Consider the following 72,089-nt stretch of genomic DNA (forward strand, 5'->3'; position numbering starts at 1 on the left):
TATTCAGGATTTTACCTGTGTCCATTATATCAAGGTTGTTAATCAAATTGTCTAAATATATTTATTGATTGTTTTTTGCTGCTCAACTGACTAATAATTGAGAGAGAGATGTCGTTTGATTTGTCAATTTCTCCCTATACTACTAATTTATAGTAGTACATACAAATTTTTTATTTATATGGTGTGAAACTTTATTGGATGTGTATCCATTTAGAATTCTTAGGTCTTCCTGGTAAGTTGAAAATTTTTCCATGATTTAGTAACAGTTTTTGTCTTAAAGTTCATTTTTTTGTGTGTGATTTTGATGAAGGTATGCCAATTCTCCTTTGGTTACTATTTTTCTGGTGTATCTTTTTTCTTCCTTTTAATGTCAGCTTTTCCACGTCCTTTAGTTTTAGCTGTCTCTTAGGCAGAACTTCTCCCAGTATGTCTGCCTTTTAACTTATGGGTTTAATCCATTTATATCCGGGAGGATTATGACTACTGTGAATATAAACTTCTACCATCTAAATGAGGGTGCAGAGGAGAATGAGAATCTTGAGGTCCTCACCATCTTCACCAGTCATTGAAGTGAGTGATCTGACAACTCAGACCTGTTGATTGCCTTCCACTTTTCCTCAATAGGGCTTCTATTAAGTTTCGAATCTTGAGAAAATGTTACTTTCTGATTAGGCATAGGATTGGAGTCAAATCTTTGGGAAATTAATGAATCCACATAATTTCTCAAAAGATTTCTCAGGAAACTCTGAAAGGCTGAGTAGCAGACCGTTGAGTGCTGGACAGAACTGACTGCTAGTCTTTGCTCGGTCCCTTTCTAGCTGTGTGATTTGGGGTACATTCCTGAATTGCTCTGAGTCTCTTTCTTCAGCTGGAAATCAAAAATCACCACACCAGTTTCCCCAGGATTCTCTGCCTGTGGATGGGATCACCTGTCATAGAGCTCTATGTTTATGTTTTCATGCTCTATGTTCCTCCTTCCTCTTTCCAAGGGCATGGCCTTAATGATGTCAAGAACATTTTGTAAATATTACAATAAGATGTGTCACTGTGATTTTTACTTATTAAAATCACTTTGCTTTCTGACTTAGGTGATTCATTTCAACTAAAAGAAAGATTTGAGCAAAACAATAACTGCCTCATTTCAGCAGCCTGTTCTGTGTTGATCACGATGTCAGTCTACACTGGCATAGATTTCAGGTAATTACTGAGCTTTCTGAAGCTGTTTGTTTGCATATTTGTCTGAAGGCAGTTGAAGTGTGACTTAGGTAATGTGATTGTATTCTCAGGTATTCACAGAGATCAAAACACAGATTTGAAAGGTGCCAGAAGGAATAAGAAGTTCCCAGTGTGTAAGAGTAGAAAAGTACAAGAAAGTGAAACCCTCAAAGTTGGCGTTTTGTAAAAATAAGGAACTTAGACATCTCTCTTTTCTAGGCTCCTTTGACCCATCAGATGCTGATAAAACAGGGTATTAATTATCTGTCACAAACCTTGTCTTGTTTCTTTTCCCACATTTTTATCATCATCAAATTTTTGAGTGTCCGTAAGTGTTACATGGTTTTGATGTGATTGCCATTTGGCTGGAAGGTATTTGAGTGTCACTCAGTGCTCAGGTTTTCTTTTTTTGTTTCGTTTTTGTTCATGCTCTCCAGCAGTTTGGAATCTAGCATGAAATCTCATAAGGAAGATGACACAGAGGAAGTGTGAAAATGCACACAAAAACTATGCTTATACATTTGCGTTTTTCATGCATGTCATGGTTTGGCTAAGGAGGAAACACGAGATAATCAGAGAAGGCTTACTTGAGAGGCTATATAGAATCTCCTCCCAATGCTGATTGCCACTTTGTGGCTGTGTGATCTTGGGCAAGCTGCTTTACATCTCTGTGACTCAGGTTCTTCAACCTTGAATACAGACCCATCATGCCTTCTTTATAGGGCAGTTGTAAGGATTAAATGAGTCAGTACCTATAATGCACTTGCTGTGGTGTACAGCTTCCCAACGTATTTTCAGATTATATAGACTTCACATGAGTGACAGAACTATTGGTCCCAGGTACCTGGCTATAGACTTCAGTTTCTTGGGCTCCAAAATCACTGCAGATGGTGACTGTAGCCATGAAATTAAAAGATGCTTGCTTCTTGGAAGAAAAGCTATGGCAAACCTACACAGTGTATTAAAAACACAGACATCACTTTGCTGACAAAGGTGCATGTAGTCAAAGCTATGGTTTTTCCAGTAGTCATGCATGGATGTGAGAGTTGGACCACAAAAAAAGCTGGGCACCAAAGAAGTGATGCTTTTGAACTGTGGTGTTGGAGAAGACTCTTTGAGAGTCCGTTGGACTGCATGGAGATCAAACCAGTCAATCTTAGAAAATCAACCCTGGATATTCATTGCAAGGACTGATGCTGAAGCTGAAGCTCCAATACTTTGGCCACCTGATGCAAAGAGACTCATTGGAAAAGACCCTGATGATGGGCAAGACTGAAGGCAGGAGGAGAAGGGGATGACAGAGGATGAGCTGGTTGGATGTCATCACACATGGACATGAGTTTGAGCAAGCTCTGGGAGTTGGTGAAGTACAGGAAAGCCTGGTGTGCTGCCGTCCATGGGGTTGCAAAGAGTTAAACTGAGTGACTGAATTGAACTGAACTGATTCTTTGGAAAGACTGATGCTGAAGCTGAAGCTCCAATACTTTGGCCATGTGATGTGAAGAGCTGACTCACTGGAAAAGACCCTGATGCTGGGAAAGATTAAGGGCATGAGGAGAAAGGGGCTGGAGAGGATGAGATGGTTGGATGGCATCATTTATTCAATGGACATGAATTTGAGCAAACTCTGAGAGATAGTGAAGGACAGGGAAGCCTGACGTCCTGGGGTTGCAAAGAGTCAGACACGACTGAGTGACTGAACGACACCTGGCTATGAGCATCCCCACCTGTTCCCCAGTGTGCTTGAAACATTGCATTTTCTATGATGGTCATGAGATGACAAAGCCTGAGGTCTCTGTTAGGTTTGTTCTCTGTCCCTGAGGATGTGGGTGCCTTGGTGACAAATGCACTGGTGAAGCAATACAAGGCCACCATTACGAGTTTGTACTTGGGGACTTCCTTGGTGGCCCAGTGGATAAAACTTCGCCTTTTAATGCAGGGGGAGCAGGTTCAATCCATGGTCGAGGAGCTAACATCCCACATGCTGTGGGGTGCAGCCAAAATTTTTTTAAAAAGAAGAGTCTGTACTTAATCTATTGACATCAGAGGTTTTTGAACTTTTATTTGATCTGTTGGGAGCAAAAGTATTTGACACTTGGGAGCACAGCCAAGACCAAAAACAACTGAAATGACTTATGCCTCTTTAATTATCAAGAGGCAGAATATATTTTAAATTTAAAAATGTGAAAAATGATTCTTGAGAGTAAACATTTGCTGTAAGGGCTAGATTCCTACCTCTTCAGATAAAGAGTAAAAGCTGTTGCTCCTTAAGAAATCTGATTTTGCAGAAGGACTGGCTCTGTGCTGTCCTGACTATCACATGACCAGAGGTGCTGGGCATGTAGGGCATCAGATTGAATGTGCTCAGTTAAACATAAGATGGCATGTTGCTCCTTGTGGAAGGTGGGTCTGGACACAGATGCTTCCTTACATGAATCTCCCTGCTTTCATGTAGGTCTGACAATTTCCATAATTAAAAGTTTTAAACATTCACTCAGATAAGTAAAAGATCTTTATTTAAGATAAAGAATGCTATGGAATCATGATTAACTCTTTTATTAATATTTATATAGATTTTTAAAGCTCTTATTTATTTATTGGCCACACTGGATCTCTGTTGCTGTGCTGGCTTTCTCTAGTAGTGGTGAGGGAGGGCTCCTCTCTAGAGGAGGAGGCTCCTCTCTGGTACCGCAATCATTGTGGTACTCAAGCTGCTCACTGCTGTGGCCTCTCTTGTTGCCGGGCATGGGAACTAGGCACGAGGGCTTCAGGAGCTGCAGCGCATGGGCTCAGTAGTTGTGGCACACCAGCTTAGTTGTTCCAGGGCGTGTGGGATTTTCCCAGACCCAGGATTGAACTTGTGTCCTCCGCATTGGCAGGCAGATTCTTAACCACTGGACCACCAAGGGCATCCCAATATTTACATTTTTAAGAAACTTTCTAAACCATCCAGAAAGTCTGATTTCTCTCCTTTCTGCCATTTTGAGATAGAGTTCATCAAACATAATCAATCATGAGTTAGCTTTCATGGGTACTAATTAACAATTGATAATAATAATAATAATGGCTTCCCTGGTGACTCAGATAGTAAAGAATCTGCCTGCAATGTGGGAGACCTAGGTTCAGCCCCTGGATCAGGAAGATCCCCTGGAGAAGAAAACGGCTACCCACTCCAGCATTCTTGCCTGAAGAATCCCATGGACAGGGGAGCCTGGCAGGCTACAGTCAATGAGATCGCAAAGAGTCAGACACGACTGAGTGACACTTATTTAATAATAGTAATAACAGTGAACACATATACTTCTATTTATGATAAGAAGGGCACATTTTTGACCACTTGGCACATATCACAGAGTTCTCACTGAAACCCAACGAGGTGGGTATTTCATTATCCCCATTTTATGGATAAGGAGACTGAGGCACAGATAGTAACTTGTTCAAGGCCACCAAGCCAGTAGGTGGCAGAAAAAAAAGTGAAAGTGTTAGTCACTCAATCGTGTCCAACTCTCTTGTGACCCCATGGACTGTAGGCCACCCGGCTCCTCTGTGCATGGGATTTCCCAGGCAAGAATACTGGAGTGGGTGGCCATGCCCTCCTCCAGGGGATCTTCCCAACCCAGGATCCAACCGTCTCCTACATTGCAGGGGGATTCTATACTGACTGAGCCACTAGAGAAGATAAATTGAAAGCAGAACATCAAAGTTTCACAAAGAGAAAAGTCTTCAAACTCATGTATCAATGATAAATAATCATCTCTCCAGACACAGTACAGAATATAAAAAGTGTGAATAAGTGGAGAAGGTGTTAGGGAAAAGTCAGGAAAGTTAACCTATTTTACCCTTCCATCATTATATGGAAATGCACACCTATTTAATATTTTAACTGTGCCTATAGGAGTGACATAGTCGGTAGCACTGAGAAACGTTTTCTATACTAGAATGTTAAACCTTTAAAATATAATTATCCAATTTTAAAAGTTCTAATTTTCAAGTATTTAAAATAAAATTTTAGTTTGTTATATCTTAGAAGTTTATTTTGTGAGGATTATTTATCTTAGGTCAAATAATTGGCTTCTGTCAATGAACATTCACTATTGGACCAAACTCTGTATTCACTGAACCTCTAGTAGCTACAATTCTGTAAAACAGGAATGAAATCAAACTTTATCTTAAAAATGATAAAGTCTAGCAGAGACTTACCAGATAGTAGTTACAGAAGAAGCAGTAATCATTCAAATATGGGATAGGGAAGAACTTAACTAGATCCAAGGAAGAAAGATAAAGAGCTTGGGATCAGTGATGAATTAAGGTTGAGTGACAGTTGGCATTAAAAACAACAACCGGAAGTCCATTCTCTATGAACATTGTAAATCAACTAGACTTCAGTCAAACAACAATGACAATCACCACCACACTGGTATGCTTTGGAGGGTAAATGGGTGTCTGTGTTTTGCATCTATCAAACAGTTATGAAATGTTATACCAAGTAAGAGCTGACATGACATATCAGACCCTAGAAAGAGTGTAGAACTGATCATAAAAAAGGTTCTTTAGTAACTAAATAAATAAACTGGAATTGTTTCATCAACAAAACAGTTGATCAAAAGGCATCTTGATTCCTGTTTCAGGGATGTGAAAGTCTTTTAACAGAAGGTTGCAAATATATGTTCTTCGTGTTTACAGCAATCTGAAAAAAAGGAAATACCACACTTGTTAAATAAGATTTGAAAGATATGAAGACTCCTTAAATCAATCCGTCCAAAGATACTTAGTGAGGTCAGATTATTTGTCAGGCACTGTCTTTGACATTATTGTCACCTCCAGGCCTGGGGCTTGGGGCCTCTGAGCTGATCTCAAGCATCTTGAAACACTGTGTTCAGTCGTTCAGTTGTATCCGACTCTTTGCAACCCCATGGACTGTAGCCTGCCAGGCTCCTCTGTCCATGGAATTTTCCAGGCAATACTGGAGTGGGTTGCCATTTCCTTTTATATCTTGAAATATTGGGGTCCTGAAAAATTGTATTGACTACTAAATAAAGGAGAAAAAATCCTGAAATAATGTTTGGATATCTCTGAAATGTGACACAACATCAGCCTTGTTGGTTTATGATTTGTAAGCGTCTTATCTCATTATAAAACTACCTGGGGGGACTTCCCTGGTGGTCCAGTGGCTAAGACTACATACTCCCAAACCAGCGGGCCCAGGTTCCATCCCTGGTCAGGGAACAAGATCCCACATGCCGCAAATAAGATCTGGCACAGCCAAATAAACAAATATTTTTTAAAATGTTATCTGTAGATTACATGTCTTCCCTCTTTCACAAATGTCCCAGTTTGCATGATAACTGCTGAGAATGTCACAGCTAATCATAAATTAGTTATCTGGAGCCTAATAATTTCAGAAGCAAGATGATCAAAGTTGTTTCAGATATTTTCACGGATAGAAGCATGTGGGGCTCAGGTGATTTTTATTGTGTCTGGTACAATGTTGGATGGGGTCCCCACCTGTAAGAGTCCCCAGGTCTAAGTCCTGGAACAGAAAGGAGACTTGTTTTCTTTCTCTGACTATTGAAATACACACACTTTGCAGACTTCAAAAGATCCTGGAAGGAACACAGATGGAAATTTCAGATAATCCCTCACTCAGAGACACCCCCTATTAACATTTTGATTCAAAATACCTTCCAAAGTTTGCTCTATGCCTCAATCCACATAAATGGATTTTTAAACAGCTTGATTGAGATAAAATTCACATTTTGTTTTTTGGCTGCATGGGATCTTAATTGTGGCACGCGTGATCTTTTTCAGCTGCAGCTTGTAGGATCTAGTTCCCAGACCAAGGATCAACCCAGGCCCCCTGCATTGGCCACTGGACCGCTAGGGAACTCCCTCACATGCCATTTAATTTACCCACTAAAAGTATATTCTTCAATGGTTTCTAGGATATTCACTGAGTTGTACCACCATCACTGCAATCAATTTCAGAACATTTTTATCATCCCCATCAAAAAAACCTCTACCCATTAGCAGTCATGCCACTTTTCACTCCAAATCACTCCCAAACCAGCCCTCAATTCAGTTCAGTCGCTCAGTCATGTCTGACTCTGAGACTCCATGGACAGCAGCACACCAGGTTTCCCTGTCCATCACCAACTCCCAGAGCTTACTCAGACTCATGTCCATTGAGTCAGTGATGCCATCCAACCCTCTCATCCTCTGTCATTCCCTTCTCTTCCTGCTTTCAATCTTTCCCAGCATAAGGGTCTTTTCCAATGAGTCAATTCTTCACATCAGGTGGCCAAAGTATTGAAGTTTCAGCTTCAACATCAGTCCTTCTAATGAATATTCAGGACTGATTTCCTTTAGGATGGACTGGTTGTATCTCCTTGCAGTCCAAGGGACTCTCAAGAGTCTCCTCCAACACCACAGTTCAAAAGCATCAATTGTTCGGGGCTCAGCTTTCTTTATAGTTCAACCAGCCCTAAGCAACCACTAATCTACCTTTTGTTTCTATGGATTTGCCTATCCCAGAGATTTCATATAAGCCGAATTAGACAACATGTGGTTTTTTGTATGTGGCTTCTTTCATGAAGCATAATGCTTTAAAGTTTCATCCACATTGTAGCATGTAACAGTACTTCATTTCTTTTTATGGTAAATAATATTCCATTATTTATAGACAGACCACAATTATCCATTCATCACGTGATGGACTTTTGGGTTATTTTCATTTCTTAGATCTTACAAGTAGTGTTGTGAAATTTGTATATAAGCTTTTGTGTGGACACATTTTTATTTCTCTTTGGTATATATTTAGGTTTTTGCAGTAGTCATATGCAGATGTGAGAGTCGGACCATAAAGAAAGCTAAGTGTCAAAGAATTGATGCTTTTGAACTGTGGTGCTGGAGAAGACTCTTGAGAGTCTGTTGGACTGCAAGGAGATCAAACCACTCAATCTTAGGAAATCAACCGTGAATATTCACTGGAAGGACTGATGCTGAAGCTGAAGCTCCAATACTTTGGCCACCTGATGTGAAGAGCCGACTCATTAGAAAAGACCCTGATGCTGGGAAAGATTGAGGGCAGAAGGAGAAGGGGGCAACAGAGGCTGAGATGGTTGGATGGCATCACCGCCTCAATGGACATGAGTTTGAGCAAACTCTGGGAGATAGTGAAAGACAGGGAAGCCTGGTATGCTGCAGTCCATGGGGTCACAAAGAGTTGGACATGACTTAGAGACTGAACAATTGCCAATTGCAATATACCTACTAGTGGAATCACATCAGATAGTGACTCTATGTTTAATCTTTTGAGGAACTGTCAACCCATTTTCCAGAGCAACTGCACCATTTTCATTCCCACCAGCAAGGTCTGAGGATTCTAATTTCTGAACGTCCACATCGACACATTATTTTTGATTATAGCCGCCTTAGTGGTGAGAAGTGGTACATAATTAGGTTTTTAAGAAGGAAGAAGAGGAGAAGAAAAGAGATGAGATCATTTAATATGCATTTTTATTACTTTTTCAAGTAACATTTAATGTAGATACCACTCCAAGTCAACAAATATAATTTTAAATGCCTGTATGCGATACCATTGAAAGGTAGTCCAGTAACTTAATCCTTCTTGTTGGACACTGTCCTTGCTTTAATTTTTTGCTATTATACACAGAAAATCTGGAAAATTCAGCAGTGGCCACAGGACTGGAAAAGGTCAGCTTTCATTCCAATCCCAAAGAAAGGCAATGCCAAAGAATGCTCAAACTACCGCACAATTGCACTCATCTCACACACTAGTAAAGTAATGCTCAAAATTCTCCAAGCCAGGCTTCAGCAATACGTGAACCGTGAACTTCCTGATGTTCAAGCTGGTTTTAGAAAAGGCAGAGGAACCAGAGATCAAATTGCCAACATCCGCTGGATCATCAAAAAAGCAAGAGAGTTCCAGAAAAATATTTATTTCTGCTTTATTGACTATGCCAAAGCCTTTGACTGTGCGGATCACAATAAACTGTGGAAAATTCTGAAAGAGATGGGAATACCAGACCACCTGATCTGCCTCTTGAGAAACCTATATGCAGGTCAGGAAGCAACAGTTAGAACTGGACATGGAACAACTGACTGGTTCCGAATAGGAAAAAGAGTACGTCAAGTCTGTATTTTGTCACCCTGCTTATTTAACTTATATGCAGAGTACATCATGAGAAACCCTGGGCTGGAAGAAGCACAAGCTGGAATCGAGATTGCCGGGAGAAATATCAATAACCTCAGCTATGCAGATGACACCACCCTTATGGCAGAAAGTGAAGAACTAAAGAGCCTCTTGATGAAAGTGAAAGAGGAGAGTGAAAAAGTTGGCTTAAAGCTCAACATTCAGAAAACTAAGATCATGGCATCTGGTCCCATCACTTCATGAGAAATAGATGGGGAAACAGTGGAAACAGTGGCTGACTTTATTTTGGGGGACTCCAAAATCACTGTAGGTGGTGATTGCAGCCATAAAATTAAAAGATGCTTACTCCTTGGAAGGAAAATTATGACCAACCTAGACAGCATATTAAAAAGCAGAGACATTCCTTTGCCAACAAAGGTCCATCTAGTCAAGGCTATGGTTTTTCCAGTAGTCATGTATGGATGTGAGAGCTGGACTGTAAAGAAAGCTGAGTGCCAAAGAATTGATGCTTTTGAACTGTGGTGTTGGAGGAGACTCTTGAGAGTCCGTTGGACTGCAAGGAGATACAACCAGTCCATCCTGAAGGAAATCAGTCCTGGGTGTTCATTGGAAGGACTGATACTGAAGCTGAAACTCCAATACTTTGGCCACCTGATGCAAAGAGCTGACTCATTTGAAAAGACCCTGATGCTGGGAAAGATTGAGGGCAGGAGGAGAAGGGGTCGACAGAGGATGAGATGGTTGGACGGCATCAGCGACTCAATGGACATGAGTTTGGGTAGGCTCTGGGAGTTGGTGATGGACAGGGAGGCCTGACATGCTGCATTTCATGGGGTCCCAAAGAGTCGGACACAATTGAACTGAACTGAACAGCTCTGCGTTGGCTAACCTTATACTTCTGTGTCTTTGTACATTTGTCCTTTTATGGCTCCTTACATTAAAACACTGACGTTTCTTAAGATCTTTGATGGATATTGGTAAGTATCTTCCCAGAAAGATTCTACCAGTGTATTCCCCACTCCTATCCTTATCCATAGTGGTTCTTACATTAATTTTTTTAATGTAATAAGCTAAAAAGTCTCATTTTAGTTCAGATATCTTTTGCAGCTCATCAATCATTTTTTTCAGATTGCCTAATCATAGTCTGTTTTTCTGTTGGAAAACTTTTTTTTGTTGTTGATTCGTAAGACCTCTTTGTATGACTTAGCCAGTGATTTTTATTTTTAATGTTTGCAGAAGATATATTTTCATCAGTCTTTTAACTTTGATTATGGTATTTTTGCATTCAGATGTGTGCTCAGTTGCTTAGCTGTAGCTCACTTTTTGAGACCCTGTGAGCGGTAGCCTGCCAGGCTCGTCTGTCCATGGGATTCTCCAGGGAAGAATACTGGAGTGGGTAGCCATTCCCTTCTCCAGGGATCTTACCAATCGAGGGATCGAACCCATATCTCCTGCTTGGTAGGTGGATTCTTTAGCACTGGACCTCCTGGGAAGCCCACTTCACACATACACAGAAACACACACACAAAAGTTTAGTCGAAGTAAGGGAGACTCCACTCCCAGGGCCCCGCCCTCAAATTTTTCTAAGTCCCCAGCTATTGTTGGGTTGGGGGCCCTTCCTGTGAGAACCCTTTTCCCTTCCTAATCATGCCTACCTTCCTCACTTACGGGTGCCAGATTTAACAAATATAAATACAGTACACCCAATTAAGCAGGAATTTAGATAAACTATGCATTTTTTGTTGTTGTTGTTAGCATAAGCGCGTCCCTTGCAACTTCTTACCTGATGGCCCTCCCCCTCTGGGTCTGGGCTCACAGACCAGGTGTCATGGCCCAGTCCTAGAACATAATCCAGCTTCCATTGGTCTCAATTAATCAGAACCACTAGCAAAGTTTGAAAGCCACTAGTGGGGGTCATGTTTATTTAAACCCAGTTGAAAGCAGAAGAAGAGGGTAAGTGGGGGAAGGAGCATGGGGAGTATTTTATTTTATTCTTCAGTTCAATCACTCAGTTGTATCTGACTCTTTGCAATCCCATGGACTGCAGCACACCAGGCTTCCCTGTCCATCATCAACCCCCAGAGCTCATGTCCATCAAGTCGATGATGCCATCTAACCATCTCATCCTCTGTCATCCCCTTCTCCTCCTGCCTTCAAACTTTCCCAGCATCAGGGTCTTTTTCAATGAGTCAGTTCTTTGCATCAGGTGGCCAAAGTATCGAAGCTACAGCTTCAGCATCAGTCCTTCCAATGAGTATTCAGGACTGATTTCCTTTAGGTTTAACTGGTTTGATCTCCTTGCAGTCCAAGGGACTCTTAAGAGTCTTCTCCAACTCCACAGTTCAAAAGCATCAATTCTTTGGTGCTCAGCTTTGCCATGCGGTATTTTTACCCATGGCCCCCACAGTGGAAGCACAGTGTCTTAATCACTGGACTGCCAAGGAGTCCTTATGTTCACGTGTGCGTGTTCAGTCATGTCTGACTCTTTGCAACCCTCTGTCCATGGGATTTTTCAGGCCAGAATACTGGAGTGGGCTGTTATTTCCTCCTCCGAGGGATCTTCCTGACCCAGGAATTGAACGTGCATCTCCTGTGTCTGCTGCACTGCAGGCAGATTGTTTTCCTGCTGAGCCATCAGGGAAGCCTGAAGTCCCTATAGGAGTAGTTTAAATTTATTTTAATGCTGCCTGCAAACTTGTCTTTGGTGGTCCAGGGACACGATGGGATGGAAGAGGGTGTGAGGATGGAAGCAACCTCTCCAGGAAGACTGAAGCCACCTGGGACCTTGCCCAGCTTCCCATGGCCACAGTGATGTCCCTTCTGCTTAGCCCCTACCTGGTGGCCTTTTTCGCACAGCTTTGATCCCAGAGGCCTCTGTGGCTAAAGTTCTGAGTGGTCTAGAATTGTCCCAGTTATATTTGTTGGGTGAGGGTTAGAGTTCAGCAGAAAATCCAGGAGGACGAGGGCGTCAAACGCATGGATAACTCTGGACATGGCTCTTTCCTGTGTCCTTTAAAGACTGTAATTGTGGATGATTTCAGCTTCCATAGAAGCCCACACAGGAGAAGCCTGGACCAGAGAATTCCTGAGAGTTCTTCCTCTTCGGTGATGGTTGAGTCTGTGAAGGGCTTACTAAGCCAGGGGTTCTGAGCCTGAGGTCTGATGAGCTTCAGTTCAACCATCTGTGGCCAAGATAGTTTTCTTTCCTCTGAACCCGTGAATAGCCAGCATACATCTTCAATTCGAAAGGGAACAGAGAGGAACTTGGGAACGAAGGAGAAAAATGCATCACACCTGGACAAACAACTCAAAGCAGATGGTCCATGGAACAAAGATCAGCCATGCTATGTTCCTATAGAAATGCTCACATATTGTTCAGACAATCATGATGAACTGCTTACCGTCTCCCCCAGGAACTGAAGGAGAGGAAATTGGTTCAAATAGCAACAGGAAGTTTACATTACAGTAAAAAAAAATTTTTTTTTAAATCCACCCACAGTAAGCAGTCCTTGATAATGTTATTGTGTCTCTGGGAGGATGTATGTGTTCTGGTACATGCTCGCTCAGTGATACAGAGATTCTTGCCCGTACATCTTGTGTGGGCTCAAATCCCAGTGCTTTGAAATTCAGATAGATCAAAACCTCACTGAAACCTGTGTAGGAATCAGCGTCTCAGATGAAAACTTAAATGGTGACAGATGTCTGAATGTTTGCCTGAGCAAATAAGACTTCGGCACTCTGCCCATGTTTGGTGTCACTTCTCGAAAAGGCTACTTTGGCATTTATTAGGCATGACATCATTTTCTCTTTTATGAGCTGAAAGGATGAAATATCAAGAGAAGGAATTAAATATATGGGACTGGGGGCTGGGAGACATTTAACTACAAGGACCTTCCTTATGACTGTGACATAAGGAGGCTGATCCACCCAGCCTTTGCCTTGTTTGGACAGTGACTAGGCCATTAGAATTGTTTTTGAAGCAACTAGAAATAGAATCAATTGCTGTTTGCTGTGATATCAAAAACATATGTCTTGGGCTGGGAAAAGAGAGAACGAGGAAGCAGCAAACAATTAGGGAGTATGTTTTAATCTGGGTTGAGCTTTGGAACATTTACATTAGTAAATGTATATTCTAAAAACAATGTTATACTTTAAAAAAAATAATCCTTTCTATGAGAAACATGAAAATACAAAGCCACCCAGAACAGGCCTTTCTACAGAGCCTGGTGGGTGATCATAAGGCCTGACATTGGGGTGCACCTAATGAGGCCCTCCAAACAGCCCTAGTGTCCTGATCTTATCCTTTTAATCACACCTATTGTCATTCCAAACATGGCAGGGGAGCAGGAGAACTTCTTTGGGTAGCTTAATTGACTGCTGCTGCTGCTGCTAAGTCACTTCAGTCGTGTCCGACTCTGTGAGACCCCTGAGACGGCAGCCCACCAGGCTCCCCCGTCCCTGGGATTCTCCAGGCTAGAACACTGGAGTGGGTTGCCATTTCCTTCTCCAATGCGTGAAAGTGAAAAGTGAAAGTGAAGTCGCTCAGTTGTGTCTGACTCTGAGTGACCCCATGGACTGCAGCCTACCAGGCTTTTCTGTCCATGGGATTTTCCAGGCAAGAGTACTAGAGTGGGGTGCCATTGCCTTCTCCGAGCTTAAATGACTAGGTAGCTATTATTCTCCCGCTGCTCTGCATCCAGCCTCGAAACAGGGTTAGTGCCTGCTTAAGGAACATGATTAAGCTGGAAGCTAAAACAAATATCCATGAAAAACATCAGACCCAAGAGAGCTTTTTTTTTTTCAATTTATTTATCTTTGGCTTTGCTGCAGGCGGGCTTTCTCCAGTTGCAGCAAGTGGGGGCTACTCTAGTTGTGGTTCAAGGGCTTCTCATTGTGGTGTCTTCTCTTGTTGCAGAACGCAGGCTCTAGAGCTCTCAGGCTTCAGTGCTGTGACACGTAGGCTCAGCACTGGGGCTTGTGACCTCCAGAGCACAGGCTCATTAGTTGTGGCGCACAGGATCGGTTGCCCCGTGGTACATGAGATCTTCCCAGGCCAGAGATCAAACCTGTGTCCCTGGTATTGCAAGGTGGATTCTTAACCACTGGACCACCAGGGAAGCCCAGAGAGAACTCTTGAGTTACAGGAAATTTGGGTCACAAATGTTGGTGAGTGGAAGGCCCACACCTTGGGAGCAGTGAGCCCAAGCAGGAAGCCCCTATCACTATCCTCAGAGAGATTACAGGAGCTGGAGCTACCTGAAGAGAAGAGGAACAGAAAAGGAAGAAAGAATAAGATGTAGACCAAGGAAGGAAGGTGAGGGAGGAGATGAAATCTGGAGTTGATGGCCTTGGGGGAGATAGCTTTTGTTGCAGGGGAAAAAGAAGAGCTTTAGAGTGGGGTATCCTGTGGGGTCCTGTGCCAAGCAATTCCAAATACAGGACTGGCCAATTGACCAAGCTGGAGATAAAGTCTTAGGAGTCATCCTCCTGGAGATGCAAAGTTGAAGTCCTAAGAATGGAGGGGTCCAGTCAGGAGTGAGAATGCAAGGGACCCCGAATTCCTCCTCTCCCCGCTTTTTCTCTGTTCCCCTCTTCCTTCCTTCCTTCCTTCCTTCCTTTCTTGTCTATCCCCTCCCCAATTTTTTTATTCTCTTACCTCTCCCTTTCCCACTTGCATCCCCCTCCTTCCCATTCTTCAGTATTTGATGGGTGTTGTTTGGTTTTTTAGGGCTTCCCTGGTAGCTCAGACAGTAAAGAATCTACCTGAAATTCAGGAGACCTGGGTTCAATCCCTGGGTCAGGAAGATCTCCTGGAGAAGGAAATGGCAACCAACTCCAGTATTCTTGCCTGGGAAATCCCACAGACCAGGAGGCTGGTGGGCTATCGTCCATGGGGTTACAAAAGAGTCAAACATGACTTAGTGACTGAGCACGCACACATGCATTGGATTTTTATAAGATCTTCCTATTTGTGTTCTGCTATTTCAGTGCATATACTTCTGGTAAATTTTACTTGGGAATAATTTAAAATTTCCTGAAAATCTGCAAGAATAGTACAAGGCGTACCCTTTGCTCAGGTTCATTCATTGTTTACACTTTGCTCTGTAGGCTGTGTCATTCTTTCTCTACCACACACACACACACACACATCTGAAAGTGTTAGTCATTCTGTCAAGTCCAAGTCTTTGTGACCCCATGGACTGTAGCCCACAAGGTTCCTCTGTCCATGGGATTTCTCAGGCAAGAACACTGGAGTGGGTAGCCATTTGAATCAAACCTGGGTCTCCTGCATTGCAGGCGGATTCTTTACCATTTCAGCCACCAGGGAAGCCTGCACCTGGATTCATATTTTTTCTGAACCATTTCAGAGTTAAGTAGGAGGCACTGTGCCTCTGGACACTTCAGCATGTGTTTGCCAATCACCAAGACATCCTCGGATACCACCACCCTACAGTGACCAAGATCAGGGAACTTAACGTAAAGAGAAAGCCAGGATGCAGTCCACAATCTAAACCGGAATTCCACTGGCTGTCTGCATCTTGTCCCCGCAGCTCCTCTCCTGGGTCTGAGACCGAATCCTGGATGGCGGGGGCCTTAGTCATCCTTTCTCTTCCGCCCACACCTTGAGCACCTGGGCCTCTGATCTACCAGGTCTTAGTGAAAGGTCACCCTGTGACGCTCCTCCTAATACGGGTCCTGAGCCCTTCCTGCAGCACTTTGCTCCCTGGCTTTATCAGGTTATCTCTTGGTCCACATCCTCTTTTATTATCTCTTCCCTTTGACAGCCGCGGATACAGCCTGGGGGCAGGCGGGATGGACATCCCAGGGACCCTTCTGGGACTGCGTGACCCTGGGCAGCTTAGCCCCAGCTCAGCCATTTGTGAAATAAGGATGATGACTGCACCCATTTCACTGGGGTTTCTGGGGAACAGACGGATGGATCCATTGTGAGAACTGAATGACTCCAAATGAGTGAGTGCTTGGCACACACTATGTACCCAGGAAACAGAAGCTGTTCTCCCTTCCTCCATCCTTCATCATTACCATCCTTGTCATTGTTTAGAAAAAGTGCCTGGCACAGAGTAGATATCCAATAAAATATTTGTTGGACAAATGGGTTTAGGCAGAAGTGGTGGGAGGCAAGGGGGAAAGAAGAGGATGCCAAGAGAGCATGTGGAGCTGGACCCGTGATTTCATCAAGCCCTTCCATTCTGCAAATCCCACCATTGGGAGTTGCATGGTTCCCAATGATGCAAGAATCAATTACACACAAGGAGATGGGATGCACTGTAACGGGCTCACATGCATAAAAGTGTTAGGGTGCAGGTTCCTTCACCAGAAGGACTGGTGGAGCAGGGATGCATGTTCAGGGAGCCCCTTCTGGACTGAACTGTGAATTATCAGGAACAGATCGGTCTTTGTTGTCATCATCACAGCTTGGCAAATTGAGCACTACCTAGCTCACAGGCAGACAGGATTATCCTTACTTTGCAGGTATGGAGTCTAAGGCTCCGAGAGACAGTAATAGATGAAAGACCTGAGGTTTAGCCAAAAATCTAGGAAGGTGAGGGCAGAGTCTGTAGTGGGGAGTGAGAAGCATCTTCCCCTAAAACTGGGAGCAAGAAGAGACAGGGAGAAGCAGCAATTCTCGGGGATTACTAGAGCGTGACTGGGGGACCCAGCTGTGGGTTCAACTGCCTTGTCCTATTCAGGTTTTCTGAGAGACAGGATGGAGAGAGGCCCTGAGGCCAGAGAAGCCTCCCCATCATAGGACCTGGGGGATTTTGCTAGGAAGAAAATTAGAGGTGATCAGAAGGTCTGCGGAGAAGGCAATGGCACCCCACTCCAGTACTCTTGCCTGGAAAATCCCATGGACGGAGGAGCCTGGTAGGCTATAGTCCACGGGATCGCTAAGAGTTGGACACGACTGAGCAACTTCACTTTCACTTTTCACTTTCATGCATTGAAGAAGGAAATGGCAACCCACTCCAGTGTTGTTGCCTGGAAAATCCCAGGGACAGGGGAGCCTGGTAGGCTGCCATCTATGGGGTCGCACAGAGTCGGACACGACTGAAGAGACTTAGCAGCACAAGCAGGTCTGAGCTGATGAGGCACCAGGCTCTGTGTCTCGTGAGGACTTTCTGTGATTGGGAGCAGGAGTAGGGGGGCCAGGGAGGAGGTTCAGTGAATAGCAGGGGTCCTCAGAGCTGTGGGGAGGGGGGTGGGTACATGGAGGTGGTAGAGTCCAGGCTTCGTGGTGGAGAGAGGCCCCAGTGCCCGGATGGACTCCCACACGCTGAGTCAGTGCCCCTTGTTGATTCAGGCAGGAGTTCGTGCCCTCCGTAAACTAGGAGTGGTCATGACCTAGGAGGGAGGGGGAGGGAGGTCCAAGGCCAGAACCTTTGGACGTGTCCAAGTGCAGGGAGGAGGGAGGGGAAAGGCAGCCAGGTTAAAGACAGGCAAGAAGTAGCTGGAGAAGCAGGAGATGGCTGTGCTCAGAGACCACCTGTGGGGAGGGGTCCACTCCAGAAGCTGGTCCCAGAGATGGGCTGAGGGCAGGGCATGACGGGGCCTGGGGACTCCAAGTGTTTTGTTTACCCACCCAACGTCAAGGGGTGAAGGTCTGACCTGGAAAGAGGAGGTGGTCGATACTAGTTAACATGTAAAATCGGGGAAAAGCAAATTGAATCACACCCAGATTTTCCCAACTACCCCTGCCTGCCAGTCCCCAGCCCTCACCTCTCACCTGATGACAGAGGGGTGGGGGCGGGGATGGGGCTGCCCCCACCCAGACCTGACTTCACAGGGTCATCACTGAATCGTCCGTCTAGCAGTTTCATTCCAGGTAGTCTTGAATGTCACTGAGCCCCCGGGAACAGAATCATCTCGTGGACTTCTGAGCCCTGACAGCTTTATTGATTTTTTTTTTTTTTAACTGACAGTTTTAGCTATCTGATTTGATGAGGGTGAAGAAGAGCTCAGGACCCACGTCTTCTTCTTTTAGCAGTTGTTTTGATCTCACCCTGGCGGAGGTGCAGGGAAATGCAAACCACTTCCTTCTAGCATCCCTTTTTGATTTTGGAAAGTCCCTTGGACTGCAAGATCAAACCAGTCAATCCTAAAGGAAATCAACCCTGAATATTGACTGGAAGGACTGATGCTGAAGCTCCAAACCTTTGGCCACCTGATGTGAACAGCAGACTTATGGGAAAAGACCCTGATGCTGAGAAAGACTGAAGATGAGGGGGTGGCAACAGAGGATGAGATGATTGGATGGCATCACTGACTCAGTGGCCATGAATTTGAGCAAACTCTAGGAGATGGTGAAGGACAGGGAAGCCTGGCATGCTGCAGTCCATGGGATTGCAAAGAGTCAGACACGACTGAGTGACTGAACTGAACTGAGCTTCTTCAGCACCCACTGGAGAGAGGAGCTAAAAAGCTTTTTTTTTTTTTTTTTTGCTGAGCAGCATTCAGGATCTTAGTCCCTGGGTCAGTACCCCTTGCATTAGAAGTATGGAGTCTTAACCATTGGACCACCAAGGAAGTGCCTAAAAAGCTTTTTAAATTCAGGTCCACAGAGGAAGATTAGCTGGATTGTCCTGTGATGAGGGGGGCATGGCTCACACAAGGTGAGAGAGGGCGATTTGGCGAAAGCTTCGGTATGCTGCAGGAAGTACCAGGCTTCAGAGTGAGCACTGGGAGTGCAGAGGGGGTCCTGGCTGCACACAGCGCCTCTGTTGGGAAGGTTTGGGCTACACTTGACCTTGAGAGTGGCTGGAGGGTGCCTGGGGCCAAGTCCTCAGAGAGCTTGGAAGATTTGGGGTCCGCAAGGCCTGGAGGGTGACAGTGATGTTCAGCCAGAGATGGCTGGGAGAAGAAGACCTGTGGACCAACCATGGGGCCCCTTCTTTTTGTCTCGGATTCTTGGATAAGCTCTTGGAGGAACATAGTGTCCTGGTAGTAACTGAGGGTGCTGCCTTCCTCATCCTGTAGAACAGGATATGGCCGTTTGGGTACCCAGTTCACAGCTTGCCTTGCCCCAGAGCTGCTAAAAGAAGTCTACACATGAGTCCTGATCTATACTCGAAATGTTCAAACCACTTTTCCCACATTTTAAATGTTTCCTGCATTTCTATTCTTTTATTGTGAAAAATTTCAAACACACAGAAATAGACTAGAACTCACCCAACTCATGGTTAATGTTGTTTCAACTGTACCCTCCCCCTCGCCCTTTATGTCTTCCTCCTCTATGATTACTTTTATATGTATATAAACTTTTTAACGAAGTTTACTATCAGTGGTAACTCACTCCAGTATTCTTGCCTGGAAAATGCCATGGACAGAGAAGCCTGGCAGGCTACAGTCCATGGGGTCGCACAGAGTCAGAGATGACTGAGCACAAGCAATGTTAGAGGAAAGTACACAAACCATAAGTGTACAGCTCAATGAACTTTTGCATCCTCTCACATCATTTCAAAGCCACGGTGTTGTATTATTTCACCTACCTATTTCATCCTTAAAGATTTTTTTGTTGTGGTAAAAAATGCTGCTTTGAGATTTAGCATCTTAATTATTTTTAAGCAGACACTTTGGTAATATGCACCATGCAACAGAGCTCAGAGAATCTTTTCACCCTGCAACACTGACACTCAATTTCAAATCCTTTTTAACAAGCATCGGGGGAGAGATAAGCTGTCTCAACTGCCTGAAAAAAAAGATGTGTGCATCCTTCTTATGTCACAGCACCTGCCAAGGAAGACAGGGAAGGAACACACAGCGGTCATGATTATATATACCTGACGCCAGAAAGGCTCTGTAAACAGGAGGCCGACAGCACGCGCTGCTTGGCGGGCACGCTCCCTGGAGGCACAGTGATTATGGGGTGGACGGCACGTAGGAAATGAGATGAGGTCAAGGCTCCGCGGCCTGGTGGCCGTCACCTTTGTTCCTGGGGAGTGACTTGTTGCTTGGTTTCACAGCAGTTAGCAATGCGCTGTGGCCTGCAAAGAATGAAGGGAAGAGTTGATGAACGTGTTTCTAAAGGGAGTAGAGGAGAGTGCAGAGTCTTGGCTGGTTTTCCCACTGAACCGAAGGGTCTTTGGCCCCCACCCCCACCACATCTGGGCTGGGCAGTGGGAATGGCTGAAGCCAGGGAAACTGTAATCCTTCAACCCTATTCTATCATTCCTATTTACATTCTATGTCCTCTCTTTCAAGAATATTTTTCTGACATTTGCCTTCTGGCAGAGCTGGGGCCCGTGCGTGGGAGTTGTGGGGAGGTGGAGTTGGCTGGAAGCAAGGAAGAATTTTCTTAGTCAGAGTTGTCCAAAAATGGGACAGCCTGACTCAGAAGGCAGTGTGTCCCCAGCCTGGATAAAGTCCCGGAGAGGTCCTTTCAGGGGAGCACTCCCTCTGCTGTGACCGTCATGTGCAGAAATCAAGGATGACCACCCCTTTCTGAGCGCCTACTGTGTGCCAGGCATTGCTCTCCCGTGTTTGTGTGGACTGACCCACTTCAGCAAATAGCCCATTGTAAAGATAGGGAAACTAAGGCCCGCAGAGGCTTACTGACCTGCCCAGGCTATGGGTCACGACTGCTAAGTCACTTCAGTCATGTCCAACCCTTTGTGACCCTATGGACTGTAGCCCACCAGTCTCCTCTGTCCATGGAATTCTCCAGGCAAGAATACTGGAGTGGGTAGCCATGCCCAAGCTGACGCTCTGCTAAGTGAGGGAGGCAGGATCAAGAGCCAGGCAGTTTACTCCTCTCCCTCAACCCTCCGCCCCCCACCCCCGCCCCTACTGTTTGTAACTCTGTGAACCGTGACCTCAGGTGAACACCCAGCTGGGTGACCAGCTGTTGTCTGCTAAAGTGAGCTGAAACGGCAGTTGACTCAGCATGCAACATCCGGTGAGAAGGCCGGAGGACTGCCACATTCCAGACCCCACAAGTAACAGGGGCTGTGTTTGCTCAGATCTGTGTCTAAGTGACAGGTGGACTCCAGGGCCCAGACCTCCCAGCCCAACCGTCCAGCTAGCAATGCCCTTCTTGACCCCTAGGTCTGTAAACTGGCTTCTTGCCTCGTTCCTTCAAGTTTATCCTCCAGTTTCAGGAATCCATCCCAAACTACCACCACCCATTCCCCGAGGCTGAGTCCTTGCCTTGGTCATCTGCCCAGGTCTTGGTTTCTCTGAGAAAGCCTCAGGGTCTGGAGAGGCAGTTAGGCCAGCCTTGGAATCTGGGCGTGAAGCCTGATTCTCCCACCCCCAGGGGAAGGTTGCTTACACATCTGATTCCTCAGGCAGGAATCCGATGCCTGTTTCATAAGACTGTGGTGACGATTACCAAGTGATCACATGGGAAGTGGCCAAGCTCATGGCAGCCTCTATGGATGACAGTCACCTCCATCATCTGCTTCTATTGACGGAGGGGCTCGTCCTGAGCTCAGTGCTTGGCACTGAGCCCCTAGGTTTGTTGAACAGTTGCTCAGTTGTGTCCAACTCTTTGTGACCACATGGACTGAAGCACACCAGGCTTCCCTGTCCTTCACCATCTCCTGGAGTTAGCTCAAACTCATATCCATTGAATTGGTGATGCCATCCAACCATCTCATCCCCTGTCACCCCCCTTCTCCTCCTGCCCTCAATCTTTCCCAGCATCAGGGTCTTTTCCAAAAAGAGTCAGGTGGCCAAAGTATTGGAGCTTCAGCTTCAGCATCAGTCCTTCCAATGAATATTAGGGTTGATTTCCTTTAGGATTGACTGGTTTGATCATCTTGCTGTCCAAGGGTCTCTCAAGAGGCTTCTCTAAAAGAATTCACATCCACAAAATCTGAGGAAGAAGGTTCTTGGGCATGAATTTGCCCCTCAGTGGGAGCAGGGAACCTACTGCTGCATGTGCCATAGCTGGGTAGAGCTAAGTGGTTCCTTTGAACAATTCTCAGAATCAGAAAACTCGGCTTTTAGCTCCATGGCCCACTGTTTTAAAATGAGAAATAACTAGAAAATCCCTAAAACTCCTCCTAGCTATAAAAATGTTCTGGTTCATGATCAGGGGAAGGAGGAAAATGTGTATGTGATAAAATAAAAATACTTTCTGCAGTGGCCCAAGAAAAAAGAACAAAAGTAATTTGCCTTCCAGTTCAGCCCCACACTGTTGAAAATTCCGGCTCCTGCACAAGGCACCTCCTGGATTTCTCCTGCTCAGATTGCACTGTGGTCCCTGAGGGACATTTCTGAAGTCCCTGACAACAGATTCCAATCAGGTGAATTGGCCGTAACTTTACACCATGCAGGCTTCCTGGGAGCCTGGAAATCTTAAACATTTATGAGACAGTTAACAACAAGCGAATACTTCTCAAGCTTTATCCAAGGTTGTGTTTCCCCTGCAGTATCATAAAATAGGTTAAAATAATTTTTCTGATTTTGCACTTGGGATAACTGAGGTACAGGAAGGTTTAGTCATTTTTCCAGAATGTGTCAATAGAGAGAGAAACTTTGGGTCTTGGAATTGGCTAGATCCTTGCTAGCTAAGCAAGCTGTGGGATCTTTACCCATTGCATCTTTGAAGAGAAAAGAGTTTCTTCTTGCTTTCCCTCAAATATTTTCTCTACATTGCTGCACCTGCTATACAACTGGAAAAGATTTCTGAGGGGTGAAGTTATTATAAAGCCTCTGTCTCCTCTCTGCATTTCAAGACATCTTAACCCTGCAGCCAAACTTTCATTCACAGTAAAGGAATAGCTTCCTTCATTGCTAATTTCACTGTCTCAGGGCATAGTTTGGGCCAGAAAGAATAACAATATGGGTGTTTTTAACCACTTGAAGCATCTGTTGTTATGACACAATCTTTAAAGCCTTTGTTAACTTTTCTGATTACGATCACCACCATACATTCTTTCCCACGTGTCTGGTCCTTTACTGGGCCAGCCCGACCATCCAAAATTAGAAGATTTCTGAAATCCCAACCATTCTCTGTCCCAAAAGATGATGAGCTTTATGATTCATCGGTGGAACTGGGCAAAGAACTGAAGGACAACTGGTCAGGTTGGAAGGACATGAGATAGAAACATTGATACCTGGATTTTCCCCAAACCCTTTCCCAACGATACAAACCAACGCAGCCTTGAGTGTAGGAAGCACTTGCCAAGATAGGGAAATCTCACAGGCAAACTCTGCAGATCCCCTGTGTTTGCTAACTTTCTCTCCCAAGTTTTAAAACTTACTGACACATTTAATGAGGTGATAATACTCTGTCTTAGAAACTATGCCCCAGTGGGGGAAAAAGCAAAAATAATTTTAGGGAACTTCAAATTTGAGTCTCTTATGAAAGGAAAAATCTCCGTCACAGATTTGGATAGGAAAAAAGGGACTTGGCTGTCAGATGTGGGTCATGTTCTCCACGTGAGTTTGGATGGACCAAGGCACCCGGGAAATCTACTATCTGAAGTCAGTAAGGTTACAGTGTCCTGAAGATCTCCTCGCTGGGAAATTTGACAGTGTCAAGGACATGGAGTAGGGTCAGTATTTTCTCAGTGACTTTGAATTTATGTGATGGTCTGGAAGGGCAGATTTCAGTCACCACTCAGGAACTTTCTTATATCTTTTCTAAGCTTATTCCGAGATCTTTTGGAGAATGACAACCATGAAGGCTCCCACGCTCACAGAACGCACATGGCTCACTATCAGTAGCATGGTGGGCCCTGGGATCCACATGATCCCAGGATACGATTTAGGTTAATTTAGGATATGACGCTAATTTAGGCTATGATGCTAAATTAAGCCTCATGCTTTTAATTCATTTCCCAATAATAAAAATTTTTTTAACTTTATTTTATTGTATTGAACTATAGTTGATTTACAATGTTGTATTAGTTTCAGGTACACAGCAAAGTGATTCCATTATATATATTATTTAAATTAAAAAAAATTTTTTTACAATGCTGTGTTGGTTTCTGCCATACAAGAATGCAAGTCAGCGATAATTATACACACACCTCTCCCCGCATCCCACCCCTCCAGGTCACCACAGAGTGCCAGACTGGGCTCCCTGTGCCACACAGCAGCTTATATATATTCTTTTTCAGATTCTTTTCCCTTATAGGTTATTATAAGATATTGAGTATCATTCCCTGTGCTGTATAGTAGGTCCTTATTGGTTACCTATTTTATATATAGTAGTGTGTATCTGCTAATCCCAAGCTCCCCATTTATCCCTCCTTCTCTCCCCTCTCAATAACTATAAGTTTGTTTTCTATGTCTGTGGGTCTCTTCCTGTCAATAACACAAAAGTTTTACAGAGTAAAAATCCCGGCACATCGTCACAGAGAGGGTTCAGTCGTTCTATACATGGCCTTCCTTATTCAACTCCGCCTAACGGCAGAAGGGATATTCACGAACCTCTCCTTTTATTGTCCACCAAGCCCAGGATCTGAGATGCTGTGCATTCTCATGCAGTAAGTCTGGATCCTTTTCTGCTCCTTTCCATTGCCAATAATCATAAAAGCTGTTTGTTGCCAGGAAGCCATGAGATCTTGTATCTCCCACTCTGGGTTTTCAGATCATAAAATGGGCTTTGTCATGTGCTTGGAATCATAAGATGCTTTTAGAGCTAGAAAAGATCTTGAAGATCACATTGCCTAATCTCCTTTCACAGGTGAGAAGTCAGGCTTGGATCAGGTGACCCTGGGCCTCTGGCTGTAGTGGCCAAGCCCACAGGACTACAAGGACCCTGGCAAGCGAGCGCGGTAGACCAGCTTCCTCCTGTAGCCCATGTGCGCTGGATGAGAAGGAGCACACGAAACACAGACAGCTCTAAAGTACAGGAACCTGAAAGCACTGGCCAGGCCAGGCTCTTTAGCCAAGGTGAAATGACACCCATTGTAGGAGTTAGGGCCCGAGGCAGGGCCACTGCCTCATTTATCAGGCCCCAGGGCAAAGTAACAATGCAGGACTCCTTGTTCAAAGAGCAGAAAGGGGTTTCCCTGGAGGCCCAGAGGTAAAGACTTTGCCTTCCAATGCGGGGATGCGGGTTCAAACCCTGATTGGAGAGCTAAAATCCCACATGCCTCATGGCCAAAAAACTTAAAACCAGAAGCAATGTTGTAACAAATCCAATAAAGATTAAAAAAAAAAAAAAAGGCAGGAAGAAAGCGGTGTCTTTTCTCCCATGGTCTCTGTCTCCTCGTGCCATGGTGTTTTCCATTTGCTGTTTAACAGGAGTACTTCTTCAGTTGCGGGGTAGGGGTGGCACAGATGGATCTGGGAGTACAGACCATCCCCTACCAGGGGCCTGGGAGCCCTTTGACTTTAAGAGGGGGGTGATTGTGTGTCCCCAACCCTGACTCTCCTCCCACCTGGGACCAGGCCCCACCGGTGGTAGAGGGTATCAGTGGTCACTGGACAGGGGCAGAGAAGGGGATCTGGGTCCCACAGGGCACCAGGGGACCAGGAGCACTAGGCAGCCAAGGACCCACAGGAAGTGGACCAGAAGATCATGTGTGCGACTCCAAGCCCCTGACATGCGCTTCATTATCCCACTGAACCTCATTCACAAACCACAAGATCAAGGATAAAATTAGTAAGTTCAAGACCACAGTCACAGAACATGAAACCTTGTGCACATGGTCTCCTCTGAGCATAGGAGCCAGTGTGTCTGATCCTCACGTATTCAGGCCAGAGGTAAGTAGGCTGGGACCTCTACCATGGCCCTGGGCTGACAGAGGCCGAGGTCCTGCAGGGATGCAAGCTTGAGTCTTTCTTAACTGCGGCCTCTATCTACAACCTTTCCTGGGAGGGTAGGGGATGGGGCTCCAGCTCAGACCAGCATGACTTGGTGATGGAAGATTTGGGGGTGGACCCTGTCTGGGCTTCCCTGGTGGCCCAGATGGTAAAGAATTCGCCCGCAATTTGGGAGACCTGGGTTCGATCCCTGGGTCAGGAAGATCCCCTGAAGAAGGGAATGGCTACCCACTCCAGTATTTTCGCCTGGAAAATCCCGTGGACAGAGGAGCCTGAGGGACTATAGTCCATAGTGTCGCAAAGAGTTGGACAAGACTTAGCAACTAACAAACTTTTTCTGTCTCAGGTGGTGGCTGAAAGAATTCTCAGGTTAGCAGGTGAATAAAACAGCTTATCAAAGCTGATATCACCCTTAGAAGGAGCACTCTTCTGAGAGGTAGAGAAATGGGGCTGCCAAGGGCCCCATCCCATCCATCTGAATCCTTCATTGGGGAAACACAAGTTTTGCCATTCGACCCAGGGATTGAACCTGGGTCTCCCGCATTGCAGGTGGATTCTTTACCATAAGCCCCCAGGGAAGCCTGAGTTTTGCTATTTAAGATGGCATCTTCTGACAGCACAGACCTTCCCTTCTCAGTCTTGCTGGACCCTAAACTCCCTGCTCTTTGCTGGGCTAAGTCAGTGTTAACACTCATTTGATGGAGCCATGGGATTTAACCCTGAAAGACCCTACTGAGAAAGACTCAGAATGGGGAACCCCACTCCTGAAGTCACCTCCTGCCACAAAATGTTCCCCAGGAAAGAATCTTCTGTTTATTTGTTCATTAAGCATCATGGAGTCCAGGCACTGTTGGAGGTACTTTACAAAAATAGGTTTGCCTTGATCACAACCCTGCTATTATTCCTGGTTTTCAGATACAGAGAGAGAGGATCAGTGATGACCAGAGAGGTTAAAACATGAGCTCAGAGAACGGGGAGCTGGTTGGGATATTGGGATTGGCATATATACACTGCTTCCCTGAAGGCTCAGAGGTAAAGAATCTGCCTGCAATGCAGGTGATGAGAGTTCTATCTCTGGGAAAGGAAGATCCCCTGGAGGAGGAAATGGCAACCTGCTCCAATATTCTTGCCTGAAAAATCCCATGAACAGAGGAACCTGGTGGGCTACAGCCCGTGGGGTCACAAAGAGTCGGACACAAATGGGGCTTCCCTGGTGGCTCAGAGGTTAAAGCGTCTGCCTCCAATGCGGGAGACCCGGCTTCGATCCCTGGGTCAGAAAGATCCCCTGGAGAAGGAAATGGGAACTCCAGTATTCTTGCCTGGAGAATCCAGTGGACAGAGGAACCTGGGGGACTATAGTCCATAGCATCGCAAAAAGTTGGACAAGACTTAGCAACTAACAAACTTTTTCTCTCAGGTGGTGGCTGAAAGAATTCTCAGGTTCAGTTCAGTCCAGTCGCTGAGTCGTGTCCGACTCTTTGCGACCCCATGAATCGCAGTACACCAGGCCTCCCTGTTGTCCATCGAGTCAGTGATGCCATCCAGCCATCTCATCCTCTGTCATCCCCTTCTCCTCCTGCCCCCAATCCCTCCCAGCATCAGAGTCTTTTCCAATGAGTCAACTCTTTGCATGAGGTGGCCAAAGTACTGGAGTTTCAGCTTCAGCATCATTCCCTCCAAAGAAATCCCAGGGCTGATCTCCTTCAGAATGGACTGGTTGGATCTCCTTACAGTCCAAGGGACTCTCAAGAGTCTTCTCCAACACCACAGTTCAAAAGCACCAATTCTCCGGCGCTCAGCCTTCTTCACAGTCCAACTCTCACATCCGTACATGACCACAGGAAAAACCATAGCCTTGACTAGACAAACCTTTGTTGGCAAAGTAATGTCTCTGCTTTTGAATATGCTATCTAGGTTGGTCATAACTTTCCTTCCAAGGAGTAAGCATCTTTTAATTTCATGGCTGCAGTCACCATCTGCAGTGATTTTGGAGCCCAGAAAAATAAAGTCTGACACTGTTTCCACTGTTTCCCCATCTATCTCTCATGAAGTGATGGGACTGGATGCCATGATCTTTGTTTTCTTAATGCTGAGCTTTAAGCCAACTTTTTCACTCTCCTCTTTCACTTTCATCAAGAGGCTTTTAGTTCCTCTTCACTTTCTGCCATAACGGTGGTGTCATCTGCATAGCTGAGGTTGCTGATATTTCTCCCGGCAATCTTGATTCCAGCTTGTGTTTCTTCCAGTCCAGCGTTTCTAATGATGTACTCTGCATATAAGTTAAATAAGCAGGATGACAATATACAGCCTTGACGAACTCCTTTTCCTATTTGGAACCAGTCTGTTGTTCCATGTCCAGTTCTAACTGTTGCTTCCTGACCTGCATACAGGTTTCTCAAGAGGCAGGTCAGGTGGTCTGGTATTCCCATCTCTTTCAGAATTTTCCACAGTTTATTGTGATCCACACAGTCAAAGGCTTTGGCAAAGTCAAGAAAGCAGAAATAGATGTTTTTCTGGAACTCTCTTGCTTTTTCCATGATCCAGCGGATGTTGGCAATTTGATCTCTGGTTCCTCTGCCTTTTCTAAAACCAGCTTGAACATCAGGAAGTTCACAGTTCACGTATTGCTGAAGTCTGGCTTGGAGAATTTTGAGCATTACTTTACTAGCATGTGAGATGAGTGCAATTGTGTGGTAGTTTGAGAATTCTTTGGCATTGCCTTTCTTTGGGATTGGAATGAAAACTGACCTTTTCCAGTCCTGTGGCCACTGCTAAGTTTTCCAAATTTGCTGGCATATTGAGTGCAGCACTTTCACAGCATCCAGGAAAGAATCTTGCGTTTATTTGTTCGTTAAGCATCATGGAGTCCAGGCACTGTTGGAGGTACTTTACAAAAATAGGTTTGCCTTGATCGCAACCCTGCTATTATTCCTGGTTTTCAGATACAGAGAGAGAGGATCAGTGATGACCAGAGAGGTTAAAACATGAGCTCAGAGAACGGGGAGCTGGTTGGGATATTGGGATTGGCATATATACACTGCTTCCCTGAAGGCTCAGAGGTAAAGAATCTGCCTGCAATGCAGGTGATGAGAGTTCTATCTCTGGGAAAGGAAGATCCCCTGGAGGAGGAAATGGCAACCTGCTCCAGTATTCTTGCCTGAAAAATCCCATGAACAGAGGAACCTGGTGGGCTACAGTCCATGGGGTCACAAAGAGTCGGACACGAATGGGGCTTCCCTGGTGGCTCAGAGGTTAAAGTGTCTGCCTCCAACGCAGGAGACCTGGATTCGATCCCTGGGTCGGGAAGATCCCCGGGAGAAGGAAATGGGAACTCCAGTATTCTTGCCTGGAGAATCCCATGGACGGAGAAGCCTGGTAGGCTACAGTCCGTGGGGTTGCAAAGAGTCGGACACGACTGAGAGACTTCACTTTCACTTTCATGTAAAAAATAGATAACTACAAGCAGGAGACCCAGGTTTGATCCCTGGGTCAGGAAGATCCCCTGGAGAAGAAAATGGCAACCCACTCCAGTATCCTTGCCTGGAAAATCCCATGGACAGAGGAGCCTGGCAAGCTATAGTCCATGGGGTCACAAGAGTCAGACATAATTTAGCAACTAAATAACAACAGCAACTGAGAACCTACTGTATAGCATAGGGAAATTTACTCAAGGCTCTGTGGTGACCCAAACGGGAAGGAAATCCAAGAAAGAGGGGATATACTTATATGTGTGGTTGATTCACTTTGCTGTACAGCTAAAACTAATACAACATCGTAAAGCAGTTATATTCCAATTAGAAAAAAAGAAAGAAAGAAAATGGGGAGCCAGGAGCCATTCCTGGTCAGCTCCAGACCCTTAGCCTCTGGCTCCACTCTGCTGCTCAGTATTCATGTTGGGGGCTCTAGGCCCCCACCATGAAGACAGGTAATGCAAGCAGGACTGTCTCTTTATCAGCTTAGTTGCCACATGGGCACAAGGCCTTGGGTCACGGAGCAGAGCCAGTTTCAAGGATGATAAGTTTAGGAGATTCTGCAATAGGCCACCTGCAGGAGGTAGAGAACTACAGTGCCCACCTGCTGCCTTCTCAGCTTCTCATGACAAACTGATGTTTGCTTGGTGAGCATCTCAGGGACCCTTCAGAGCCTGTGTGGCACCCACTCCACCTGCATCTGGTGGGTATGAGGATCTCACTGGCGACCTTGGGGAATCTGAGTTTTCTTTCTTCCAGGTGAGTAACTATGAGTTTGTAAATAACTCCTGGGGGGTGTCCACTGCTCAACATTGCTTTGGGCTATTGGCCTTGAAACAGCGACTACCCACAGGCTGCAGAGGGGATCCTACCTAAGGATGGAGCAGGGGGGCTGGGGGATAGACAAAGCCGCTGACAACCTCTGCCCAGTGAGGCAGGCTGGTGACTGGTCCCGTCTCTCTGCTCATGAGCCCTGTGGCCAGGCGCCCAGAGGTGGGTGGAGTGAACAGGTGGCTGTTCTGTGGAACATAAAAAAAAAAAACCTGCAAAGCATGTGTTGTGCGTTCAGGGAGAGTTGCCAAATTCTTGCCCTTGGAATAATTTTTCAGGTCTTTCTATTAGAAAAAGGCTTAATTTGGAGAGTGAGGAAGAATGAAGTCCAGGAAGGAATAGCCAAGTTAGCATAAAGCCCCAGGGTCTCTGAAAATCAGAGAGGAACTTTGTTCATGGGAGCCTGTTCTAAGGACAGAGCGCCCACCCTCCCTTACCCCCGTTTCCGCAAAAGGAATAATCAGAACCACAGCTGAATTCACGGAATTCAGGCTGGCACATCTGAGTATAGACACAAGCGCCCCATGGACCTCTCACTCCAGCTCTGAGAAAACAGGATTGTGTTTACGTGGTTGGTCTCTGCACGCCCAGTGCCAGGGCAGCCCCCAGACTTGGGGGACATGCTGACTTGGCACCAAGCACTCTCCACCACCCTGTCCTCGTTAGCCCTGCTCAGGCTCAGCAGCCCAGGGAACTCTGAGTCATCCGCCTCCTTCTCAACCACGACATGTTTCTGGGAATGTGAGAGCACTCAGCGACGTGACATTCCTTAGCTCGTAGTAGGAAGGCACCTCCCCACTTCCTTTCTCGTCACGTTGCATCATCTTTCCCAACAGGACCAGACAGATTTACTTGAAACTTACATGCCTTTAGGAAAGAAGGACCTGAGTCCACGTCCGAGCCCCACCCTCTCTTTATAGAGCAGCCCGGTTATCCTGCCCTAGAGGAAGAGGGCAAGTGTCATGAGCAGCCTTTGCAGGGATAAGAAAGACATACGTGACGTACGTTCTGCGCTCACCTCATCATCATGAAAAAGGGACGCGACAGTCAAGGCACTCGTGTGTCACAACACACAAGTACATGGCACCTAGTTCACCCGTATCAGTTCGGGTGGGGTATCTCAGTTTTAAAAAAATTCTACGCACTTGTCATCTCAGAGTAAGTCTCAGAAAGGTAAATGATCTCTGCGAAACTTTGGCCTGTGGGTAAACTTTTGAACATCGACATCCTGGGAGAATGTTATTTATTAACAATGCAGTTAACAGGCAAACACTGGGGGTTTGTGGACAGGAGCTGGGGCGGGGGTGGTGGACACAGAGGTGACAGAAAGTGAATCTGTTCCCACGAGGGCGCAGAGTCATGATGGGGAATGGACCTTCCATGGCATGCAGTCGAGGGCAGTGGGGTGGAGGGAGGGCATGGGTGGGGCGCAGGGGAGGGGGCACTGAATGTCCCGGGGGAGGGCGGGGAGGAGCAGCTGCAGGAAGGATGTTTGAACCGGGCTGGGAGATGCTGAGATGGGGTACTGGTGTCCATTCGGGTGATGGGACCACCACAGAGAAGGTGGGAACTGTGCAGGGAAGATGGACAGGAGGTGAACACAGAGATGGGGAGGTGGCAGCCAAGGTGGGTGTGTGCAGAGTGACCAAGCTGGAAACAGGCACAGGCCAGGGATCCGTGCAAAGACAATTCAGGTTTTAGTTTGTAGATGGTCACAAACCATTAAGAGTTTCGAGTGGATGAAAACCTCCAGAAATTTGGCCTGGGAAAAGCTGAGAGTGGGAGGCCATGTCTGTGCCACAGGTGGGCTGGGACTGCGCTCGAGCAATAGCAAAGGCCAGAGAAGGCGAGAAACAGTGATCACGGTGACAAAGCGCATCAGAGCTCATCCCTTAGAGATACTAAGCACTTCCTGTGTCGTTTCACCATCAGAACCTCGGTCCTAAGTGACAGTTCTATCAGCCCATCTTACAGATGAAGAAACTGAGGCTCAGAAAAGGGAGGGAACTGCTTCCGGACACATAATGTGTCAGCAGCAAGGCCAGCATTTCAGTTGAGGTCAGCCTGACTCCGACCCCACCCCGTATCATGGAATAACAGAACTGTTCACCACCCAGTTGTGGGAGGGGTAGGGAGGTGTTCTGGTGGCTTCTGCCTGGGTGCCTCTGAGGCAAGATGACAGTGGGTAAGATGGGGGCAGGCATGCTAAGGAGGAACAACTCATAACTAATCTGATTGGGACCAAAAGAAAACTTAATACCAGCAAAATACCATGGGTGGTATTCACAGTCTGGGATCAAACCTATAAGCCTGGGGCTCATATAAAAGGTGAGACCAGAAGTGTCCACTTGATACAAAGGAAGATTGTTTCTATCTCGGGGGCAGGAAAGCAAAGTGCAAGCAGAAATGCAGGAGCACGGCTTCAGAGCTTGTAACATGCAGGGGCTGAGCTCCATGCTGCCATTTGTTGCTCCTGCTATTGTTTAGTCGCTCAGTCGCATCCAGCTCTTTGCGACCCGTGGACTGTAGCCTGCCAAGCTCTTTTGTCCATGAAATTCTCCAGGTAATAATACTAGAATGAGTTGCCATTTCCTTCTCCAGGGGATCTTCTTGACCCAGGGCAAAACCGTGTCTCCTGCGCTGGCAGGTAGATTCTTTACCGGTGAGCCACATGCCCCTGCTGTGCCTTCTGACAACCAGCCCTTCTGCTACTGCCATCTTGAGTTACAGGTGAGGAAACAGAAGCTTGGAGACATTAAGTCATCACCTGAAGCCATACTGTCAGTAACAGTAAACCTGGCACTTGAGCCACAGTCTGACTCCCGAGGGCATCCACATAGACAGTTGTGGGACAACGTTACCCAGCAGGGGTTATCAAGCAGCACCGGAGTGGCAGGCTACCCACAACTCCTCTAGCTGCTTATCCGCCTCCTGTCTGTAGTTCATAAGCACTATTTTTGTAATAGAGACAAAAGGAGTTTTATAAAAGCAAAATGGTGGATGTGCAGTTGGATAGACTTTTTGGAAGACAATTTTCCAACCTCCATGAAAACTTGGCTTATTCTTTGACCCAACAGTTCTATTTTCAGAAAAAAATAAAAGGAGACCCGCAGAGCATCTACCTAGAGATGTACGTACAAAGCAGCAGATTAGAGGCAATTCAAAAATATCATCAATATCTAGTAATAAAAGGTTGAGATAAATTTTGGCTCAGCCATACGGTTGAATTCAATACCAGGTAGCATTAAAAAGGATTACATCAATTGAAATGGGTGTGTAAAGGTTATTCACGATGACGGCACTTCCCTGGAGGTCCAGTGGTTAGGACCCCACACTTTCACCATTCAGGGCACGGGTTCGATTCCTGGTTGGGAAACTAAGATCCTGCATGCCGTGTAGTATGGCCACAAAAAAAAAATTTTATATGATATATTAATGTATGAGGAAAATACACTATAAAACATTATGTACTAGTTGATCTTATTTGTGTTTAAAGAATTCGTTCATATGAATACATTCATTAAACAATTCAGCTTTTTAGAAAGATAGCATGCAAATATTTAGTTCTAATTGTGACAAATGTTCATCAGAAGAGGCTGCACTGAATGTATGTGACGGGGAGGAAATTCAGTAAGAGTTGTAAGGGTGTATGTCAAAATGCTTTGTGGCTTTAATTATTCTTTTTTAAGAAATGTTTTCTTTTATATTGGAGCATAATTAATCTATAAGGTTGTGTTAGTTTCAGGTGTACACCAAAGTGATTCAGTTATACATATACACAGATCCACTCTTTTTCAGATTATTTTCCCATATGTTATTACAGAATATTGAGTTAGTTTTTCTTTCCATGGTCGGTGGTGGTATAGTCACTGAGTCATGTCCGACGCTTGTGACCCCATGGACTGTAGCCCATCAGGTTTCTCTGTCCATGGGATTCTCCAGGAAAGAAGACTGGAGTGTGTTGCCATTTCCTTCTCTAGGGGATCTTCCCAACCCAGGGACCATCATCTCCTTCATTCCAGGCAGTCTCCTGCATTGCAGGCAATCTTTATCGACTGAGCCACCCTCTGTATTTTCTAGTTTTTCTTCCCAACAGCAAAAATGGGTTACTTGGGGAGAAATATTTAATTTTAAATAAAATTTAAAACAAAAAGGAAAGAAACTGAGGTAGAAAGAAAAAATTAAGGGTATGTGAATTCAAGGGCTGATAGAGAAGAGACTTTCCAGAAGGTAGTAGATAGCATCAGCTGCCTCTGAAAGATTCAAGGGGATGAAGACCAAGATGAAGGAAGGAGGTATATATGGAATCTAAAAAGAAATGATACAACTGAACGTACAAAACAGAAAAAGATTCACAGACTCAGAGAACAGATTTATGGATGCTGGGAGGATAGGGGAAGGGATAGTTAGGGAGTCTGGGATGGACAGGTACACACTGCTATATTTAAAATGGATAACCAACAAGGACCTACTGTATAGCACAGGGAACTCTGCTCAGTGTTATGCAACAGCCTAGATAAAAAGGGAGTTTGGGGGGGAATGGATACACATTCATGTATGGCTAAGTCCATTCGTTGTTCACCTGAAACTATCATAATATTGTTAATCGGTTTTACCCCAATACAAATAAAATGTTTTTTAAAAATGAGGGAAGAAGGGAGACACACATGACCTCACCCAACTTACAGAAAATATTTATTGTTACTTATCTGCAGCCACTTTCCTGTCTCAGCTCAGACCTCCATTCTCCACTGAGTCCTTTCAGCTTCCATTACCTGGTTACGGAGCTTCCCAGGTGGCACTAGTGATAAACAACCCACCTGCCAGTGCAGGAGATCCAAGAGAGGCAGGTTCAATCCCTGAGTCAGGAAGATCCCTTGAAGTGGAAAATGGCAACTCACTTCAGTATTCTTGGCTGGAAAATTCCATGGATAGAGGAGACTGGTGCGCTACAGTCCAAGAGACCACAAGGAGTCGGACACAACTGAGTGACTGAACACTATAGCATTACCTGGTTATTCTGTGGGTGGTTCAGGCTTGGCATTAAAATTGCCTACACCCTCCACCCCTTCATTCCAGCCCCCAAATAGTCAGGCAGAAATACAGAAACCAGACTTATTCACCTACACTCTCCATCTTTCAGGCTACGCCACCATCCACCCAGAGCGGCACCCTAGATTCCTCCCTCCCCTCTCACCATACACATGTAAATGATCCTTAAATATCTCTTTGACTAAGCTCTCCTCTTTAACCTTGAGGGTACAGCCTTAGTCAAACCTTCCTCATCTCTTGTGTGTACTGATTCACCTACTCCTTAATCCATCCTCCACACCTTCATCAATTCTAAACGCCATTGGACCATTTGACTCACACCTGACACCCTACTCCCATTCTGTCAAGAATAAATCTAACCTTAAAATATTGCAAATAATGAAGCAATAAGCATCTGTGTGCATACAATTCAGTTGTTTTCATTCAAATTATTTCCTTGGGATAAATCCACCCTTCTGATATTGAGAACTAATGCACCCCTCCAGCATTCTTCTCCAATATAAACGTTTTTAGAGTTTGCAGGGAAAATAAATTTTAATTTCTGTGCCCTGACTGCCAGAATTTTTTTCTCCCTTTCATGTCAGGTCTAAGTTACCTTTTTATCAAGAAAAAAATTATTTTCATTTTAAAGCATGATATATATAAGCACCTTCCTCCCTCTAGTTTTTGATTTTGCTTTTACACTCACACTGCTTCAGGTTATAGAAAGTGAAAGTTGCTCAGTCGTGTCTGGCCCCCATGGACCATACCATCCATGGAATTCTCTGGGTCAGAATACTGGAGTGGGTAGCTGTTCCCTTCTCGAGGGGATCTTCCCAACCCAGGGATCAAACACAGGTCTCCCACATTGCAGGCAGATTCTTTACCAACTGAGCTATCAGGGAAGCCCCTGAGATCACAGAAACTTTTCTCCAACTGGCAGGCATTTCAAAAGCTTTGCAATGTGATGATTTCTCCCCAGTGAACTCTTAAAAATTGGGACAGGGATGAAAAGGAGATTGGGCTTACTTTCTTCTAGGTGCTCCAAGTTAATAGCTTTTTAAAAATGGGTAGAGTCATCTATATTCGGAGAGTAGTTGACTCTTACTAGCCTAGTGGGTCATTTTCTCTTTTTGAAAAAGAAGAATGTCATGGGTGAGGTCCCTGGATCGGGAGATATGGAAAATCTCTTCTGAATTGACTGTAGCCATTTTGGGCAAACTTTAAACTGCTTGGGATTGACACCAGGAGAAAATGACAATTGAATGAATGACTGAGCCATTCTTCCTCACCCTCTATAGAATCATCCAGGAATATCCTGAGCAAGGAGGCCAGGACCATGAGGGCTTATACCTGCTGAATGGATTTAGACGATTGTTTTGGGGGTAGTGGAGAGATTTCAGAACCTGGTTCATCAATATAAACCATCAAATAGAACTTGCCATCTCTAGGTCAGATACACATTTTTAGTGACATAACTTTTCCTCAGATCAGGAATACTCTGTGAAATGGTGTTTTTAAATGCCTTTCTCGCAGAAACAGACTCACAGAGGTAGAAAACAAAATTATGGTTACCAAGGGGGAAAGGAAGCGGGGGCAAATTGGAAGTATAGGATTAACAGATACACACTACTATATATAAAATAGATAAACTATATATAAAATAGATAAACAACAAGGATCTGCTGTAAAGCACAGGGAACTATAGTCAATGTCTTATAATAACCTGTAATGTAAAAGAACATAGATAGTGTAGAATAGATAGATAGATAGATAGATAGCTCTTCATTTGAAGGTCTGATGCTAAAGCTGAAGCTCCAATATTTTGGTCACTGGATGCAAAGAACCAACTCATTGGAAAAGGCTTGATGATGGGGAAGAGTGAGGGCAGGAAGAGAAGGGGGAGCAGAGGATGAGATAGTTAGCAGTATGGACTCAATGGGCATGAATTTGAACAAACTCCGGGAGATAGTGCAGGACAGATGAGCCTGGTGTGCTGCAGTTCATGGGGTCACAGAGTGGGACACAAGTTATGGACTGAACAACAAAGATAGACAGACAGATCTAAATCACTCTGCTGTACACCTGAAACTAACACAGTGTTGTAAACCAACTATAGGTCAATTATAAATACCTTTATCAAACCCCTGCAAGCCTCTGACCTGCTTTCTCGTCCTCACAGATGACCCAAACATCACCAAAGAATGCCTCTCTCTTCTGAGACAAACAACCCACCTACACTTGGCCCAACCTACCTTCCTTGCTCTTTTGCTCAGTTAGGGTCCCTGCCCCAGGGACTTTGCACAGCTACTGACTCTGCCACAGGCTCTCAGGCGACACTAGCGATAAAGGATCTGCCTGCCAATGTAGCAGACATAAGAGATGCAGGTTGGATCCCTGGGTCTGGAAGATCCCCTGGAAATGACAATCCACTCCAGTATTCTTGCCTGGAGAATCCAATGGACAGAGGAGCCTGATGGGCTACAGTCCATAGGTTTTCACAGAGTTGGATACAACTGAACGACTTAGCACACACACCCGTGGGCTACCTTACAAACCAGACCTGTCACTCCTTGTCTCCAATGCTGTTACCGTGGCCAAAGGTAGACCAAGTCTGGTGGACCACTCAAACACTTCCCTCTGTGTGACCTGCCTCCGCTCCAGCTCCACAAAATTCACATTCCACACAGCAGCGGGGATGACTGTCTAATAAGCTAAACAGAATTACATCACAGGCCTGCTCATAGCCGGGCATGACTTACGGTTCCAACCTCCCATCTGTGCCTTCCTGTGCCACCTGGTCCTGACCTGGTTCTCCTGTCTCTCTCCTCATCCACTCTGCTCTGGCCACTCCGGCTGCTTTGCGGGACCTCAGCGACTCCAACCCAGAGGTTGTTCTTTCTGCTGGGAAAGCCTCACACGACCACCCCCTTTCTTACCCAAATGAAAGAAAAGTGAAAGTTGCAACTCCAGGCCAGAATACTGAAATGGGTAACTTTTCCCTTTTCTAGGGGAATCTTCCTAACAGAGGGATCGAACCCAGGTCTCCTGCATTGCAGGCAGATTTCTTTACCTGCTGAGCCACAAGGGAAGCCCAAGAATACTGGAGTGGGTAGCCTGTCCCTTCTCCAGCAGATTTCCCGACCCAGGAATCAAATCAGGGTCTCCAGATCTCCATGTAATCATCTTCTCCTTGGAGAGATCTTCTCCACGCTCATGCACACAATTCTCATTTTGTCTTATTTTCTCCCCAGCTCTTATCTCTGACTTTGTTGATGTTGTTTAGTCACTCTGTCATGCCGGACTCTTTGAGACGCCATGGACTGTAGCCCACTAGGTTCCTCTGTCCATGGAATTTTCTAGGCAAGAATACTGGAGTGGGTAGCCATTTCCTCCTCCAGGGGATCGTCCTGACCCAGGGATCAAACCCACATCTCCTGCATTACAGGTGGATTCTTTACCATCGAGCCACCAGGGAAGCCCTATCTCTGACTTAGTGTTGTTTATTTTCTTGTTGATGTGTTTACTGTGTTTTCCTCCCAGTCTCCTTCGTACCCAGAAAGGACCTGGGACCAGGAGGCACTCAGCACAGGCCTGCTGAGTGGGAGAATGAAACTCCCTGAATGATCACCTATGAAAACGTCCTAGTTGAAGAGGAGGAGAAATCCAGCATGTTAGGCTTGGGAAGGTCTTGGACAGCATCCCTAAGGTGGGCGTCCAGACTCTGCCGGACCTCTTGCACGAACCGAGAGCTAATTCTCATTCAGGGCACAAAGGCGGATAAACAAGAATAGCCAAAGACATGGCACATTATGTAATTTTCCAGGTGGCACTAGTGATAAAGAACCTTCTTGCCACTGCAGGAGATGTAAGAGACACAGGTTCAATCCCTGGGTTGGGAAGATCCTCTGGATAAGGGAATGGCAACCCACGCCAGTATTCTTGCCTGGAAAATCCCATGGACAGAGTAGCCTGGCGGGCTATAGTCCATAGGGTCGCAAAGAGTCGGACACAACTGAAGCGACTTAGCACACAGTTTTCAAGAGCTTATTTAATAAACAGGGCTTCCCTTGTGGCTCAGCTGATAAAGAATCTGCCTGCAATGTGGGAGACCTGGGCTCGATCCCTGGGTTGGGAAGATTCCCTGGAGAAGGGAAAGGCTACCCACTCCAGTATTCTGTCCTGGAGAATTGGGTCCCAAAGAGTCAGACATGACTGAGCGACTTTCACTTTCTTTCACTTTCTATTTAATAACCACACTCTGATTCACCACTTAGTGTAACATTTATTAAGCACATGCTAAGTGAGGGAGTATTAATAGAAAATTAATTTAAAAAATTAAAAAAAAAAATCCAAGCCAGTGCTCCAAGTTAGAAGAAAGTGAAAGTGAAAGTCACTCAGTCATGTCCGACTCTTTGCACCCCATGGACTATACCATCCATTGAATTCTCCAGTCCAGAATACGGGAGTGGGTATCCTTTCCCTTCTCCACGGGATCTTCCCAACCCAGGGGTTGAACCCAGATCTCCCACATAGCTGGCAGATTCTTTGCCAACTCAGCAGAATAGGTCTAAAGAGGTCTTTCCTAGCTGTTTCACTGTGGGTAAAAGATTGTGAACATTAAAAGATAATATAGGTAGGGACTCCCCTAGTGGTTCAGTGGCTAAGACTCTGAGCTCCCAATGCAGGTTCGATCCCTGGTCAGGGAACTAGATCCCACATGCCGCAACTATAGATCATGCAGCAACTAAGATAGGGAACAGCCAAATAAATAAATACTTAAAAAAAAAAATGGTGGGGAAGACCTCAACAGAGGCACCAATGCTGAACTGCACATTGAACGATCAACATGAATTTATCAATGAAATTTCCAGAAATTTCAGAAAGAGGGACCCACACTGAATGCAGAAGTCTGGAGGCGAGAAAGCCCTTGGCTGCTTCTAGCCCAGTGTTTCCCTATTAGACTTGTCTGCTTGATATACAGATTCCTGGGCTCCCTCCACCCCCATCCTGACTCCACCACTCAGACCTTTTGAATCAGAATCCACAGGGCAGGAGCCAATGAGCCTGGATTTTTACCTGGTGCCTCGGGGCACTCTTGTGACCAGCAAGTTTGGGAAAGCTGGACTGAGCTGCAGTAAATGGCTTATGGGGTTTTGGATTCATCAAGACTTTGAATCTTAACACAAAACCCTTAGATTCTTTTCTTTCATGGGAGAGGCCACATTCTTTTTAAAATGTGATGAAACAAACAAGCCTTTTCTGAGGAAATGCTCCTCCCTGACACACAACATTTGAATACCTTTTCAGGGACCCAAGAGTCTGCTCTTTGGAATCCAGTGGGAGAAGCTTGAGGGCAGTAATTGCAATCAAGAGAGACCTTGGATAACATCGAAGGCAGCTCTCATAGTGGTGCAGAGATGATGGCAAGGGCCTCCAGGTGGGAAGTCCAGTCAGTAGGTAAATGAGGATGGAGAATGAAGGACGTAGATGAAAGTCAGAATGAGGTTTCCAGGGCATGTGACCAAGAACTAGGCAAGAGCCTGGAGGGGGCAGAATTCAAAGTGAGGGAAGTTCACCTTGGGGAGCCCTGCAAAGAGGGACATGGGGGTGGGGGTGCAGGGACCATGACCCAGTTCCTTGTCATGTGCAGTTTACAAGGAGTGGAAGGATTTCAAGGAATCAGGCACTGCTTCAAGGAATTTCAAGGAATCAGTGGACGTTCAAGTAGTTTAGAACGGGACCCAGGCTAAGAAAGTCACAGCTGTGGTTTTTCCAGTAGTCATGTACGGATGTGAGAGTTGGATATAAAGAAGGCTGAGTGCTGAAGAATGGATGCTTTCGAATTGTGGTGCTGGAGAAGACTCTTAATAGTCCCTTGGACAGCAAGGAAATCAAACCAGTTAATTCTAAAGGAAATTAACCCTGAGTATTCATTGAAAGGACTGATGCTGAGGCTAAAGCTCCAATACTTTGGCAACCTGATGTGAAGAGCCAACTCACTGGAAAACACCCTGATGCTGGGAAAGATTGAGGACGATGGCATTACCTACTCAATGAACTTGAGTTTAAGCAAACACCAGGAGATAGTGAAGGACAGGGAAGCGTGGTGTGCTGCCCTCCATGGGGTCGCAAAGAGTTAGACTAGACTTAAGGACTGAAGAAGGAACGACAGGCTAAGATTCAGTGCTGGAAGAGGATGGGTGACAGATAATGCTGTGAGAGTCCTTGACCTCCTCCGGGAAGAAGTGGTAAAGTGAGATGGGAGGCAAGACCCCTGGAGAGATCACCTATGAAGGGAGGGAGGGAGGAGAGGAGCCCAGGAAAGGGGAGAATCAGAGGAGGGAGAGACAGAGAGAACAAGGAACAGAAGGGTCAAGCAAATGAACTCTGCCAGGCCATTGGACTGGGCAGCTCAGAGGTCACTGGGCATCCTCAAAACAGTCTTTTTCTTTAGCTAACCCTTGTCCTTAGTGATAAGGAGACAGGCAGTCTGCAATTTACCTGCAAATGATAATTTACCCACAATTGAGGCTGAAAGAAGGAAAAGGAGGGTGGGATTTTTTGGGGAGGGGGGCTCGCTGAAAGGTATATGTGATCTTAGTTCCCCCACCAGGTACTGAATCAGCGCCCCCTGCATTGGAGCTTCCCTGGTGGCTCAGACCATAAAGAATCTGCCTGCAATGCAGGAGACCAGGGTTTCATCTCTGGGTCAGGAAGATCCACAGGAGAAGGGAATGGCTACCCCACTGTAGTAGTCTTGCCTGGAGAATTCCATGAACAGAGGAGCCTGCCAGGCTACAGTCCATACTGTCGCAAAGAGTTGGACAAGGCTGAGCGACTGGAGAAGGAAATGGCAACCCACTCCAGTGTTCTTGCCTGGAGAATCCCAGGGACGGAGAAGCCTTTAGGCTGCAGTCCATGGGGTCGCACAGAGTCGGACACGACTGAAGTGACTTAGCAGCAGAGTGACTAACACACACAGCCCCTGCTTTGAAGTGCAGAGTCTCATCCACTTGACAGCAGGGCAAGTCCCAAAGAGTGGGATTTTTAAATGACGGGTCTCAGAGAGGAGGAATAGCTGCTCCAGCACACCTTAGGGCTGGAACCAGGTCCGAGGAGGCCCAGGAGAAGGGACAAAAGAAGGAAGGGGAGGGACGGAACCAGTTTGAAAAATGTGGTATGAGCCCAGGTTCAGTCTTGGAGTGGCACGTGGGGCCCTTTGCAAACTGGGGCCATTTACCCCCGTGGGAGTCAGGTGGGCCCCTCCTCCAGTCGGCCACCGGAAGCGATTGCCCTTTTAAGGCGCGGGCCGCCGCGGTGAGTCACGCGGCCCGCCCGGTGGGGGTGCCCCGCCCGCCCCCCTCGTCCGCGCGCCGTCAGCTCGCCCCGCCCCGCCCCCGCGCTGAGGGGCCCAGCGGCCGCGACGCAGGAAGTGGGCTCTCAGCGCCGCTCCATTCCTTTCTTCTGAGCCAGGCGTCTTTGCGCCTTTATCAAAGTTATTTTTACACGTTGAGAAATGTTCGAGTGAGCACTTGTGCGGTGCCACCTTCTCCTTGTGGCACTGGGGCCTTGAAGAAATTCCCCGGCTTATTTATAGGCCCTGTGTATTTTTACTCGGGTCCCGAACTTGAGCCTCTTGGAAGTGCTGGTCTGAGTGGCCGCAGGTCTGGAGGGAGTCCCGGCTTTCTGATCAGGGATCCAATAATAGGGATTGGCCTGTGACCTGGGGGGAGCCCCTGCAGGGCGAGAAAAGGGACAGACCCAACCAAGTTCAGTGCTGGAGTCGGGGGTGCTGTCGGAGACTCTTCCCCCCTCCCGCCTGCCCCGTGCATGCAGGCAGAAATGACCTTGGCCACCCAGCCCTTCCTCAGTGCGCTTTTATTTCAACCCCCCGACTCCAGGTGTAAAATCAGATCATCTTCATCCTCCCTGACTGGTTGCTACCTGCTGAGAGCTTATCAGTCACATCAGACCTTTTTAAAAATATTTTGTTACTTTCTTTTATTCAGCTGCTGGGTCTTAGTTGGGAAACACACACTAAACACGTGTGTGTTTAGTCGCAGCACGTAGACTCTTAGTTGTGGCATGTGGGCTCTGGTCCCTGAGAAAGGATGAAACCCCCAGCCCCTTGCATTGTGCGTGCAGAGTCTTAACCACTGGACCACCAGGGAAGTCTCAGGCTTTTGAGAAAAGTGATGGGTTAGCTTTTGCTTGACTGTGAGGCTCAGATATACATCCTCTTAGTCTCTTGGGGCTCCATGTGGTTCGGTGGAGCCCCACTTCACAGGGAACCCCACTTCACAGAGCCAGAGAAGCTTCTAGGGTGGCAGGAGTTACCTTTTGCAGGGTAGGGTGGGATCCTTGAGGAGTTCATGGCTTAGCACCCTGTTTGATGGGCGAGCTCGCAGCCAAGGACAAAAACACTTTGAAAATAGAAGAAAGTCCAGGTGTGACATTAAGAATAGGTTTCAAAGCCACCACATGCGGCCCCCTCGTATGTATTGTTGTTGTTCAGTCACCAAGTCCTGTCGGACTCTTTTTGACCCCATGGACTGCAGCATGCCAGGCCTCCCTGTCCCTCACCATCTTCCTGGGTTTGCCCAAGTTCACATCCATTGAGTCGGTGATGCCATCCAACCATCTCATCCTCTGTGGTCCTCTTCTCCTTCTGCCTTCAATCTTTTGCAACATCAGGGTCTTTTCCAATGAGTTAACTCTTCAGATCAGGTGGCCAAAGTATTGGAGCTTCAGCTTCGGCATCAGTCCTTCCTGTGAGTATTCAGGGTTGATTTCCTTTAGGATTGACTCGCATGTATCAACACAGTGAAATTTCCCAGGGATTGCCCAGAGAGGGTGCAGACTTACATTCTTGGAAGACAACTTTGGCAAAAACTTCGAAGTTGGCCTTAAACATTCGGATTCCCTGTGTAACTGGCTGTCTCACGCCTGATGGAGCCAAACTTTGAGGGCCATCTTTGGGCCTCAAAACTCAGCACTGAATAAACCCCATCTTAGTTCTTTTATATTTCCCTGGAGCAGTTAGATTTTCCATTCTGATGAGTCAGGGCCTGTTGAATTTATTTTATGTTTATTCTAAAACAGCCTGGATTTGGCTAAAGTCATCCTCATTCAGCACTAGACTCTAAAACTGCATTAGCCCAGCAATTGAATATAAAAGAAAGGATCCGAGAATAGTGCTCTTTTGTTTGATTTTGCTCTTACTCTTCCCAGAAAATGGGTCTGTGAATGGGACCTGGGGGATTACAGACCCGGGGTCCCGGGCAGATATTCTGTAGTTTTCAGTGACTCGCGTGGGCCCCTGCTTCTGAACCAGCAGCCTGGGGGTTCCCTCCCTGTGTTTTGTTTGCAGATAGATGGATGGACGTGCAAAGGGCAGGAGAATCATTAACGAAGAGAATTGAAGGAGAAGAGACTTTCTACCTAAACTAGCCTCTGGCTAAGAGACAGCCCTCAGCCTGGATCCCTTTCAACCCTCAGTTTCTGGAACTTCATAGCCACTGTTGGGGAACCATTCTTGGTTGGCATATGGTTAGTGTTAAGTGCTACATCTTTTCATTTCTACCCTATAGAAAGGGAACGTCTGCTTTAGCCAGCTGGATGCTGACCCAAAGCATCCACTCTGTACAGGCACTTGGTCCTGACCTAAGATGTCGACCCATCTTAAAACAGGTGGACAAACACCCATTCTAAAATCTGATTTGAACTTTTGGTCATTGAAAACAGTGCTTTCTTCTCTTGACTTAATTACTTTATGCTTCATTAATTTAAAGATTTGTTGGGAATTCTCTGGTTGTCCAGTGGTTAGGACTCAGTGCTGTCATTGACAAGGGCTGGGGTTTGATTCCTGGTCAGGAAACTAAGGTCCCACAAGGTATATGTTGCCACAAAAAAAAGATTTTATTGAACAGTTATGAAAATTATGAAGTTCCTGAGAGCAAAAAGTGTTTTTTTCGGTAGGTATTACTGTCTACTTTAGCTATTCAGTTTTCTGTGGTTTTGGCCTAATTTGCTTATGTATCTTGAGATATGGCCTTCCCTGGTGGCTCAGTGGTAACAAACTGGCCTGCCAATGCAGGAGACGTGGGTTCAGTTCCTTGGTTGGGAAGATCCCCTGGAGAAGGCAACCCACTCCAGTATTGTTACCTGGGAAATCCCAGGGACAGAGGAACCTGGAGGGCTACAGTCCACAGGGTTGCAAAAGGTCACAATTTAGCAACCAAACAACAACATACAGGCATACTTTTTATTGCAATTCAGTTATTGTGATTTACATATATTGCGTTTTTTACAAATTGAAGGTTGTGGCAACCCTGTGTCAAGCAAGCCTGTCAGCACCATTTTTCTAACAGCATTTGCTCGCTTCATGTCTCCGTGCCACATTTTGGTAATTCTCTCAACATTTCAAACTTTGTCATTATTATATTTGTTATGATGGTCAGTGATCTTTGATGTTACTATTGCAAAAATTTTATAACTCCCTGAAGGTTCAGATGATGGTTAGCATTTTTTTTTTAAATAATCAAGTTATGTATATTGTTTTTTTTAGACCTCATACTTAATGGATGACAGTAAACCTAATTTTATATGCACTGAGAAATCAAAAAATTCATGTGTCTTGCTTTATCAGGATTCTAGTTGATTGCAATGGTCTGGAACCAAACACACAATCTCTGAGATATACCTGTAATGAAATTAATTTCATTTTTCTACTTTTATGCTTCAGGACATGGGAAGAATATGTTTAATGTGATTTTGAAAAACACTGGGCTTTTGAAGGAAACATGCTAAACAAGCATTGCTCATCGTGTTCCTAGACATGAACAAATATGACAGTCTCAGCGTCCACTAAAGTTCATCAACAATGATACTACAGAAGGTGGCTAGGTCTGGAGTTGATGCTTTCTGTCTAGTGAGTTAACGTCGCTCAGTCGTATCCAGCTCTTTGCAACCCCATGGACTATACAGTCCATGAAATTCTCCAGGCCAGAATATTGGAGTGGGTAGCCTTTCCCTTCTCCAGGGGATCTTCCCAACCCAGAGATCAAACCTAGGTCTCCCACACTGCAGACGGACTCTTCACCAGCTGAGCTGCAAGGGAAGCCCAAGAATACTGGAGTGGGTAGCCTATCCCTTCTCCAGCAGATCTTCCCGACCCAGGAATCAAACCAGAGTCTCCTGAATTGCAGGAGGATTCTTTACCAATTATCAGGGAAGGCCTTCTGCCTAGAACTATCCTCTTTACCTGACTAATTAATTTGGCTGCACGAGTCTTGGTTGAGGCATGCAAGATCTTCTAGTTATAGCATGTGGACTCTTAGTTGCAACATGTGGAATCTGGTTCCCCCACCAGGGATTGAACCCTGGCCCTCTGCATCGGGAGTGTGGAGTCTTAGCTGCTGGACCACGAGGGAAGTCCCCAGGGCTATACTCTTGTACCTTCTGTGCTGTTCATAGTTCCAGGGGGGACGACAGACCGGATGAGAACCCAGGTACCCAACCCTGGGGCTGAGTTTGCAAGATTGTGACTTGGCCACCCAGAGGTGTCATGGGCTAAAGACACCTGGAAGGTCCCATCAATTCATGGGGGCTCTAAAACCCAGCTTCTCAGGAAACCTAGAAATAAGATGTTTTTTCTTCCTAAATAATTTACTCTTTTAAATAATGGCAATCATATCAACCACAATTTATTTCAGCCTCACCAGATGGAAGTATGTAATAATTTACATACATGTTGTAAATGAAGTTTTGCTGAGCAGGAAAGATCAGAGGGAAAATATCTAATTTATGTGACACAAAAACAATTTTCTAGATTTTAGAAGCCCTCCTTTGTATATTATAAATTTAATGTTGATTTAAATGATTCTTCTGTATTCCCTAAATAAACCTGCCAGGGTGTCCAGGGGGTAAGCTTCTGTTTTCCCAGGGACTTCTCTGGTAGTTAAGTGGTTAAGACTTTGCTTTCCAATGAGAGGGTGTAGGTTCGATCCCTGGTTGGGGAGCTAAAATCCAGAAGCCTTGTGGCCCAAAATCCAAAACATAAAACAGAAGCAATATTGTAACAAATTCAATAAAGACTTTTTTTTTTAAATGAAAAGATCCGATATGGCAAAACCAATACAATATTGTAAAGTTAAAAAATAAAAATAAAATTTTAAAAATAAATAAAATATTTTAAAAAAAAGATCCACATTAAAAAAAATATTAAAAAAAAATTCTATTTCCCCCTATTTTGAGTTTCTGTAGTTTTGAGGGCAGTAGATCTAAGTTTCTTTTAAAATATCACAGGAGATCAAAACACGCCATCCCAAAGCACACCACTTTGGCATAAGGGTTGTTTTGAGCTGAAGGCAACTGAGAAAAAGCAGACACAGGAAAGGCAATCTGCTGTCCTGCTCTTTGCCTGAAAGTAGGTCATAAATTTCCCTGGTGAAGCTGTTCTTCCCTCCCTCGTACCAGGAAGACAGGAGCAACCTTTATCACTGGAGATGGAGATGGCGCCAAGATGAGTCTGTATAAACAAAACCCTACTTTATCTTGTAGTACTTTCTCCAATATGTTTACCTTTCAGCCATTTACCACTCCTAGAAACCCAAACCCCTTTTCCTCTGTCTTTTCTCTTCTCAAAAATGTATTGCCCTTTACTAAAATGGTATATAAGCCCTCTGAGTTTAACCACTTCATTTCTTTTCTATGAAGTCCTCCATGCATGTTAAAATTTAAATATTAACCCATGCATGTGAAAATTAAAATATTAACATCAAACAAAATTTGAATGCCTTTTTCTCCTGTTATGGCCTTTATCAGCCTAATTTGCAGGCCCTAGCTCTGAAACTTAAGAGGGAAGAGGACAATTTTTTCTCCCCAAAAGTATTCTCTAATTAGACTAATTAAAATGGGTGGTCCTATAATCTAATCCAATCTGTAAGATTTTATAATACCATTTTTAAGAAAGAAATGTCCGATTTATCACCATAGCTGGAAGCATTTGAAAATTCTTTCTAGGTTTGTTTCCTCTCCGGAAGCCCCAATAGTATTCATCTCCTGAGTCTGGAAACAAACAGATAAGAGCTCCCAAATGCAGAGATTTGAAGTTTAAAACAAATGTGAATTCTTTTCCCATTTTCCAGGTGATTCACCACCTACCTGTTCTTACTGGCTGTGCTAACTGGTCATCATTTGCTAATAGTAGCCAAGCCTTTATTCCTGATCATGGGTAGGAAAACATGTGAGTGTGTGTGAAGGAAGTGGCTTATGGCTTCTTGGAATGGGGGTGATGGTGGGGTGGTGGAGATGAACCAGAGTCTGAGAAACAAATGCAGTTTAGCTCAGCATCGTCACCTTCAGCGTCACCAGCACCTTCGTCTTCTTTCTTGTCTTCCTCCTCTACGTCATCATCATCCAGTCATCCTACCTGCCCCTGTACACCACGCCCAGCACCAAAGCAAGCGCTTCACAAAGCATCATCTCACAGTCACGGAGAATCACAATCTTAGGATTCCACTCCCCTACAAGACACTGTGATGGTCGTTCCAAGGACTGACAATGGGCAGTGTGCATTTTCCTGGTTACTGGGTCCAGAGAGACAATGGATCAGCACAGGACTAGGTTTACTTCTTAGAAGGAAGAAATAGTTGATTCACTCATTCAACTAAGGTCTGGAATGGCTGTAAGGAATGGAGACTGTGCTCGGTGCTGGGGTTCCAGGGATGAACCGGGCAGAGATGGTCCTGCCCTCAGTCTTCTGCTTCTAAACAGACCCAGTAAGAACAGAAAAAGCAAGCAGTTGAAGATGCGGATCCTCTCAAAGCCAGGACACGATCAAAGAGAGCAGAGGACTGTGATGTCAAAGAGAGAAGAAAGCCTAGTTGCTCCCTGAGATGGGAGAAACCGTATCTTCTGGAGAAGCAGGGACCAGGAAGGCCTCTGGGAGGGGGTTGAGTCACGGGAGTGGAGTGCTCCCAGTCAAAGGGAGCAGCTAGGCCGAATGGACCTGACATGGCCGGGGGAGACGTGCTGTGTCTCCAAGCCACCACCCGTCCATGTACCCACCTGCTGCAGTGTCCACCCAGGAGCCGCTGGTCCATGTAGCACCTTCAAGAGACTGTGGGGTCCTGGGCCTGACGCAGAAGGAAGCAGGGGCCCGTTTCTCCAATTTCTTCCTGCTGAAATGGCAACAGTGGGAAGAGAAGATGAGGGAGGTGAGTGACCGGTTATTTGGCTTTGACTTCCTGGATCTTGCACATCTTAAGATATCAGGGGAAAAAAAGGCCCTTAGCTAGAAGTGAGCACATGGGGCAGGGTCAAGAATGTGTTTGCCCAACGACTGGCTGCATCCCAAGCAAGCTTGGAGCTGAATATTGCAGAGGAGGGAGGAAAACTCCCAGGCATTGGTGACTTGCCGTGGAGGATGGCAAGGTGATGTAGAAAGAACTGGAGGGCAGGAAGTGCCCCATGATTCACACAGGGAATAGTTAGGACAGGCAGAATAATGCTCACGGCCCGGAAGTAGGATCTCACAGAGAAAAGCTGTGCAAGACTCACCCCATCCCAAAGGGAGAGACCTGGCTGTAAGCCTGAGGGATGCAGGGAGAAGAGGGACTCATCAGGAAGGTAAGAGAAAGCCAGAAGGTGACTGCTGTCATGGCACCTGGACCCAGGAGGTATTCCATCCTGGGACAGAGCTCCCCAAATGGCAGAGAGCAGCATCTAGGTGTGACATCTGAAGGAAGCCTCTTCAGGTAAGTCAGATTCTTTTTTATTTAATTTTTATTTTATGTTGGCATACAGTTGATTTATGGGCTTCTTGAGTGGTGCTAGTTGTAAAGAACCCGCCTGCCAAAGCAGGAGACGCAAGAGATGCAGGTTTGATCCCTGGGTCAGGAAGATCCTCTGGAGGAGGCCATGGCAACCCACTCCAGTATTCTTGCCTGGAGAATCCCATGGACAGAGGAGCCTGGTAGGCTACAGTCCACAGGGTTGCAGAGAGATGGCCACAACTGAAGTGACTTAGCATGCACACATGCATAGTTGATACACAATGTTGTGTTAGTTTGAGGTGTACAGCCAAGTGTTCAGTTATATGTATACATATAGCCACTCTTTTTTTGGTTCTATTCCCCTATAGCTTATTTAGGGGAATATTTAGTAGAGTTCTCTGAACTACACAGTATGTCCTTGTTGATTATCTGTCTATCTCACTATCTATAGTAGTGTGTACATGTAATCCCAAACTCCTACTAATTTATCCCTTCCCCCACTCCACATTGCCCCTTTGGTAACCATATGTTTGTTTTCAAAGTCTGTGAGTCCTAAATCAGATTCTTTCACAAACCAAAATTTATTGAGTATCAGCCCTTAGATTCTAGGCTAGACACAGTGGTGAACAAGACAGATATCAGAGTCCCTGTCCTATTGGAGCTGACCTTTCAATGGCAGGAAGCAAGCAAAAACCGAAACCAAAACCGACAAGTAAGCAGACTAATAAATACAATCATTGCAACTCTGAAGAAATAAGAGTAACCACAGGGGACCTTGTCCTTGGACCTGATTAACCAAGGATAATTGAAGGAAGCCTCCTGGAGGATGTGGAATTCAGCCTGAGAGCTAAAGGACGAGAAGAAGAGATGAAATAGCAGGAGCAAAGTTCCTGGGGCAGGAAAAAGTTGGACCTGTTCAAAGGCTAGAATTCAGCTTGAGACCTAAAGGAAGGGAAAAGGAGATGAAGTAGCAGGTGCAAAGGTCCTGGGGGTAGAAAAGAGTTGGACCTATTCAAAGACTGGAATTCAGCCTGAGACCTAAGGGAAGAGAAGAACAGATGAAGTAGCAGGTCAAAGGTCCTGGATCAGGAAAGAGTTGGAAGACTGGAAGGAATGGGGCAAGAGTTGCATTGGATGAGTTTGGTGAGAATGGCAGGGGCTTTCAGGGTATTCAGCAAGGGATGGCATAACCTGCTTCACATTTTTTAAGAAGCCCATTTTCACTGCCATGTGGAAATTAGATTGTGGGAGCTTCTGACAAGCTCTTGACTTATCTTGTGAACCATTTCATGTCTCTAAGGAAGTATCCCCAGGAATGGTCACTGTACGGAGGGGCTTTACCCAAGCAGGAATGATAGAAACCCTGGAAATAAGCATCTTGCAACCTTTAGTGTTCCTGATAGTTGAGAAGGATAACAGTAGGTGTGTTTTCTGATCTTTAGTTTGGGAGATTTCAAAAGACATTGAGGAGCCTTATGATTCCAACCTGTGCATCTCAAAAGGTGAGATCAGTTCAGGAAAAAATGGAAATTCCAGCTGTGTGATTACAAATGACTTTCTTTCTAATGAGAGGGACGTGGGCAGTGACCGCAGACATCATTCCACAGGGGAGCTGAGATTTTTAAGGGACAGGTACCTAAAAGGAAAGGTGCCCTGACCGTGGAAAGTACAAGAGACTGATACAACCTCTAAGAATAATCTCAGGAATGCAAAGCACAATAGAAAGGGAAACTTAAAAACAATGAAGACATCCATTCGCAGCAACATGGATGGGCCTAGAGATCATCACACTAAGTGAAGTAAGTCAAAGATTAGTACATATGATACCACATATGTGGAACCTAAAATATGCTGCAGATGAACATCTCTATGAAACAGAAACAGACTCAGAGACATAGAGAACAGACTTGTGTTTGCAAAAAGCAAGAGGGAGTGGGGGAGGGAAGGATCAGAAGTTTGGGGTTAGCAGATGCAAATGATTGTATATAGGATGGATAAACAAGGTCCTACTGTATAGCTCAGGGAACTATAGTCAGTGTCCCATGATAAGTGATAGAAAAGAATATAAAAAAGGCTATATACATATTACTGAGTCACTTTGTTGTACAGCAGAAATTACAACATTGTAATCAACTATACTTCAATTAAAAAAATAAAAACAAATAAGGGACTTCCCTGAGGTCCAGGGGTTAAGAGTCCTCCTTCCAACGCAGGGGACACAAGCTCAATCCCTGGCTGGGAAACTAAGATCCCACATGCTGCAGGGCAACTCACCTGCATACCACTACTGAGCCTGTGCTCTGCAGCAAGAGAAGCCCGAGCACCACAACAGGAGAAGCCCACACACCGCAACTAGAGATAAAAGCCCATGCTCGGCAACAAAGATTCAGCACAGCCAAAATTTAAATAACAGTAATAATAACACAATAATTAAAAAATAAAAACAATGAAGGCAAGACTCCTAGGAAGTGCAGCTGATAATAAAGGTGCAGTGTGGCTGGCAATTAGGGAAGTGGAATTTGTCACTTCATGTATTGTCTCTGTATTTTCGTCCAGGGGGAAATCTTTAGCCCAAGAAAGAGGAAAGCTGCTGGACTTGGAGGACACTCAGGACAGAACCCTGGGAGGGCAGGGCTTCTTGGCTTGCTTTGTCATCTACAACATCCCCTGCACAACTGGCCCCAGGTTGTTGTTCAGTCACTAAGTCGTGTCCAACTCTGCGACCACATGGACTACAGCACGCCAAACTCCTCTGTCCTCGACTATGTCCCAGAGTTTGCTCAAATTCTTGTCCACTGAGTTGGTGATGCTGTTTATATTTGTTGAGTGGATGAAGCCTGCACACAGGCAGGCATCAGTGAATGAATGACAACACAGGTGTTACAGTGTTGCTATGGTAAAGATACATGCAAACTCTCCAGGCTGGAGTCATATACTCTTCCTGAAGGAGGACTTCGTCCCTTTCTTTGGTTTCCCAACATATGTTTGGCGGCCCCTATGTAGGTGGGAGTGTTGGTGGGAGGCAGCCTCATCTGCCTATTCAGCAGGTGGGGAGGTGAGAGCTTCTCTTTCTGGTGCTAGGGCACAGATCTGAGACCTGCTCTTGGCTTATCATGTGCATTTGTGGAAGCAGCAGGGGCTGCTGAGAGGTTTTGCCAGCCAAGATATGAGGCAGGTGGTGGCCTCATTAGAACACAGTATTGATGGGCAGGCATGGCACAGGCTCTGTCCCCTGCTTCCCCATAGCCAGCACCCCCGCCCCATCCTTGGCTACTTTGTCGTTGTTTCTTTTACGCTTTTTACCTTGAAATAAGTATGTTTGTTGTTGTTTAGTTGTTCAGTCAGGTCCAACTCTTTTGCAACCCCATGGACTATACCCAACCCCCCAGACTCCTTGGCCCCTGGGATTTCTCAAGCAGGAATACTGGAATGGGTTGCCATTTCTTACTCTAGAGGATCTTCCTAACCCAGGGATTGAACCTGCATCTCTTGCATTGGGAGGTGGATTCTTTACCACTGAGCCACCAAGGAAGCTGTGTAAAGACGTGAGGACAGATTATTCTAGGTGCTATGTGGCAGCAGCTAGGGGCTCTGGGCAGGCATCCAATGGAGAAGCAGGAGAAAATCATGCTGAGAGGAGGGAAAGAGCCGTCCAGGGAGAGGCCCAGATGGCATGTGCAAAGGTCCTATGGTAGAAAGAGGTTGGTCTGCCCAGAGAGCCAAAATAAGACCAGAGTGGTGGACAGTTGTGATCACAGAGGAGTGACCCAGCCGAGGGCATTGAAGAGGCAGGAAGGGAAGATCATGTTTGAATTTTATTCTAGGTCTCCTGAGAAGTCATCAGAGAGTTTTAGGTAAGAAATGAGAGGAAGCTCCAACAATAGCTCAGGTGAGAAAGTCTGAGGACTTATACCTGAGTAATGGCAGTGGAGACAGAGACGGGATCCATTTAAGAAGTCTTGGAGATCGAATTGGTAAGCCTTGCTGCTGAATTTGACAAAAGGTTGGCATGCAAGGGTGAAGGAAGTAAGAAGCAGGGCCCCCAGGTCTCTGTCTGAGAAGATGGGAAAGGGATGCTGCTCACTGAGAGAGAGGCAGGTGGGAACAGGTGGCCTTAGGGAAGAGGTGAGACATCTGAGGGGAGCAGTCAAAGGACTGATTGGAGATGCGGGTTGGGGTGTATCTGGATCAGATGTCAAGGCCATTGGTATAAGTCTGGAGAACATGAGCCACCACCCATGGTTATGTCATGGGAATGAAGGAGACAGAAGAACTCTTAGAGTGATTAGAGAAGAGATCCCAGGACCCAGCTCTGGGGACCCCAGTATTTTAGAGTAGGTGGAAGGGTCTTCAGTGAAGGAACCCCAGGGGTAGTTGAAACAGTGAGTGTCTTAGGGTGAGGGCTGGGTGTAGTGGTGGTGGTGCTGGTTGTCCTGGAGAAATGGGTAGGATGCCTCTAAATATTTGAAGAGTGACCACACATAAGGGTATAGACTCCAATTGCAGTATGATCTTTAGCTTAACCTAATGAAAAGTTGCCCATATCCAGAGCTGTGCAGAGATGACCAAAAGGATCTAGAGGGAATAATTCATCTGCAGCTGGGCACTTGGAGATAATCTTCTAATCTGAATTTTATGATTCTAGTTCTAGAGTAGGTCTGCACCAAGGGAAAAAAGAAGACTTTGCTTTATTTCAAAGTTTGTCTTTTTAATAAAATGTAAGTCATTAGGATTTCCCTCGTGGTCCAGTGAGTAAAAACCCACTTGTCAATGCAGGGGACATGGGGTTGACCCTTGGTCCAGGAACGTTCCACAGGCCGTGGGGCAACTAAGCCCATGTGCCACAACTACTGAGCCCACGAGCTCTAAGGCCCATGCTCTGCAACAAGAGAAGCCGCTGCAACGAGAAGTCCGAGCACCGCAACAAAGAGTAGCCCCACTTGCCACAACTAGAGAGAGACCAGTGTAGCCAAAAATAAATAAAAGAAAAAAGTGTAAATCACTAGGTCATTAGACACACACTTGGTGAGTTCCTCGCAGCATGCCAAACTCTGGAACACCGTGGTCAGTGCCAGGGGCAGAGCTGCCTTGCCCTCAGGGACTGTGGGGAGGGACACTTTTAGATCTCTGTAAATGTGTGTATTTATCTTTTTCCAGAAAGTGCAAGTCAGGGACCATGTCCGCATTTTCCTATTGGTCACTGAAGTGTAGCAAGAGATCATGAATTCATTTCACAACAGATTCAACAACTTTTGACACATTCAGCCAAGAGATGAAACACAGTCTCCAGCATTTAGCAAAGTATTAATTTTAGAAAGTTGAGTGGATGAGGAGCTGTTCCATATGCTCACCAGTAACACATACCCTTTTACCAAAAGAAAAAATCATAGATTGGCCGCTAGTGTAACCCACAATGGAGAAGCTGGTCAGATTGGACATGTCAGTACTGAGTTGTTTACTGTACACACACTTCATCTTTTCCTCCCAGACCCTTCATGGAAGCCACGTCTGTGCCAAAGGAAACAGTGTAAACAAAACCGAAGGTGTGTGATGCAGGTAATAGCTCATGCTGTTTGCACTTTTCTCTAAAGGCCTGGCTCCTATTCCCTCGTTATATTTTTCCTCCCTTAGAAAGTGCCAGGCATTTGTTATCAGCCTGTGTTATTCCTTCACTGAATATTGACAGAGGACACTGAATGAACAGGAAGTGAAGTGGGAGAGGGGCTTGAGGAGGGGGACGTCGGAGGGTGCAGAGTATCAGGTGGGAACAGAAACCCAGACAGCTAAATGGATCTATTTGCCATCTTTTCATGGCAAATAGAAGGGGGAAACTGTGGAAGCAATGACAGATTTTATTTTCTTGGGCTCCAAAATCACAGCAGACAGTAAATGCAGCCGTGAAATTAGAAGATGCTGGCGTGGCAACCCACTCCAGTATTCTTGCCTGGAGAATTCCATGGACAGAGGAGCTTGGTGGGCTACAGTTCATGGGGTCACAAAGAGTCAAACACTGAGAGACTGAGTGTCAGACACTGAGTCAGACTGAGCGACTAACACTTTGCTTCTTGGAAGGAAAGCTATAGTAAAGCTAGACAGAGTATTAAAAAGCAGAGTACATCACTTTGCTGACGAAAGTCCGTGTAGTCAAAGATACAGTTTTTCAAGTAGTAATGTATGGATGTGAGAGTTGGGCCATAAAGAAGGCTGAGCGTCAAATAATTGATGTTTTTGAACTGTGGTGTTTGAGAAGATTCTTGAGAGTCCCCTGGACTTTAAGGAGATCAAACCAGTCAATCCTAAAGGAAATCAACCCTGAATATTCATTGGAAGGACTGATGCTGAAGCTGAAGCTCTAATACTTCGGCCACCTGACATGAAGACCTGACTCATCAGAAAAGACCCTGATGCTGGAAGAGATTGAAGGTAGGAGGAGAAGGGGGGTGACAGAAGATGAGATGATTGGATGGCACCACCGACTCAATGGACATGAATTTGAGCAAACTCTGGGCAATAGTAGAGGACAGAGGAGTCTGGCATGCTGCGGTCCATGGGTTTGCAAGGAGCTGGACGTGACTGTGCAACTGGACAACAACAAATGGGTCAGAGAGGGAGGCTGGGGGCAAGATGAGGGAAAAACAGATCGAAAGGGAAAGCTGAACAGGCATGGGTGGTGAAAAACGGATAGGCGGTCAAAAGAGCAGCAGCTAAAGGTGATTCTCACCAGGGCCTCTCCTTTGAAATAGATCTGCTCCACTGTTCTGCTGTGGTCATACATTCTCATACCGTGAGGGTCAAAGGTCAAATTCCAGAGGTGGGATGGGTAGTCTGCTGGGCTGAGCTTTTGCCACACTTGATGAAAAGGTGGGGCAGGTTGGTGGACACATATTACGGAGGGCAGGTACTTCCTCCAAGAAAAATAATTACATTCTAGTAGGGGAGATGTGATGCATTCACGTTAAAGGAAGAAGGGAGGTATCCTGATAAAGAATAACACTTGATGGGGGAGGACGTATCCAGCAGAAAGTGAAAGTTGCCTCCGACTCTTGCAACCCCCATGGACTATTCAGTCCATGGAATTCTCCAGGCCAGAATACTGGAGTGGGTAGCCTTTCCCTTCTCAAGGGGATCTTCTCAACCCAGGGATCGAATCAGGGTCTCCTGCATTGCAGGTGGATTCTTTACCAACTGAGCTATCAGGGTATCCAGCAGAGAAGGCAGCACATTCAAAGCTGTGAAGTGAGACAAAGCAGAACAGAGCAGGAGCTGAAGCAGGTAGTACTTGAGCTTTTTTTCCCCCTCAGTATATTAAGAAACTAACCCAAGTAAGACGGTAGGTGTTGCAAGAGGGCATCAGAGGGCAAACACACTGAAACCATACTCAAAGAAAACTAGTCAATCTAATCACACTAGGACCACGGCCTTGTCTAACTCAGTGAAACTAAGCCATGCCCGTGGGGCAACCCAAGACGGGCGGGTCATGATGGAGAGATTTGACAGAATGTGGTCCACTGGAGAAGGGAATGGCAAACCACTTCAGTATTCTTGCCTTGAGAACCCCATGAACAGTATGAAAAGGCAAAATGATAGGACACTGAAAGAGAAACTCCCCAGGTCAGTAGGTGCCCAATATGCTACTGGAGATCAGTGGAGAAATAACTCCAGAAAGAATGAAGGGATGGAGTCAAAGCAAAAACAATACCCAGCTGTGGATGTGACTGGTGATAGAAGCAAGGTCTGGTGCTGGAAAGAGCAATATTGCACAGGAACCTGGAATGTCAGGTCATGAATCAAGGCAAATTGGAAGTGGTCACACAAGAGATGGAAAGAGTGAATGTCAACATTCTAGGAATCAGCGAACTGAAATGGACTGGAATGGGTGAATTTAACTCAGATGACCATTATATCTACTACTGCGGGCAGGAATCCCTCAGAAGAAATGGAGTGGCCATCGTGGTCAACAGAAGAGTCTGAAATGCAGTACTTGGATGCAATCTCAAAAACGACAGAATGATCTCTGTTTCCAAGGCAAACCATTCAACAGCACAGTAATCCAAGTCTATGCTCCAACCAGTAATGCTGAAGAAGCTGAAGTTGAATGGTTCTATGAAGACCTACAAGACCTTTTAGAACTAACACCCAAAAAAGATGTCCTTTTCATTATAGGGGACTGGAATGCAAAAGTAGGAAGTCAAGAAACACCTGGAGTAACAGGCAAATTTGGCCTTGGAATATGGAATGAAGCAGGGCAAAGACTAATAGAGTTTTGCCAAGAAAATGCACTGGTCATAGCAAACACCCTCTTCCAACAACACAGGAGAAGACTCTATACATGGACATCACCAGATGATCAACACTGAAATCAGATTGATTATATTCTTTGCAGCCAAAGATGGAAAGCTCTATACAGTCAGCAAAAACAAGACCAGGAGCTGACTGTGGCTCAGACCATGAACGCCTTATTGCCAAATTCAGACTTAAATTGAAGAAAGTAGGGAAAACCACTAGACCATTCAGGTATGACCTCAATCAAATCCCTTATGATTATACAGTGGAAGTGAGAAATAGATTTAAGGGCTTAGATCTGATATATAGAGTGCCTGATTAACTATGGAATGAGGTTCATGACACTGTACAGGAGACAGGGATCAAGACCATTCCCATAGAAAAGAAATGCAAAAAAGCAAAATGGCTGTCTGGGGAGGCCTTAAAAATAGCTGTGAAAAGAAGAGAAGCGAAAAGCAAAGGAGAAAAGGAAAGATATAAACATCTGAATGCAGAGTTCCAAAGAATAGCAAGAAGAGATAAGAAAGCCTTCTTCAGCAATCAATGCAAATAAATAGAGGAAAACAACAGAATGGGAAAGACTAGGGATCTCTTCAAGAAAATCAGAGATACCAAAGGAACATTTCATGCAAAGATGAGCTCGATAAAGGACAGAAATGGTATGGACCTAACAGAAGAAGAACTGTACAAAAAAGATCTTCATGACCCAGATAATCACGACGGTGTGATCACTGACCTAGAGCCAGGTATCCTAGAATGTGAAGTCAAGTGGGCCTTAGAAAGCATCACTATGAACAAAGCTAGTGGAGGTGATGTAATTCCAGTTGAGCTAGTCCAAATCCTGAAAGACGATGCTGTGAAAGTGCTGCACTCAATATGCCAGCAAATTTGGAAAACGCAGCAGTGGCCACAGGACTGGAAAAGGTCAGTTTTCATTCCAATCCCAAAGAAAAGCAATGCCAAAGAATTCTCAAACTACCGCACAATTGCACTCATCTCACACTCTACTAAAGTAATGCTCAAAATTCTCCAAGCCAGACTTTAGCAATATGTGAACCGTGAACTTCCTGATGTTCAAGCTGAGGAACCAGAGATCAAATTGCCAACATCTGCTGGATCATGGAAAAAGCAAGAGAGTTCCAGAAAAACATCTATTTCTGCTTTCTTGACTATGCCAAAGCCTTTGACTGTGTGGATCACAATAAACTGTGGAAAATTCTGAAAGAGATGGGAATACCAGACCACCTGATCTGCCTCTTGAGAAATTTGTATGCAGGTCAGGAAGCAACAGTTAGAACTGGACATGGAACAACAGACTGGTTCCAAATAGGAAAAGGAGTTCGTCAAGGCTGTATATTGTCATCCTGTTTATTTAACTTCTATGCAGAGTACATCATGAGAAACGCTGGACTGGAAGAAACACAAGCTAGAATCAAGATTGCCGGGAGAAATATCAGTAACCTCAGATATGCAGATGACACCACCCTTATGGCAGAAAGTGAAGAGGAACTCAAAAGCCTCTTGATGAAAGTGAAAGTGGAGAGTGAAAAAGTTGGCTTAAAGCTCAACATTCAGAAAACGAAGATCATGGCATCCGGTCCCACCACTTCATGGGAAATAGATGGGGAAACAGTGGAAACAGTGTCAGACTTTATTTTTCCGGGCTCCAAAATCACTACAGATGGTGACTGCAGCCATGAAATTAACAGATACTTACTCCTTGGAAGGAAAGTTATGACCAACCTAGATAGCATATTCAAAAGCAGAGACATTACTTTGCCAACAAAGGTTCGTCTAGTCAAGGCTATGGTTTTTCCTGTGTTCATGTACGGATGTGAGAGTTGGACTGTGAAGAAGGCTGAGTGCCAAAGAATTGATGCTTTTGAACTCTGGTGTTGGAGAAGATGCGTGAGAGTCCCTTGGACTGCAAGGAGATCCAACCAGTCCATTCTGAAGGAGATGAGCCCTGGGATTTCTTTGGAAGGAATGATGCTAAAGCTGAAACTCCAATACTTTGGCCACCTCATGCGAAGAGTTGACTCATTGGAAAAGACCCTGATGCTGGGAGGGATTGGGGGCAGGAGGAGAAGGGGACGACAGAGGATGAGATGGCTGGATGGCATCACTGACTCAATGGACATGAGTCTGGGTGAACTCCGGGAATTGGTGATGGACAGGGAGGCCTGGCGTGCTGCGATTCATGGGGTCGCAAAGAGTCGGACACGACCAAGCGACTGATCTGATCTGATATGATCTGATAAAAGGATCTTTAAAAAGAAGGTAACATGATCTGATTTTCACTTGCAGAGATTGCCCTGGCTGGAGGGTAGAGAATATATTGGACAGTTAAGCATAATCTGTGGGTGCTCAGTCAGCACTGGCTTGTGGACGAGAGTGAGGCATGGAACATGTAGGGGAGGGAAAAGTTGTCCTCCACCCTTTAGTTTCTGTGACTAGAGTGTGTGAATTAAGTTGACAAAAGACAGACTCATAGGGAAAATAATTGAAACCCCAAAGAAATGGCTAGACTTGGGGGCTTAAATACCACTTTAACAAAGGGCAGCATGACAAATAGAGGAGGAAAAGGAGGGTGTAGTGACAGATTTCCTCATTTGGGGCTCTAAAATCACTGCAGATGGTGACTGCAGCCATGAAATCAGAAGACATTTGCTTCTTGGCAGGAAAGCTATGACAAACCTAGGCAGTGTGTTGAAAAATAGACATTACCCTGCCAACAGAGGTCCATATTGTCAAGGCTATGGTCTTCGCAGTGTTCACATATGGTTGTGAGAGCTGGACCATAAAGAAGGCAGAGCACTGAAGAATTGATGCCTTCGAACTATGGTGCTGGAGAAGACTCCTGAGAGTCCTTTGAATAGCAGTGAGATCAAACCAGTCAATCTTATGGGAAATCAACCCTGAATACTCATTGGAAGGACTGATGCTAAAGTTGAAACTCCAGTATTTTGGTCATCTGATGCAAACAGCTGACTCATTGGAAAAGTCCCTGATGCTGGGAAAGATTGAGGGCAGAAGAGGAAGAGGTCGCCAGAGGATGAGATGACTGGATGGCATCACCAATGCAGTGGACATGAATTTAGGCAAACTTCAGGAGATGGTGAAGGGCAGAGAGGCCTGGCATGCTGCAGTCCATGGGGTCACAAAGAGTCAGACACAGCTGGGTGACTGAACAACAGCAACAATATATAGTAGAGAAGTACCAGGACAAAGGAACCCCAGTTCCTTCTAGGGCCAGTAAATTGCAGAGAGGTAAATATATGGGGGCTTCCGTTGTGGCTCAGTGGTAAAGAATCCGCCTGTCAGTGCAGGAGACATGGGTTCAATCTCTGGTCTGGAAAGAGCCCCTGGAGAAGGAAGGGGCAATCCACTCCAGTATTCTTTCTGGGAGAACCCCATGGACAGAGCAGCCTGGAGGGCTACAGTACATGGGGTCGCATAGAGTCAGACACAACTAAGCAACAACAATATATGGGTAGAACTAGTGGCAGGCAAAGGTCGTTTAGTAAGGCTTGTTTGTGCAGACTCACTTCAGTACTGTCTCTATCTCTGGTGATAAGGGTTGGCCTAGCATGGGAGAAGGCTAGGGGACAGCTTGGCAAGGGGAGTTTATGCCTTGCTTTTAGGCAGATAGTGAGAGCACAGAGAGCCCTTCCTGTGGCTACTTTTTCTCAGTTGTCTTCAGCCCCAAATAAACCTGTGCCAAAGTGCCTGTTTGAGGGTGGCATATTTTGATCCCCTTTGAAGGTATGGAGATAGGATCAAACAGACCAAGGAGTAGGGGGACATCAGTTATTACAGGAAGAAAAAACAAATATAACAGATCCAGGAGGCCCAGAGCAGGACTTTGAGAATCCTTTGGTGAAACGAAGAGCTATCAGATACCATGGAGCCAAGTCAAAGACCCAGGACGTCCTTGAAGGTGGGGAGAACCTCACAGGTACCAGGCACCCAAGTAGGCAGGCCATGGAGGAGGAAGGGGCAGAAGGCACTGTGAGTCTAGATGAATAATCAGGTCCAAAGTCTGTGGGGCTAAGATGGGCCAGGAAGAACCAATGAGTCCATGGGAGAAGTGCCGGAAGGCTGGCTGTCTGCCCTCTGTCCCCCTGGTTCATCGTCTTGCCCAGGACGGAAGGAGCTATGAAGAGCCATGTGTCCTGAAAGGTCTTGATGGAGGAAACACAATCCTCTTAGGTTTTCTGCAGTGAAGGGCAAGGTGATTCAGGGAAAGGTATTTTGGGGGTTAGACAATGGTGTTCACAACTATAACTTTTCCTATTTATCCTACAGGTGTACCTGTACAAATGCACAAAAACATATGGTCCAAGGATGTTCATTAAGGCATTATTTGTAATAGTAAATAGAATCGTTGTTGTTCAACTGGCCTTAGATCAATTAACTCAGTGCCTCACAGCTACTGAGCCCACACCCTGCAACCTCTGAAGCCCACACACCTAGAGTCCAAGCTCCACGACAAGAGAAGCCACCGCAATGAGAAGCCCACACACAGAAATGAAGAGTAGCCCCCACTCACTGCAACTAGAGAAAGCCCGAGCACAGCAATGAAGACACACCACAGCCCCCCAAATTAAATAAAGAAAGAAATCTTTAAAAATAATAAATAAGCCCAATGCAACACCAATCAAAAGTGCCAGAAGGATTTTTTGAGAAGTTGACGAGCTTATTCTGGAGTATAGGTGGAAGAACAAGTGGCCAAAACTAGTTAAGACCATTTTCAAGAAGCAGGGCAAGGTGGAAATTTTGTGGGTTTGTCCTTCTAAATGTCAGGACTTATTACAAATGTACAGGAGTTAAGATGTGGCATATTAACTCAGAAACAAGCAAACTAAAGGACAAAGCTATGACAAAGCTAGACAGTGTATTGAAAAGCAGAGATATCACTTTGCTGACAAAGGTCCATATAGTCAAAGCTATGATTTTCCAGTAGGCATGTGCAGGTGTGAAAGTTGGACCATAAAGAAGGCTAAGTGCCGGAGCATTGAAGCTTTCTAATTGTGGTGCTGGAGAGGACTCTTGAAAGTCTCTCAGACTACAAAGAGATCAAACTCGTCAACCCTAAAGGAAATCAACCCTGAATATTCATTGGAAGGACTGATGCTGAAGCTGAAGCTCCAATACTTTGGCCACTGATGTGAAGAGCCGACTCATTGGAAAAGACCCTGATGCTGGGAAAGATTGAGGGCAGGAGGAGAAGTGGGCAACAGAGGATGAGATGGTTGGATGGCATCGTCTACTCAATGAACATGAATTTGAGCAAACTCTGGGCGCTAGTGAAGGACAGGGCAGCCTGGCATGCTGCAGTCCATAGGGTCACAAAGAGTCAGACAACTTAATGACTGAACAACAACAAAGGAACAGAGCTCAGAAATAAACCCCTAGGTTTATGAGTATTGATGCTGCAATAGAGAGGGCATTGTCCTGACAGGGTTCGGGGCCTACTCCAAAATACAGCGCCTCAACATATTGAATGTTTTTATTTGTTTTGGCTACACTGAGTCTTCTCTGTGGCATACAAGGGTTTTCTCTGGTTGTGGTTCATGGCTTAGTTGCTCCCTGTCGTGTGGGATCTTAGTTCTCCAACCAACCAAAGATTGAAGCCATGTCCCCTGCATTGGAAGGCAAATTTCTAACCACTGGACCTCCAGCGAGGTCCCTGGCATATTGAATATTTTTAAATGAAAGGATTTGAGAAATGACAGGTGCCAGAAGGACTCTGACTTTCCCATGAAGCAGGTCATAAGACTCGCATGTGAGAGGTCCCCTCCCTGTGCCTGGAGAAAAGGAGCCTTTTCCACTCCAGTGATAGAGGGATTCTGAGAGGAACCTGGAAGAACAGGCTTTGCCAAGTTCCCCCTAGTTCACTACCCTGGGCTCATACTCTTTTTTTCTATTACATTTCCCCACAATTTTCCACTCTTGATCAAACTGAGTGTAAAAAAACACTGAAGTTTAACTGTTTCTTCAGGTCTTCCTTTCCTTATGATGGTTCCTGTATCTCATGCAACTTGTATTTAATAAATTTGTGTGCTTTTCTCCTGTTAAGCTTTTGATAGAGTCCCAGCTGAGAGAGCACAGAAGAGTAGAAGGAAAGGGATAATTTTCCTCCCTTAATAGTAGATTAGCAATAAAATATTTGATTGTATCAATTGGAACTGAACAACTGATTGTGTGTATGAAGAAAGTAAATTAAACTCTCACTTTGGGTGTTGTTGATAAGCTTCTGCTATAGCTGAGGCAACCTTTTCAATTGCATGGATTTGTATATTGGGGAAAGAAACAGGGTTCCAGTGTCCCTGGGGCAAAAGGATTAGGGGAACCAGGAAGTGGAGGGTCTTCCAAGTTATACCCAAATGCATGTCAGCAGCTCTTGAGCACAAAAGGCAGAGGAAATAAACTCTGACTCTGCTGGCTGACATTGCGGCCTAAAAAATAAATGAAAACCCTGGGAGCAAATGGGGTGTTGAGATTTCTTGTGGTTTCGATCTAGTCCTCACATGAGGATACAGTAGCTTTGCTTGTTTCACAACCAAGTGAGTTTGTTTCCAACTGTAAAAATGATTTGGTGCCGGATATCAATTTTATGACCTTTCCCTGGGTGTAAAGACTGGAAAATGCTTGAGGAAAATCTCTCTGAAATACAAGTGCTCCCCACATACCTTCCTGCCTCCAGGAGTGAGAGCTAGTGGAGAGCTAGCAAATGATTACATTATTTCTGCAATAAAGCCTGATACATCTATAATAAAAGTTAATGATTATGCACAGACTTTCAGATGCTTCCAAAGAGTCTAGACTAAAAACACTAAATCTTTGTATGTCCACTCTTGCAAATTCCATGACAGTAGGATTTTAAATTTGCTTCAGTAACAGCCTAAGGCTATTAGTGTACATATTTTTTTCTTTTGTCATCCAACAGCCCCACTTAGGAAAGCTGTCAGAACTCTCAGAATAGGTCTAGGCTGTAAACTGTGTTTCAAAACATCAAAAAGATATAGTGCATGCTCAGTTGTTTAGTCATGTCCAACTCTTTTGCAGCCTCACGGACTGTAGCCCACCAGGGTCCTCTGTCCATGGGATTCTCCAGGCAAGAATGCTAGAGTGGGTTGCCATGCCCTCCTCCAGGGGATCCATTGGCAGGGAAGTTCTTTACCACTAGTGCCACCTGGGAAGCTCTTGTCTTTTGATGGTACCATACTGTTTTGATTCCTGTAGCTTTATAGGAAGTTTTACCATCAGGAAGTGTGAGGCCTCCAAATCTGTTCTTTTTCAAGATTTTTTTTGGCTCTTCTGAGTCCTTTGAGATTCCATATGAATTTTAGGATGAATTTTCTATTATTGAAAAAAACATTGTTAGGATTTTGATAGAAATTGCATTGAATCTGTAGATGTTACTATTACTTTTTTAAAAGTTTGTTAAATGGGCATATTGAAATGGCATTTTGCTGTATTTTGTTGTTGTTTATTTGGCTTCACCAAGTCTTAGTTGCAGCGTGTGGGGTCTCGTACCCTGGCTAGGAATGGAACCTGAGCCCGCTGCATTGGGAGCACAGAGTCTTAGCCACTGGACCATCACGGAAGTTCAGAATTTTGCTGTATTTTAATATGCATTTCTCTTACTACAAATAAAACTGGCTATTTGTATCTCTCCTTATCGAATTGCCTGCTATCCTTTGCCAACTTTTTCTATTAGAGTTTTACTATCATGTAAATAGAGGATGTTACAAGTAGCAACACTTCTTTTGTTATATAAAATCATCAAATACTCATTGGGCACCTTTTTAGATGAGGCCCTGAGTTGGATGTTGGGCTACAAGGTGAGGTTGGAAACAAGAGCACAATCCCTGCACTCGTGGGACAGGCAGGTAGACAGACAGTGTGGAAGAATTACTCAAATACATAATAATGAATTGGGATAAGTGATGTGAAAGTAAGGACCAGAGTGTGATAAAGAGGATCCGATCTAATCTAGGGTTCAGGGAAGTCTTTTCTCAGGAAGTGACATTGTAACTATGATTTAAAAGATGAATAGGAAATAACTAGGGCTTTCCTCAGAGAAGGCAATGGCACCCACTCCAGTACTCTTGCCTGGAAAATCCCGTGGATGGAAGAGCCTGGTAGGCTCCAGCCCATGGGGTTGCTAAGAGTCAGGCACGACTGAGCAACTTCACTTTCACTTTTCACTTTCATGCATTGGAGAAGGAAATGGCAAGCCATTCCAGTATTCTTGCCTGGAGAATCCCAGGGACAGAGGAGCCTAGTGGGCCACTGTCTATGGGGTCGCACAGAGTCGGACACGACTGAAGTGACTTAGCAGTAGCAGGGCTTTCCTGGTGGTCTGGTGGTTAAGAATCCTCCCCCCAGTGCAGGAGACAGGGGTTTGATCCCTGGTCCAGGAAGATCCCACATGCTGTGGAGCAGCTAGGCCTGTGTGCCACAACTACTGAGCCAGTGCTCTAGAGCCTGCAGGCAGCAACTACTGAGCCCACTTGCAGGAACTACTGAAGCCCAAACGTCTAGAGCCTGTGGTCCACAAGAGAAGCCACTGCAGTGAGAAGCCCGAGCACTGCCAGGAACTAGAGAACCTTGCTCACTGCAAATAAGGAAAGTCCTTGCACAGCAATGAAGATCCAGCACAGCCAAAGATTAAATATTTTTTTTAAAAGGAACTAAAGGTGGTGTGAGAAGTTAGAGAGCGTTCCTGGCAAAGATATTAGCAGGTGCAAAGGCCCCGAGGCCAAAGGAGCTGGTTATGTACAAGGACATGAAAGAAGGTGGTTTAAGCTGAAATGTGAAGGGAAGTGGTAATCAGGCTTGGAGACTAGAGATCCAGGTTAAGGCATCTGACCATTGGTCAGAAGCGATTTCTCCTTTCTTAAGTGAAATAAAGTGAAAGTCGCTTAGTCGTGTCCAACTCTTTGCAGCACCATGGACTAATTCCCCAGGCCAGACACTGGAGTAGGTAGCTGTTCCCTTCTCCAGTGGATCTTCCCAACCCAAGGATCGAACCCAGGTCTCCTGCATTGCAGGCAGATTCCTTACCAGCTGAGCCACTAGGGAAGCCCAAGAATATAGATACAGCAACAACCACCTGAGGCTTAGGCTTCCATCTTGTGGTTTTATTTTATTTATTTATTTTTTTTGCTTTTGCTTCAGAATAGTTTTATTAGTTTGGATACACTTTATCCACACTCAACTTTTCCTCTTCTACTTTGATACACGTATTTACTCAGAGTCTTCATCGACGTCTTCGTTGCCCCATAGCTCATATATTGTAATGTTATTTGTGTCAGCAGGTACCTCGAAACTGGGAAGACTGAAGTTACTGCCGGTTGCCATGGTGAGTTTCAAATTCCGCGCCCTGGACACCAATTTCCCAAGGTCCATCTCAAGCTGGTCTAAGGTATCGACCGTATAGTCTTTGTTGGGGGAAGCCTTTTTATTTTTCTTTCCCGAAGAGCCAAGTGAACTGCCCCGGAGGGCAGGAAGAGTCTGCACAGTAGTCTCGTCACTGTCTCCTGGAAACTTCTGTATCATAAACAGCACAGCAAGGAGAAAAAGCCAATGCAACTTGCTCCCAAGCCAGCCTCGGTCATGCTCTGGTAGATTCTGCTGAATTTGAAAGTGCCTTCTGCAGGGCACTTTCCCGGGGAGTTCTATGGTGTCATCTCTCAGACAGTAAAACACAAAAGCACAGAAAGAGGAGACACACATAGACCAGAAAAAGAACCCCATTACAGACTGCATGGTGAGCAGAGAGGAACTGGCTCTGGTGTGCTTGTCTGCCCTGGCATCTGGAGACTGAGGACCAGGCAGGGCTGGGCCCTTGGTGATGTCACAGAGGGCCCCGCCCTGGCCAGAACCCATCTGGCCATTGTGATGACTTCAGGGCAGAGATCAGGGAGGCTTGCGGGGGTCAACTGGGAGTAGGGCTTAAAGGGAAATGGTGACATTTCCAGCCGGCAATCCAAAGAGAGGCGGGGAGTGACAGAATGCCACCTCCTTGCCAGTGTATTCTTTCTGAACCTGATGCTCTACTGGGAGGGTGGATCCACCTTCTATTTTTAGTTTTCCCTTTGTTGAATCCAAACTCTGTGGTGAGCAGAGCAGACCCACAGGCTTGTGCCCCTGTGGAGTAGAGAGCCAAAAGGGAAAGAAAGATGTTAAACCAGAGGCCACAAACTAGGAGCCACTGATGTGTTTTGTGTGGCCTACGCTGTTCGTAAAGATGATTGTGTTCAGTCACGTCTGAACCTTTGAGATCCCGTAGACTGTAGCCCACCAGGCTCCCCTGTCCATGGGATTTCCCAGGCAAGATTACGGGAGTGGGTTGCCATTTCCTTCTCCACATCTTGTGGTTTTCTTCTCCCCTCTCCGCTCTGCCATTTTCTTGGATGAATTCACTTTATATCACCCTGGTGCTTTCCTTAATAGGTTCATCCATTCAGCCATTCATTTATTCCACAAATATTCACTGAGCACCTTTGATGTGCTGGCTAATTAATAAGCCAATCTCAGATACTGATAAGTTCTTAGAGGTGGATGAAGAGGGGAAAAAGTGGAGAGTCAACTGGGCGGCCATTGTTGTAGAGCCAGTGTAGCTAGAGCTCTGGGTGGACACCATGGGGCAGAAGGAGGGATGGTGGTGCAAGCTCCTCCTCCTGCCAGGGTGGAGATGGGATCCTCTTCATGTTCAGGACAAAGGGAAGTCACAGATGATTTTCAGTCAGGAAGTAGTTCCATCAGGTTTATGTTTGGGAAAGGTATCTGGCTAGGTTGGGGATAATGGAAGCCAGGGCAGCAATCCCAGAGGTTTGGGGGGCTATTCAGTGGTCCAGGGGGGAGATGAGTGTGTCCTAAGAAAAATGGGCTTCCCTTATGGCTGAGCTGGTGAAGAATCCACCTGCAGTGCAGGAGACCTGGGTTCGATCCCTGGGTTGGGAAGATCCCCTGGAGAAGGGAAAGGCTACCTACTCAGTACTCTGGCTTGGAGAATTTCATGGACTGTACAGTCCATAGGGTCACAAAGAGTCGGACACGACTGAGCAACTTTCATACTAAGAAAAAAAGCAGTGAACATGAATGGCATGTTCATGAATGGAAGACTCCAAGGTGTTCAAGAAGGTCAATTCACAAGACCCGGCGAAGGGCGAGTCAGTGAGGAGGGTGGGGGGAAGCCCAGGATGTAGACCCAGGTCCTGGAGGGTAGATCCAGAGAGGATGCCTTTTAGTGAGAAATGGAACTCTGCAAGGGTCCCACTGGCAGGGAGGACCTTGAGTTTGGTTTTGGTGAGTTAGTGCTTGGAGGCGCTTGTGCAAATAGCAAGTTGGAAGAGGCAGAGAAAGGGAAGTTTGTGGATGTGATGTATTTCCAGGGGGAAAACAATAAGATCTTTTGATCCATTGAACACTGGGAATCAGAGAGGCAGAAGTGATGAGGAGGAGCCCGAGTCTCCAGCTTGTATCACCTGGAAAGATGGTGGTGGTGTTTGTGACAAATATTTTTACTTGTTTGCCTTTTACTTTTGTTTGGGGTGGGATTAATTTAGCTGACCATAGGAGAATAGTTTGCCTGTACATTTTAAGAATGTTAAAGTGAAATATATGTTGGTCACAGACATTTGGGGCCATGCTGAACCAATATCCTAAAAAATAAAACCCTCATCTCCAAGAAAAAATATCGAGTTGGCCAGAAATTTCATTTAGATCTTTTTTGGCAAGATCTTATGGAAAAACCCAAATGAGCTTCCTGACCAACCCAATACAAATTTTGTGCGTTAACCCAGAATAATCAGAAGAACTGATTATTCATTCATCAGTTCTTCTTTTATCAAGAGTAATGTGAGTTTGCTTATAATACTCCCAGACCATTGTCTCTCAAAAGTCGTTGAATTCCAGTAGCGATTAAAAAAAATCCCAGATTGTGGGGGAGGGATGTATTGGGAGCTTGGGATTAGCAGGTGCAAACTATTATATATAAAATTGATAAACAATAAGGTCCTACAGTAAAACTCAGGGAACTGGATCCAATATCTGTGATAAACCATAATGGAAAAGAATATAAAAGAATGTATTTGTATATATAACTAAATCACTTTGCCGTACAGCAGAAATTAACACAAACTTGTAAATCAACTATACTTCAATTTAAAAAATGCATCCCTGACCTTAAAAAAAGGAAAAGTCTCAGATTATAAACTGACAATGGAACCTGAAGGCTGCTCACACCTGCTGAGCCGCTTTCTAAACTCTCACGAAAACAACAGTTTCTCTTGTTCCCAGTGCAGCTTGAAGCCACAAAAATTAATTACATCACCTGCAAAATTAGTCCTGTTTTGCATCCAAAGGTCAATGTTCAGACTGAGAAATGGTTTAGTGCTTTCAAACACAGGGCTGAGCACATAAATATTTATCACAGGAGGACAGGAACTCACTGTACACGTGTGTTTGCCTTATCAGGCAGTTACCTGGGGCAACGAGTAAGTCTGTCTGCTTCCTGTCCCAATTTCTTTTGCCCAAGACCTTGGGCAATTGTTTATTGGACAGAGTGTTCTGTCCCGTTTCCCTTCTTCTGGGAATAAAGGCACAGAGTGCCAAACAAACACACCTCCTGGTCTACTAATACCTGATTTCTGGAGAGGAGAGGGTTCTAGGTGTTTGCTAGAAAGATCCAACAACAATTATGAAAGAGAAAACTGTTGGCTACACCCAGCAGAGAACAGAAAGCATGCATTTCCCCATTCCTGACTTGCTTGTTTTCATTACAGTTTTGAATGCTTTCCATGAACTTTATGGAATGTTCAAGCTTTTGATAGTGAAGATGATATAACAGAGATACCGGCAAACAACAGTTCCCGATCATGATTTATGGTAAATGCACAGCCTTGTATTTTTTTAGTTTTCTATGTTCATAAAATGAGAATGTTAAAGAAACATTGGCCAAGTCAGCTTGAATCTGGCTACATATTTGTTTTGGCCACTCTGAGCTTTCATTTCACAAGTTCTCATACGAACCAGCCGAGGCCATTGTTACATAAGAAAGTTCAGCTGGACCGTACCAAGTCAGCTCAGCTTTCTCTGTCTCCCCACGGTGGTCTCAAGGAATGGCTTCGTGAATCTTCCAGCTTAGACTAAGTAAACTCATATGCAGGGAAACTCTGACAAGTTATTTTTCAAGTGTTAGTTTCCAGAGCCTCCAAGATCCTGGTTCTCACTAATGGATCAGTAGATACCCGGTGCAGATTTATCAGAGTCAATTTCAAGTCTATTAGTCTCTTCCACCCGCTGACCTACTAACTCTGAAGGTTTACTAGCAACTCCAGATTGTTATATTTTAATTTGCATTTAATTTTGCACATATTTTAATTTGCACTAAATTCAACAGGCCATTTATATCTCTTTCTGAATTGCCTGTGGAGTTTTGATATTACCTATGTAAAGGATAGGGCTTCCCTGGTATCTCAGACTGTGGAGAATCTGCCTGCAATGCAGGAGCCCTGGGCCAGGAAGATCCCCTGGAGAACGGAATGG

At 45.4% G+C, this 72,089-nt stretch overlaps 2 long non-coding RNA genes across 4 annotated transcripts; one reads left to right on the forward strand and one right to left on the reverse strand.

The window, feature by feature from the left end:
* Nucleotides 1–5,221: 5,221 nt before the first annotated feature.
* Nucleotides 5,222–35,547, reverse strand: LOC147356582 (uncharacterized). 2 transcript variants are annotated; one of them, XR_015143349.1, is made up of 3 exons: nucleotides 35,253–35,547; nucleotides 20,188–20,391; nucleotides 5,222–5,902 (listed from the first exon to the last, which is right to left on the reverse strand). It is a non-coding gene; the product is annotated as an uncharacterized LOC147356582 (long non-coding RNA). The 2 variants fall into 2 exon arrangements; XR_015143348.1 differs by lacking the exon at nucleotides 35,253–35,547 and adding an exon at nucleotides 20,964–21,161.
* A 5,722-nt stretch (nucleotides 35,548–41,269) lies between these two features.
* On the forward strand, nucleotides 41,270–68,362 carry LOC147356583 (uncharacterized). Of its 2 annotated transcripts, XR_015142792.1 has the most exons (3): nucleotides 41,280–50,225; nucleotides 55,732–55,799; nucleotides 67,853–68,362. It is a non-coding gene; the product is annotated as an uncharacterized LOC147356583 (long non-coding RNA). The 2 variants fall into 2 exon arrangements; XR_015142793.1 differs by lacking the exon at nucleotides 55,732–55,799 and having other exon boundaries at nucleotides 41,270–50,225.
* Nucleotides 68,363–72,089: the final 3,727 nt, after the last annotated feature.

Source organism: Bos grunniens, chromosome 16 (genome assembly GCF_055505025.1).
Source record: "Bos grunniens cultivar Pamir isolate PY7600 chromosome 16, Bosgru_T2T1.0, whole genome shotgun sequence".
Taxonomy (NCBI): Eukaryota; Metazoa; Chordata; class Mammalia; order Artiodactyla; family Bovidae; genus Bos; species Bos grunniens.